This window comes from Mustela nigripes, chromosome 10 (assembly GCF_022355385.1).
Source record: "Mustela nigripes isolate SB6536 chromosome 10, MUSNIG.SB6536, whole genome shotgun sequence".
NCBI lineage: Eukaryota > Metazoa > Chordata > Mammalia > Carnivora > Mustelidae > Mustela > Mustela nigripes.
The window spans coordinates 17,062,828-17,133,975 of NC_081566.1; the positions used below are offsets into that span (position 1 = coordinate 17,062,828).

A 71,148-nucleotide genomic window follows, 5' to 3' on the forward strand; every position below is an offset into this window, starting at 1 on the left:
GAAACTCTCCAAGGGTACCTGGGTGGCTCAGTGGGTTAAGCTCAGGTCATGATCTCAGGGTCCTATGATCAAGCCCCACATCCGGCTCTCTGCTCAGCAGGAAGCCTGCTTCCCTCTCTGTCCGCTTGTAATCTCTCTCTCTCTCTCTGTCAAGTAAATAAATAAAATCTTAAAAAAGAGAAAAAAGGAAAAGAGAAGAAACTCTCCGAGCTAGAGAGAAGGGCCAGAGCAATAAAAGGGAAGCCTAGAGGTAGGAGCCGGAGGAGGAAGAGGACCACCGCCAGCAGGAACAGTTTGCCGAGAGGGAAGTCAAGGAAAACAAGAGCAAAGAAAAGGTCCTCGAGCCAAAGATGGTTACGGTGAATTTTGAGAGCGGTTCTGGTAGACCATGGGAGGCAAAAAATCCAAATACAAAGTTGCAGAGTGAAGGATGTGGAGGCTCTGGCTGCCCCCAACACTTTGACATAAAAGGCAAAAGAGAACCAGGATGACAGCTAGAGAGGTCAGTTGAAAGGGCCTTGTCTTAGGACCGAACCAACCAGAAACAACCAAACTGAGGGGAATGGGGCTTGAATACCTAAACTGCTTAAGTATGCGTCTCTTATCAGAAGGAATAAACACTTTCTTCTCCTTCTCCTGTCAAATAAAAGGAGACTGGAGACACTAATAAATCACTCTAGGGACCTTGTTAGTATCCGCAGCCAGCACTCTCTTCCTCATTCTCAGCCCAGGAAGACTCCAGCATACCGGTTGGCAAGGTTAACACACGCGAGAGGATTCTGGAGGATAAAGGATCACTCTCCCAGACCCCAGCGACGCCTGCTACTCATCTAAAGTTCTCTATTTCTGATGCTTCATCCTCTTTACATATCAAAACATCAGAAAGCAGGCATGTTTTAGGAGGAAAGCAGAAGTTGGGGCTCTTGACAGCAGAAACACACACACACACACACACACACACACACACACACACACACACACAACCTGGTAATCTGTTCTCATTTGGAAAGCCAGTAATGAATGAGCGTGGTTTCCTGGGTAAAAATGTTCTCTTCCTTCCCTCCCAAGCAAGTCTGACCTCATCTGTCATTTTCAGTGTCATGGAGGATTAGTCTGAGGCTGAGAACAGGTTGAGACATGCCCCACAAAGGGGCTCCAGATCCTGAGAGAAGCGGGAGGGAAGCTGAGCAGTTTTAGGCCTCTCAAGGCAACGATGAGAATCGGGAGTGGGAGAGGAGAGGGGTGGACGGATGGGGAAGGCAAGAGAGACAGATGTCTGTGGTGATTTCAAAAGAAACACCAGACTAAAATAAACTTCGAGTCAGAAAACAGGACGAATGCGAGAAGACGAAAAGGTAATGGACTGAGAACCGCAGTGTGTTTGTGAAAACACAGCCCCATCCAGATGGAGGAACAGCATTATCCCCCCAGCAAAGTCTTCTGGAAGGGGGCGGAGGAGTTGCAAAATAGCTAATAGCTCTACGTGGTAGCGGGATCATTGGCTGCGAAAGCTATGAAAGTCACAAAGCGACATTGTTGTTGGACCTCCGTCCCAATTTCTGGAAGGGTGACAGGAGGCCCTGGTCCATGCAGTCTTGGCCTGCCTAGACTGTCGACCCAGAGCTCAAAATTCCTTCAGTCTATTTGCTTTCTATCCTCATTAGCTGAAGCTATTTCTAAAAACAAACAGATCATCTCCTCTCGCAGATTCCCTGGTGGCCCTTTCCCCACTGCTGTCTGCCCCCAAGGCCTTCCCCTCACTTCTATGTGCTGCTTAGACTCAAGTTCTGTCTCAGACGCCAGGGCTGCGGACTTCGCTTCACCTCCCTCCTTTGCCAAGACATCCAAACACTTGCTAAAGCTTAGAGCATCACCTCCAAAGCCAGGCTCATTTCCATTCCTCCTTCTCACTGCCACCTTCTTCCTTCTTTACTTCAAGCCCTTTATGACTTCAGTCTCATCTCCCTCTTTCTCCCAACACCTCCCCCACCCCCGCCCCAACCTGGTAACTAAGAGATTACTCATCTGACAATGTCGTTTTGGTGTTGTGATCAGTCTCTGACTCAGAAGCCTCAAATGACTTTCCATATTCTCTATGAACTCCTCTGCCTGCCATTCAGCTTTTTCAGTCAACCATCATTTATTGTCTACTCAGCACCAGGCGCTGAGTACAAAGTTGAGTTAAGAAATTGATATCTAGTGAGGAGATCAGCAGAAAACTCATTACAATTCAGGCTCGATACTACGATATTGCAGAAATATTGATGAGGGGTGTTTAACCCCGACAGAGAGGGTCAGGGAAGGAGTCCTGGGACGAGATGGTTATTTCTATGCTGATTTTCAAAAGGCTAGTTGGAGTTAGCTAAATGGGAAGTGAGTGGAAAAACATTCCAGGCAGACCCAGGTGCATGTGCAAAGGCCCTGAGGCCAGAGAGCTGATAGTATCAGGATATCACAAATGCTTTATTCTGGCTGGAGCATGGCTAGGGAGAGGGACAGGGTCCCAAGGATTAGGCGAAATCAGACTATAAAAGGTTAGGCATTCCATAGGAGGGTTTTGGTTTCATCTGGAAATTTAGGGGCGAGGGGAGGGAGTCTTTTGAGCAGATTTACACTTAGATCCATCATTGCCTATAGTGTGGAGACAGGACTAGGAGTGGCAGAAGAGGAAAGACTGGAGACAGGCTAAGGCAGGGGCCAGTAGGGGCTGTTGAGTGAACGACATGGGGAATCTCTGGGGCCAACAGCAGCAGTGGCAATTCACCTGAGGTACCTATTATACACTATTATGTACATGTTTGTTAATTTTCCAAAATTCCTTACCTCTCCCTTCCTCACTGGATTATAAATATTTGAAGGATAAATGCTGGAACTTACTGGATCCTAATCTTTTTTTTTTTTTTAATTTAAAGATTATTTATTTATTTATTAGAGAGAGAGAGATAGAGCACAAGCAGGTGCTTGTGGGAGGGAGAGGGAGAAGCAGGCTCCCCATTAGCAGGGAGCCCGATGCAGGACTCCATCCCAGGACCCTGGGATCATGACCAGAGCCAAAAACAGACGCTTACCCGCTTACCTGACTGAGCCACCCGGGCGCCCCACCAGGTCTTAATCTTATCCATGTGAGAGCCTTTCTGTGTCTGGATCCGCAATGATAGCAGCTGAGCCAGAGAAAGTTAAGAAGTGGGGTGAGGGGGAGCTAGCCTAGAGGCAGTAGGCAGGAGAGAGCTCGCAGCCAAAAGAGAGAAAGGAATGTGAGGTTTCTTTTGGTCCGACCCCACATTTCCTGCAGCCCAGCTGGGATCCCCCTCCAGTTTCTGAGAAGCAAATTCTGAATCACCTCTTTCTTCCTAAATTCTCTTTCCCCCAAAGGATTCAGAGACTCTAAGGGGTATTGAAATGGGGAGGGTAGAAGAACCATCTGATGCTTTCCCCTTCTCACAAGGTAGACAAAGAGCAGTGATGTTGACAATGGCCAAGCTGGGCAAAATGTAGCCAGAACCGAGCCCTCTGCCTCCCAGCCCTGGAGCCTCGCTTCCAGTGAGGGTGGAATTTCACTTGGAAGGTGGGCAGAGGGTGGTGAAGTTAGTCTTGAGAAGCTGGGTGGGAGGCAGCCTTGAAGGAAGGCAGCGTCCTCTTAGGCAGTGAATAGAATCTAATCATTTAAGGCACTCCTCTGGTTACAGGCTGTCCTGTAGGTAATTGCTTGTTTATTCCCTCCTACTTCTTAGAGGCTGTCGGACTCCTGCTGCTCTGGGAGTTGTGGGCTTACCGAACACCCCCCTTTACTCTCACCTTCTCCACTGCACCGAACCCATTGGGAAGGAACAAAGACCAGAGTTCAAGTTCTAATGAGGTCTCCAGTGAGGTAGAGGTGATCGTCTTCGTTTGGTCCCAGGCAGAGAGAGGTATTGAAATCCCAGAACCAGCCCTTAAATTGGCTGTTGGCCTGGTGCTCAGAATGAGTACCCCAGGGATGTGGGCATGCCTGGTTACAGGCTTTCTGGGACAGGGGCTTGAAGTGCAAGCAGTCCTCCTGGGCTCATTTCTTCCCCACCAACGACAGTTCCTTCCCCGGGGAGCGCATTTGAGTGCTGTGATTTAGGAAATCCTTGGAAGTCAGAGTGGATTAAAGACATGATAAACACAAAAATGCAACCAGTACTCCTAAAGAAACCAGAGGAAGATAAGTGACCCGTTGTACCTGGCTATATACGTGGTAAGAATTTGGGCTTGTTTCCAAAAAGTGACAGAGAGATGATAGTCCCCTCAATAACTAGGGTCTTTATCTGCATTTCCATTGCGAGGAAGGATCATGAACTGGTTTAAGTAGGACTCTGAGCCTCTGGAGATCTGTTATTCTGTGTAATCCATTGCCACCTTGCTAGGAAAAGCTGTATCTTCTTCTAATTAAAGCACATTATCACTTGTTTACAAACGGTGAGGGCTACAATAGACTAACCCTTAGGAGATCACAGGTCAAACAAACACACAAACAAAGATAACTTACTATGGGATGTCAATAAGAACCTAACTGAAGAGTTAATCATTGCTTCTCTTTAGGGTTATTAGGTCCTTAAGGACTCTCTTCTGTTCCAGTTCGGTTCTCCCCTTTGGCCAGGGCCCCAGGGAGGCAATCAGAGTCCTTAGGTAGAAGGAAGAGCAGCATCTCCAGTGGCATCTGAAGCATCTCTGCCCCTTCCTTCCCTCCACTCTACCCTGCTGTCAGCAATCCTTGGGGCTCCCCCAGTTGCCAGTGTTTTGCCAAGATTCCCCTGTCTGGACCATTTTCCCCATATACCTGCCGGGGCAAAGAATTTTCGCAGACGCTTCTCCTTGCTATAATTATTGGTTCACATGTTTCTTTTCCCGACCGGACTGTGCCCTCCCCACCTCAAAATCGTGTTCATCTTTTAGCCCCCAAACCTAGCTCAGAACCTAGCACGCGGTTAGCACTTTCCGGGAGCCCACGGGATGCTCTCCTGGGAGACTCAAGTCTGGGTTCAGCCCTTCCCGTTCTGTATGACTTTCCGCAAGTCATTTCATCGTTCTGAGTTTTAGCTTCTTCGTTTTAAAATAAATCCTGCCAATTCCAACTCACACGGTTACGAATTAAAAATGAGACAAGTGTGGAAGCGCTGAACAAAACGCCAGGTGGTGGAGGTGGTAGGAGGGGCGCTGGGCTCCAAGAGCACACATACTTGTCTCAGTTGGCTCCGGCGGCCATAACAAAATACCACAGATGGGGGGGAGGGGGGACTTAAACAAAAGAAATTTATTTTCTCACAGTTTTGGAGGATGGAAGTCTGAGATCAGGGTGCCAGCACAGTTGGGTTCTAGTGAGGGCTCCCTTCCTGGCTTGCAGATGGCTGCTTTGTCATTGTGTCCTCACGTGGTAGTGGTGGGCTTGATCTCTCTTTGCTTCTTCTTCTAGGACCACGGCCCTGTTGAACTCACTTAACCTTGACTTACCTCTCCTAAAGACCCTGTCTCCAGATAGAGTCACGCTGGGAGTTAGGGCTTCAACGTCCGCATGGAGGGAAATGCCAACAGGGACACAATGCAGTCCGCAATAATGTGAAAGGCGACTCAACAGCACACAGAGCCCTTCAGTCCTGCCTCCACGGTCCCCCAGCTTGCAGATCTGGTCTCCTCCTGAGTCCAGGCACCCTGTTGTCTTGCTTTCTGGACCATAGATGGTCTCTCTAGTCCACTATCAACATTTATTCTTTTAGAATTCCATGTCTCTTATTGGGGCTGCTCTTTGGGCTTGAGTTTTGGTTCCTACCCTTGGAGCGTTTAGTAGTTGAAGCTGTCTTTTAGGCAAAGAGGTAAAAAGGAAGTCCTCTTGCCAAATTAAGTCAACGACCCAGGAGTGGTCCTACAAAAAATACCCGAGTTTCTGACTTAATTTCTCGCCCTGTTCAGAGGAGACTGGAAGGAGGTAGTCTGTATCCTACTAGGCTATTTGGAGAAATAACCAGCAAAATCTTGGGATAGCACTTTGCAGCTACAGTATGTGAACCAGTTTATAGATGTCCCAATATGTGTCCAATATGTGTTGGGCATATCCTAGGGCTTCTGAAGAATACCTCCTACTTATCTCATCCCATCTTCATAACCACCATCTCCCAGATGAGGACACTTAGGCCTAACAGGTGCCTAGGTCCTCCAACTCTTCACCCCCAAACTCACTCCACCATACAAAGGAACCCCCATCCCACTTCAAAGAAAACACAGGGCCCTAAGGAGCGCAGTCTACCTCTTCAGCATCTCTGCTAAGACCAGAAAGAGTCCAGCCTCTTACTTGTTAAATACGAATCTTTCTTTCTTGCTCTGGAATTCTATGGAGTTTGAAGTACAATAAATGGAAAGCGGTGACACTCTTAGAAGAGACCTGACACATGCAAAATTATTACTTTATTATGTTCGTTTGACTGGAGACTAAATTTCAGGGGATCCTGACTACTTTCTTAGTGTATTTCCTTGAGATGCCTGGCCCACTTGGAACAACGGAATGAAGGAGGCATTATCTGGTTTTAACCCTATCCATTCATTAAACATTAATTTAGTTCAGAATCTACGTGCCTGGGGCTCTACCCCGCAGGAGCTCACATTCCAAGTTAAGGCAGGGGTAGACTCTACCCCTTAAGAGGGGCGGTATAAATGGAAATCTCTGTGGTTTGCGCCCCTCCCCCGCCCCCCGCAGCGATCTGGTGGCTCGGAATGTCTCCGTTCCGCCGCACTCACTCTGGAAGCTGCAGACACTCTTTGGGGTGGGGGGGCTCTACAACACTCCCTTCTCAGCACACCAACAAACTGCGCGAGGGTACTGCACGGTCGAAATCCTCAGGCGGTGGGGGTGGGATCGGTCATCCCAGCATGGACCAATGTGCAGTTTTTGTTTGTTTGTTTTTTCCCCGCGAGATGCGGTGCGGTTGGGGAGGGGGCTGCCCGGAAGGCACGACCCCGGCTCCCGACAGCGATTCCCGCTCGGGTCTTTCCCTCCAGCCCGGGGCCCCCGCGACCAGCACTTCCCGCTTTCTCCGACCCCGGCCCTCTGGCCAGAGACCGCTTTATTTTCCGCCCCGCTCTTCCGTCTGGCCGAGCGGGCCGAGCGGGCCGAGGAACCTCCGCCAAGGTCTCTTCCTTCCACCCCAGGAGGACGGGCGGGGAGGTCTGGGAAGGTTTTCGAGGGGCCGGGAGGTCACGCGTGGCCGGAGGAGGCTCCGGGGAGACCGTGCGACCGGCCAGGGCGCTGTCGCAGCCTCCGCAGCCTTGGGGCTTCCTCCCCCGCTTCCGCCTTTCCGGGCCGGGCCGGCCGAGAGGAGGGGAGGCTTCCCGCGTCGGCTCCCGCGGCGCCCGCGGCCCGGCCCCTCCCCAGCGGGTGCAGGCCGGGGCCGGGGCTGAGCGCCGGGCGCCGCGGGCGGGGAGGGCGGAGGCGGGGCCGGGCCGCGCTCCGAAGCCCCTTCGGCGCGCCGCGGCCGCCGTTGCCAGGGTTACCGGGGGGCGCTCAGGTGGAGGGGAGGCCGCCGCGGCGGGGGCCGGCGGAGCGGCGCAGCGGGCGGGGCGGGGAGGGCCGGGGGCGGAGTCGCTGCCTCGTCGCCATGGGAACGGCGCAGCTATTTCCAACCCCGGGCGGTGCCAGTGGCGCGGTGCCAGGGTGCGAGGGTATTGCAGGACAGCGGCAATCTGCTGCGGCCGGGGACCTAACAATGCGCTCCTTCTGTAGCGCGGGGCCCGCCGGCAAGAGGCCCGGCTAATCGGAGGGGCCCGGGCCGCCCCCGCGCGTCGCGCCTGGCGCTCCTCTGCCGGGAGCCCGGCTGCCTGGGGCGCTCCCGGCCGCACGTGCTGCCCCCGCCGCCGCCCTCTCCAGACAAAGCGGGCTTCCCCTCCCCACTCGATGGACCCTTTGATTTCTCCCCACTGTCGCCTTCATCTCTCACTCGTCCCACCCCGCTCAGCGGCCTCCTGGGGAGCCGTCTCTTTTGTGCTCGCCACCTTCAATTCGGCCCTCGCTCCAAAGCTTTGCCCTAAAAAACGACTCCGTTTGACCTTGCCCCTCTCCCACTCTGTCATCAACTTTTGTAGCTTAATACCTTTGTTAAAAGGGCGACGGCCTCCCCCCCCTCTCATATTTTTCAGCTTCGCGTTACCTTTTCTATTGTCCGCGCCCCTTCTTATCAGAACCGACTTTCTGGCCTCAACCTTTTCAAGACTTCAGAAGCCCTTTTGCCTCTTTCCCAGTTTCTTTTCCACTTTTTTCCCCCTCTCAGCAGAAGAGAGATTGCAAATGGCTACCTCGGTTGGATTCTCTTTGTATTTCGCTGACACCGCCCTTTTCCCTGGGATCCCGTTATTTGGGTGCCGGGGTGGGGCTGTAGTTGGGTGTGTGGGAGTTCTATAGCTCCTGGCAAAGCGGTCGCTTTGCTTGTAAGCTCAAGTGAGGGAAACTTCTGGAAACTGGCCAGAGACCCCTGAAATGCAACTTGAGGACTAAACATCTCTCTCAATCCATTCCTGCTTGGTCACTCTTTAGTTCGTGCACCATCTGCCTCTTCCCACCTCTAGACCCTTTACCCCACCCTTTACCCCTGTCCCCGCGCCCCTCAACATCACATTGTTCATCCCTTTGGCACCAGCCCTAGAAGAGGAAAGGGCAGGTCCTCCTCCCCAGGAAGGAAGGTGGGGCAGAGCAGCTCCAGCAGGAAGGGAAGGAAAAAGGAGGGAAGGAAGGAAGTGGCCAACAGAAGAAGTGGAATCCGGTGGGAGGGCTTTGCATTGTTTTAACTTCTTTCCTTTTTAGCAAGGCAAAGCCAAGCCCAAGGCCATCCTGGAGCCAAGGTTATGCTGCCATCTCTGAGAGCCCCCGCAGGGACTGCCTGCCTTAGCCTGCAGAGGACAAGTCTGAGGGTTTTGGTGGACCTATTTAAGAGGGGTGGGCAGAGTTCAGTGTATGCTGCGGATTGTAAGCATTTACACTTTTAATGTATTTATTTCCTTTTGTTTCTTTCTGTCCAACAAAGTCAGCTTTTATTTTATTTCCTATTTCCATAAAAAGCCCCAGGGTAGAACGATGCCTCAGGTAAGGAAAATGTAACTAACACTTCCCCGGGATCCTCTAACTGTGAATCTGCTCTCATAGTCTAGAACACTTCCTATTTACGTTGGGCTTTATAGTTTATAAAGATCTGCCACTTAACACTACCGCACCTCAACCATTATTATTACCCCTACTTGGTCCTTTTCACCCCCTTACTTTAAAACTCAGCTCCTCGGGGAATAAATACTCATCAGTACTGCCGTCTATTTTCTTCACCCTGTTCCTGGGCTTGGCCCAAATTATAGGTCCCAGGAACTCAGTGGGGGAAGTGTTTTGGTCTCTGTGAGGCCTGTGGGTCTTATAAGCTGCTTGATGATAGACTAAAAGAGGTTTGTCTTTGTGATTGTTATTTGCATTAATATATCTTTGTATCACCATTCACTTAATATCCAAATGCCTAGAAAACCGCCAGCCAGGTTCCTGACTGTAGAGGTGGCGTCTTGTTCTTTGAAAGCCTCAGAATGAGAAAAAAATAAAAAATAAAAATAATAACTGGGTTGTGCTTTGGAAGAGCTTGTCTGAAACATAGTCCGAAGCTCAACCTGCTGTTTGTCTTCCCATCTTCTGGATGGGCTAACCGTGTCCTGAACACTGAGCAGGGGACTAGAGGGTGTGGGTGTTGGTTTTTCTCAGCCAACGGAAGCTCGTTCTTGCTCTCTCTCTGTGAGCCCTCCTTCGGGAAAGGGTTCTCAACAGTGCTCTGACGGCCCCGGATGGGGGTGAACGTCTGGAAGGGGCCCAAGAACTAGGATCCTTTTGTGTTCCTTTGGGTTTTAAGTTGCTGTCTCATTGGTGGAGGAAGGCTTGAAGGCATGGAGAACCTACCGGCTCCACCAACTTGGGACAAGTGTGGGCAGAGCTGTGGGGGTTGGCTTCCTTTTCTTCTGTCTTACTCATCATACTCACTGGGTTCTCTAGAGGGAATTTACTATCTCCATCTATTAGCAAACCAATCTGCAAGCCAGTTAGCCCTGGGCGCTTTCTTGGGGCACTGAGTTAGTGCCTCAGGGAGCTGACCCTCTCTCAGAGAACAAGCCCTACAGTTTTGTGGTCATTGTGTGGAGGGGCATGGGGTGCAGCGCTGGGGAGGGGAGATTTCTGGCAAACAATGGAAAGGATCTTCTAACCAGAGGAGACCTCAACACTGACAGTGGCTGGGCTTCCTGAGGCCTTCATGGTCATGGAGATGGTCAGGGAGCCCAGGCTAGATGTCCATCTGTCAGAAATCCTGTAGCTGGTTGTGGGGTTGAACTGATGACCCCCACAGTCCCTTCTAACCCCGAGAGCTTGCAATTGTGGAATATACTCTTGATCCGAGGCAGTGTTCAATGAACGACTCAAACTTTACAGGGATTCTATTTATCAGTTATTTATCAAGTGTATACTTTGATTAATACACTTCTGTCCCCCATGACTTCTCAGGTCCGCGTCCTCTTACACCATTGCCCTGTGGTTTGTTTCTTCTTGAGATGCTGGATTGAAAGGTTTTGGGGCTTTGATCTGTGGAAAGGAGCAGAAAAGAGAAACCTTATTAATCCAGACAGAAGGGCGGAGGGAGTGGGGCAGCGTCTGTGAGGGTGAAAGCAGAGTGAGGGCTGAGCCCACCTGTCAGGATGCGCTAGGCTGGGGACAGACAGGAAGGAGCATCGGGAGGAAGATGAGGTGGAAATGAATGGGCCCCTGTAGGAGGAGGTAATGAGGTAAATCAGAAAAATCTGTCACTGAGATCCAAGAAGAGCCTGGCAGCTTTAATCTCTCTTGGTCTTTTTAAAAGATGAGGCATGTCAGTTAGAGGTCCCAGCCTTAGAGAGACAGATCTGTTTTGTTGGCTCCGGCCAGGAGCCTGAGGTTGGAGCAGGTGGGGGCTTGCCAGGGCTGCTGTGAAAGGTGCTGCTAGCCCAGCCCTGGGGCAGCCGGGAATCAGCTGTGGTGGGGCAGGGGCATCCTTCTCTCCCGTCCTGCTAAGTCCCAAGAACTCCTTCCCTGGCTTGGGCTCAGTAGCATCCCTGACCCCATGCAGGCCCAAGGCAGAGTCTCTATCTGTAGGACTCTCAGGAGCTCTAAGCCGGGAGGAGTGGCGGGGTGGGGTGGAGGTCACACTGCAGGACGGTGAATGGAGGAAGGGAGGGGTCCCAAGAAGTCTCATTTGCTTCTCTGTTCAGGGAAGCAACCCAGGAACCGTTGAATCAGAGTTCTTGGCGTCCTCGGGGATGCAAACTTCTGCTTTGTTGGTTTACGTCTGTGTGTGTATCCGGGAATAGCCTCTTCCTTCCACAACTGTGGACAATCAGAGGCTCTTGTGCCCAGAATGTCGCTCAGGGGGGCTGCGTCTTACAGTTCCAGAAGGACCTGACTGCGTGACTTGAAGGACCTTGTAGGGAGGAGAGGGGCACTCACTCGCCCCAAAGCATGACTCCTCCACACCTGCAGCTTCTGCTGAGACAAATGCTGTCTGTTTGGGGATGCAGCGGCCATGGGTCACCATCTGCTCTCAGGAGTAGACAGGCAGACATGGGAAAGGGCCACCCAGGATAGACCAGGGGCCCGAAGGAAGGGGATCAAGGGCAAGGGAATTTTGCTGGGCATAGGAACAAGTCAGCGGAGAAAAATCCAAACACCAGGCTACGATTAGGAGCTGTTTTTTTGCCATCTTCATGTGATTCCCTGGGAGCCGAAGGACCCTGAGGCAGAGCCAGGGGCCTGACCGGCCTGCGACACCTCAGTGCCTCCCTGGGATAGGAGGGTGCTAGCATGGAATTTCATTTTTTTCTGTTCCGAGATTGAGCACAGGAAGGCTGCTGCTGGGAGTTTTGCTCATGTCTGAGTTCAGATCATCACAGGGTTCTCTGCTTTGAAGAATGAACGGAAGCCCAGGGCTCGGTTTGACAAGGGCTCTGCAGGGGCATGGTGGGATGCCATTGTAGGCCGCAGGAAGTTCTTCTCCTGCCCAGATGATGGATGCAACAGGCCTCTGCGAGGGATGTGGCCAGATGCTGGTTGCTTTTCTGGTTTTAGCTCTCAGGGGTGAGGTTCAGCTGGAAAACCCTGGTAAGTATTTCATGCAAACCAGAGTAGGACCAGAGGCACCTCACCTAAACTCAGGGTCCTCAATGTCACTGAACCCTGGAGTTCTGCCTGCAAGAGGCGAGGCTGGGTGGGTGTGGGGGGTGGTGGGTAGCGGCTGAGGTGGAAGCCCAAAGAGATGGGGTAGAGGATAGACTCTGCAACTTCAGAGGAACTGACTTTGAGGCTGGCCCCTGGGCAGAATGATCGGGAGTGAGGCGGCTGTGCCTCTACCAGTGTAGACAACTGAGCTCATGCCGCGTAAGCCAGGCATCTCCTATCCAGCTGTTCTCAGAGACTCCAATTCCCCTATTCCACCTGTCCCATGGCTGATCCTTTGGCTTTATCTCCAGTATTGACAGAGACTTTCAAGAGCTCATCAGGCTTAGGGGACAAACAGAGGCTTGCCTTCCCTTTCAGAATTAAATCCTAATGCTTCAGGGTTACGGACTCAAGTCTTCATGGTCCATTTCCTGCCTACCTTTCCTGCCTCACCTGTCGGACACCACCCTGCGTAGACAACACCCGCTAGTCACACTGAATTCTTCGTGGTTTTCCTCCCGTGGGGTACTCATTCTTTCTGTCTTCACCCGTGCTGTTCCTTCTCCCTGGGACACACCTTTCCCTTCCCCCACTCCAGAGATGCCTTCAAAAGAGCTTGTGTCTCATCTTTTCCAGAGCCCCTTCCCCGATGCCCTTCATCCACTTCCCAGTCCAGAGTAAAATGCCATTTCCCTGTGTTCTGCACGAGAGTACACGTGCCTGAATCACAGCAATTCCCCTATTCCATTGTTGAAATTTTCTCCTGCGTCTCCCGGACAAGAAAACTTTACCTTCCCAGCTTTCCCTGTGCTCGGGTCAGTACCTGATATACAGTCAGCGCTGGTTTATTTGTTTAGTGGCTAACTGTGTGTTCCCTTCCACCACCCCCACACCTCGCATCAGAATTGAAGCCCCATAAGAGCAAGGATCTTGCCTTTTTGGTTGCTCTGCTAACCCCCAGTGTCTAGCACATAAAAAAATATTTGTTGAATGAATGATTAGAAGTCACGCGCTGTGATTCACATGTTGGCCCTCCCCCCAGTGCCCCAGTGACCGTGTATAAGTTACTCATCATATCTGGAATGGTCGTGTGGGGCCGTGGAGGGACGTGTGTCCAGAGCACCGCCCTTGGGCACCACGTCAATTCATCGCTGCCTGGAATCTGCCTCCAGCCTCCATTCCTCTGGCGAGTTCCGTGCAGGATCCCCAGGCTTGTGTGTGTGCAAGTCAGGAATATGGAGGAGCGGATGTTGTGGGGAACTGCGGCCAGCGGACAAATGCTTTTCCCCTTTCTTCCTCATGACTGATCTTGCAACATTTCAAAGTATCCTCAGATGGCCCCGGAGGACTGGTCAACCAGCCAACCTTTTTGGACAGCTTCCTTGTTCCCCACTGTGTAGGCTCCCCCTCTTCTCTGTGCCTGCCTTCCTGGGTCACATACCAAGTGCACTACTCACATGTAAGCCTTTGTCTCAGGCTCTGCCTTTTTCTTAAAAAATTTTTCTTTTAAGTAGACTCTATCCCCAATGTGGGGCTTGAACTCATGACCCTGAGATCAGGAGTCACACACTTTAGCAACTGAGCCAGCCAGCTGCTCCACAGATCCTGCATTTTAGGGAATTCAGGTAAAGACGACCAGGTTCCACTCCTGGCTCCTGCTGTGAACTAGCTCTGTCTTTGGGTCAAATCCTTTGGCCTCTCAGCCTCTATTGCCTCGGCTGGAAAATGGGTATCATGAAGCCACACAAGGTTTGCGGCATCTGATAATGTGGTATATTTGAGAGTGTCCATTCCAGTTCCTTGTATATCAGGGACTTCCTAATGGCTTCTTTCTCTTCCTACTGCCTGTCTTTCTGTAAAAAGGCAGGTCTAAGAAGCCCACCCGGCTCCCTAGTTGGCAAGGCCTCATGAAGAAATGTTGCTGAGTGTGACTTCCCTTCTGGTGGGAAGGCCAGACCAGAGGAGCAAAGGGTGACTGGGCCAGATGACTCAGGCATTTGGCAACGGGTCATTCTTCTTTGGAGCATTATGTAAACATTGGTCAAGGGAGTCTTGCAACAGGCCTGACAGGTGGGAGGCGGGAAGAGGCGAGGGTGTGGAAGCAGGAGGAGGCCGAACACATTGCTCACAGGGCGCTGGGGGGGGCATGTCAGAGATGCTCTTCTGGAACAAGTATGAGGCCATGTGTACAGGGCCTACTCGTGGGGGGCAGGGTGGGGTAGGGACTCCTCAAGTTCTCTTTCTGCCCCACATGTGTTTTCCTGTCCGCCCCACATCTTTTCTCACATGGCAGCCTTTTGCTTCAAAGAAGAGCCCCAGAGTTTTTGTTTCTGGGCCCCTCCCTCTCCATGCCTCCCCTCCGAAAGAGCTTAAGTCCTAAAGCAAAGAAGATGGATTTCTGCCTCACTGTGGCGATGGGAGAGAGATCTGGGAGGAGGTCTTCTGCCTGGTTCCCACTTAAATTTGTAGTCTACATCTCCTCAGCCTACAGATAAGGCAGGTTCTGGGTGCAATAGGCCCACTGGCCACTGGGAAGCTCTTTGCGAAACGACGCAGCAGGGCTAGGTCAGCTTTCTTGGCGTTTAGTCGTTACTTTTTCGAGCTTTAAGGCTCCTGGTTTCACCGTCCCTGACAGTCTGATGCTCTGAGCAGCCATCCTCGCTCACCGTTTGCTGAGAGATTCTTTTTCTCTCTTCTCCCAGCCTTCTGGCCCCAGGAGACCAGGGGAGACAGGAAGCTGGGGCCAGGAAGAAAGTCTGAAGCCCACCACAGAGGTGACTCTTTCTCCCAGAGCCCCCCCTGTTCCCCTCCACCTCCCAAGGGGGTAGATTCCTGCCCTCTTAGGAGGCCAGGAAGGGAGGGGGGAGTCACCAGGGGACCTCAGCCCTGGCTAGTCTCTTCTGCCCCTGCCTTCTCCCTGTCCCTAGCAGGCACCTCCCTGTTCAGCGGTCTGTTTCTCTGGGTCCTGTTGCCAGCTGGCCAGCAAACTCACCAGTCACTGGTCTCTGAGCCCCTTACTGTGCCCCGCCCCGAGGTCTCTGTGCTATGAAAACAGGTGCACCTAGACACCAGTGGCTTTGCTGCCCTCTGCCCTCCCCCATACTGTCTGTGAGGCAGCAGCGATTGGTTGTTGGAGGCTCAGGGAACTTTCTCTGGAGGGAAGTGGCTGAGAATGGAGGGGAGAGGGGCAACGAAAGCAGGGAGAGAATCATCTCGGAGCCTCTAGTCTCGGGCTCCCATCCCCCACTGCGGAGTTCATCTGGGGATGTGCATCTAAATAGCCACACATGCGGGCGCCACCTGCTTGTGCTAACCTCCTGTGCAGGTGGCTGGTCTTCAGTCAGACTCTCTCCCAGCCCCAACCCTCCTTTTCACGCTCTTGGACAAACCCCCCTTCACCCCCGCACACACTCCAGACCCAGCTAGGAGACCACAGATCGCCTGGGTCATGTCCTTTATCACAGTGATTCTCAGAGCATGACTTCTGGACCAGCAGCACCACTTGGGAACTTGAAATGCAGATTCCAGGCTCAGCCTGCTGAATCAGAACCGCTCAGGAGGGGGCTCCGCCTTTCAGGCTTACCTGCCCCATCCTGAGATGCGTTCTGAAGTGTGAGCTCCGCTGCCTTATCACCATGTCTGCAAGAGTCTGAGCAGAGGAGCTCTGCTCCTGAGCAGGGAGGCCAAGGCAGGGGCAGGTAACCGGCCAACAAGCCGGGCTTCTGGGGGAGCATCCTGCAGGCTGTCCAAAGGTGCTGCAGGCCACCACCTACGACAGCAGCTGAGGCCTCCAGGAGTGTCCAGCGGGCACTTCTCACTACCATTTCTCCGGGCCTGGGAATCAGAGTGGATGTGCTCTTCTCCCAAGGGCTTGAAGAAGAGAGCGGGGAGAGGGGAGGACAGGGAGAGGGGAACATGGCTTCTCCTCCAGGGCTAAGTTCAGGGAACAGGGATTTGCAGGATGGCGCATGTTAGCTCAGAATTACAGTGCTGTGGTGGTTCCAACTGTGTGGCCAGTCTTCCCTGAAGGGGCCCCTGTGACAGTGTCATCTGGTTACTTTGATGAGTCGGGTGACGGTGCCTTATTTATGGACACATGGAGTGCTGTGGAATGAGCACTGGACAAAGAGTCAGGAGACAGGAATTCTTCTGTCCACTTTGAAACAGCTCTATTGGGACGCAAGGCAACTCCTTCTGGCCTCAGTTTTGGAAAACTATATACAAACCATGCTATATACAAACCATACAAACCAAACCAAACCATGAAAACTATATATAAACCATGTATATGGAAAACTATATACAAACTATCAATACAACGAGAGTAACATTATCAACTTCATTTAGCTGAAAATAATGCCTTGAGGACAGGATAAGACCCTTGTGACATTTTTTGGTAAGTTCAAAATGTTGGTTATCTAACCCTACAAAGCTGGCTTTTGATTTGTTTATGTTTCTGGGAGCCAGGGTGGCTTAGTGGATGAAGTGTCTGACCTTCGGCTCAGGTCATGATCCCGGGGTCCTGGGGTCGAGTCCCTGCATCGGTCTCTCTGCTCAGTGAGGAGCCTGTGTCTCCCTCTCCCTCTGCCCCTCCCTCCTGCTCCTGCACGTACTCGCTCTCAAATAAATAAATACAATCTTTAAAATCTAGCTTTCTGAGATCTGAACCCCAAGTGCAAACAGAACTGAGGGACAGCTTGGTGTGTGGGAAAGAACAATGGAGTGGAAGCCTGGAAGTTTGGACTCTGGCTTCAGTATGGCCTCACCAGCAGTGTGTGTCACAGGTGAACCACATTCCCTCCTGGATCTCAGTTTCCTCATCTGTAAAATGGGAACATTAGATTCGCTGATATCTAATGGCGTGCCAACATTGAACGGTCTAAGATTCCAGGACTTCTTTTTGTTTTTTTTAAAGATTTTATTTATTTATTTGACAGATCACAAGTAGGCAGAGAGAGAGAGAGAGAGAGAGAGAGAGAGGAAGAAGCAGGCTCCCTGCTGAGCAAAGAACCCGATGCAGGGCTGGATCCCAGGACCCTGGGACCATGACCTGAGCCGAAGGCCGAGGCTTTAACCCACTGAGCCACCCAGGCGCCCCAGATTCCAGGACTTTGATCTGTTTGTTTGTTCTCATGGTCTTCATTCCCAGGCAGGCTTCACGATGCTCTGGCCTTAGCCTCACAGAGGGAAAGAAGCCAAAGGAAAGAGGTGGGGCGCATCAGGCTATGACCTCTAGACCCGGGATTGAGGACCAAGGGAATGGAGGATGCAGACAGAGGCAGAGTTGCCAGGCTTTCTAGAAGGGTGGCAGGTCATTCTCAGAGAGAAAATTTGCTACAAGTCCGGGTGTTTTTTTCAACCACGAAGCTCAGGTTGGCGGCTCATAAACAAGGGAGTGCCCAAGAGAGAGAAGCAAGTGGGCGGGCTTTATAGGATTCTGTCCTCCTTCCTCATTGGCATCATGACACTGCTTGGAATGCGCTCTTACTCTTTCCCACCACAGCTGACAAAGCTGGAGGAGATAGAGAGATAAGATGGGGCAGGCGATGGGGAGTGAACGGTGGGCTTAACCTTCTGCACTCCACATCTCTTCCTCATCCTTAGCTGGCCTTGAGTGGGCCACTCAGAAAGTAAGGCAGAGAACAGACCACTGGCTTCAGGAAGGAAAAAGAACCCAGCATTTCCTTGACAAGACCAGCCCCCTGTATCCCAGACAGCATCAGTGGTTCCCTTGGCTCTGGACGCTTGCTGGCCCCACGCAGGTCAAGGGCGTGTGCCCAGAGCCTCAGTCACATCCTTCCTCCAGCTTCTTTGGGGGCCACTCACAGCTTTGGGGAGCAGCTTAAGTGGCAGAACCAGTGTCAGAGCGCCCTGGGGCGCTCCAAGGCTGTGGCTTCTACTCCTGGGAACAGCCCAAGGCTAGTTCTATTCCCTTAGTCAGCACAGGGCGGGAAGGGTGAGGGCCTGGGAAAGGCCAGTGGCGTGAGCTTCTGTAGCAACTGCTTCTTGGTAAACATAGTGATAATAGCAGGTCTGGGATTACGGTTGTTACCCCTGGTAATTATCGGCTGTAGCGCATTCTCTCCCCTAGGTGGGCCACACCGAGCTCATCACAGCGCAGGGGGCTGCAGAATAAGCTCCAGGTTTCCCAGATCGCCTCCTCCAGTTGCTAGGCAACTAGGAGTCTGTGCTGGAAGTGGGGTGCGCGGGGCAGGGGGTGGGGCGGAATCTCATTTAGGAAAATCTCCCCAGGTATCCCAACCAACCCTCCGCAATCTGCATGGATTATTCTCCAAGCGAAGACCTCGGATCACTGACTGCTCACCTCAGGGGGGCGTCAGAGGATGGTCCAAATGAAGGCTAAGCTGGGCTGAGTGAGATTGGAGTTGGGGGGGGGCAGCGTAACAGGGAGGGGAGGCTGGTCTGGGAGCAACCCCTTTCCTGAAACATCAGAGCTGCTGTTCTGGGGCTGAGTTAGCACGTGTTACGGCCATGGCCATGGCTAGTCGGAGTAAGAGGCAGCCCGTGGTTGTCTGCCTTGTACTGGCCAGAGACGGTGCAGGGGTGACCCTGGACAGAGAAGATGTAGGGGAGGAAGGTGGGTTTGTGTTCCTCGGCCTGTTTTCTGTGGCCAGCCCCGAGGGAAGCCTCAGGGAGCAGGCCCTGGTGTCTTGTGCTCTACTCCAGAGCTCCACAGACCAGTGTTTGAGGCCACGGGGGAGGAGAAAGTTCTTAGAGCTGCTTCCATTTCCTGCTCCAGGTGATGTCATTTGGGGGCAGGTGAACGGGCGGACGGACCTGATGTACTGTCTACTGTCTCCGGCGGGACCTGGGAGTCACTCTGGAGCCCCTGGGCACCACAAGCTGAGCAGGGACAGAGTCGGGAAGAGGGAGGAGGAAACAGCAGGAACTGTTGGTTCTGGACCCTGTTAACCTTGACCTGGCACGAATGACAGTTCTCTGTTGAGTTTTGAGGAGTGTGTCTAACTGCTTAGCTCAGGGGGAAGACCTTGGCTTTAAGGCAGAAACCAAACACAAAGCAATTAAAATTCAAGAAACCTTCCTTGATCAGGCACCCAGATGGGCGTGGCGCTCAGGTGCCAGGAGGAAATGGGGGGGACCCGAGGGACTCAGCTCCTCCCCGCAAGGAGCTCACAGTCTAGCCGGGGAGGCTTCACGGGCTCCTGAAGCCGGAGGTCGTTTTTCTTCCTAGGAAGGAGCCTCCCAAAGCAGCCAGAGGTTGAGGCTTTGTCCTACGGTGGAGGGAATAAAATCCTGTTTATCTTCCCAGAGCGAGACTTGCCTCAGGGCCTGCATGTCAGAAAGCAGCGCTCAGCCTGAGTCAGGCAGGTGAGCGCTTCCACCTCCTGAGCTCTGGAATCCTGCTGGGGCAGGGAGGCTGGGGAGGAGTGGGAAGAGGCGAGGCACAGCCCTGGCGTGGGAGCAGAGGGGGTGGTGCGAAGAGCTCCCTCCTCCTGGCAACCTTGACGGGTCCTCTCCCTCTAGCTGAAAGTGCCTCGAAGAGGCCATGATGACAAGAACAAGCTGTCCGCACGCTGGTGGTGATTGTATCTCAACGAAGAAGCATCGATGGGCACCATCACCTTCAGGTTCAATAAATACGGAATTTGCACCGCCTGCCAGCTATGGGGCTGGGGGCTTGGACGGACACTCGTGTGGTTTATCTTCTCTCCATCATTCTATGACGTAGGTGTAGAGGAGGAAGCAGAAACTTGAAAGCCAGGGAGTCTGTGGGGACCACTTACTGGACTCAGCACTGAGCTCTGAGCTGCTTGCAAATACAACTCGGTGTCCTTCAGCTGTTTCAAAGTCAGTTTACCCAAAACCAAGTTCACTCGGATTGACTCCTTCATCTAGCTGCCCGAAAGGCGGGAAAGTTCTCTTTGACTGCCCGAAAGGCGGGAAAGTTCTCTTTGATGCCTCCTATTCGCTCGCCCCTCCTTCCTCTATCTGTTCTTCTTACCAGTCACACATTGCTTGGATCCATTTCTTCTTTTCTGATCCTGGACCATGGTCTGAACGCAGGCTCTAGTAATGAACTGCCTGGTCATCACAGTGGCCTTGCCCAGAACCTTCTCCACCCTCTCCCACCCAGCCTTCTGCTGGAGGGCACATCTCTCTGACCTCTGGGATCACGTCTGCCCATTGTTTTGAATAAAAGGCCCTTTTGGATTGGACCTTGATTACCGGTGGTACTCTCCGCCTTGACCTGCAAGCTTGCTGCTGGCCCCCAGTGCAGGACCTGCGGGCGGGTCCTGGGGGTGGGGGTTCCCGTGCTGCCCGCCTGCCTCTCTTGCTCAAGCTGGTCTTCCTTTCTGGACCGCCCTTTGCCTCAGCCACTCCCTTCACTTCCCTGCCTCCCATTTCTGTCTTCCAACCAAACCCAGGCTTCCCCCTCTTTTTCTTAGCATTTCCAGACCCCAGGTAGAGGGCGTTCCCTTGTGTCACCTGTCCCCAGAAAGGAGCCTGGGTCTCTGCTGAGCAGAAATGGAAAGATCTCGTGCTTGACAACCCCAGGGCACATTGACAAACGGACAGCCTTAGACAATAGTTTTTTAAGTGGGGAAGACACAGCAACATGCCAGTTACAAAAAGAACTTTTATAAAGATGTGTGGAGCTATCCTTAGAGTTCACTATCGGAGGGAGAGAGTCAGTCTTTGTTGAAGCCGATGGTGGACCGTGCTGAGCCTTTGCGACTGTCAGGCCCCTGTCATGAGCCATGCTTGGGACTGGGGCCCAGAGATCCTAGATGGCACGACCATCGTCACCCAGCAGTCACCTGCCACTCTTGAGGTTCACTGGCTACTCCTGCTTGGTGGTTGCCGGGCTGCCTTGTTTGTGGTGCTGTTCCTCCTCCTGCTTCTTCCCATTCCTCCGCCCCTTCTCCATCCTCCTCCTCTGCCCCTTCTTCCTCCTCTTCCTCGCCCTTCTCATTCATCTGCCTCCTCCCCACCCTCCTCCCCACCCTCCTCCCCTCTTCTCCCCTCCCCCCCTCCTCCTCTCCCCCCTCTTCCCCTCTTCTTCCTCATCCTTCTCCTCATCCTACTCCCCCAATCCTCTCCTCCCTCTTCCCCTTCCTCCTCCCCCCCCCTCCTCATTCTTCTCTTCCTCCTCCCCCTCCTTCTCTTCCTCCCTCCCCCTTCTTTTGTTTTCTTCTGGAGGAGGCCTCTTTGAAGGTCATGTGAGACCACACATCTGAGATCGAGCTCGGAAGCCTCTTCCATTGTAACCCACAACATGTAGCTCGCTCTGATCTCGAAGTTCCTCTATTTTCTAGAAGTTTCGTGTTTGCTCATGTTGAGCCACAGCAGAAACCCCCTTGAGTGGCCTTAAGAAATCATAGCAAACAGCACAAACCCAGCATTTCTATTCTTTCCTTACCTCCTAGTTTCCAAATAATCCTCCTTCCTTGGCCAGACACTCGGTTGCCTTTATGTCATGTCTTTATGTTGTTTGAGTTTCAGACTTGACATGGTTTCCCCTGTGGCTTCCGGGAGCCCCATGGGGCCGTTTCTCTGTTGCAGGGGCAACCGCCCAGCTGCCCTGCCTGTCAGCCCAACAGCTCTGAGGTCTCCTTTCATTTATTTATTACATTCATTGATTCACGTAACAGATGATCACTGAGACGCTCCTGTTGGTCAGGCACCGTTGAGGGCGTGAGGAAAGCAGGTGGGGTCATGAGCGAATGATCTTATAAAGCTTACCTCGTGGGACGGGACTGCAGAGGGGACAGACAGACACCTGCCCTCCCCCTAGAACAACTACAATAACAAGTCCCCAAAACAAAACAAAACTCTAAGACCCCAAGAAGTAGATAAATAACACACTTTCAGGTACTTACAAGAACTTCAAGGCAAATAAAATAGGATGGGAAAAAATGAAGAGAAGTGAAAAAAATGGAGAGAAGGAACACGTGCACAGGCCTGGGGCCAGGAGAACCTTGAGGAGGGAAGAGGAGGCCAGTAGGGGGCACCGCAGGGGCTGAGGGGAGGGGAGGTGCGAAGGGGGGAGGGAGAGGGAGGCAAGGGCCGGATCACCGGCATCTTACGTGCCCTGGTAAGGAAGTGGGTTTTATTCTACACAACATGATCGAAGGACCACTCTGGCTGTTGTGGAAAACAGATTTTAGGCACCAAGAATGGGGAACAAGGAAATCCACTGGAAGGCTAATAGACTGACCCAGGCGAGCAGGGATGGGGGGCAGTAGAGGGAGAGAGAGAGAGATACAGTGAAGATGGACTGTGGAGAGGCAGCCAGTGGGGGAGGGGGAGATGCTCTCATCTGAGTCTCAGAAGTCCCCGGGATCGCCCACCCCCACCAGCTGCGGGAGCTTGTGTGAAAGGCCTCACTTCTCTCTTCTCGGTTGGCTCATCTATAGAACCAGGCAGATGGCTCTGCCTGCCCCTTTGTTGGGTCGGGAGGGGAAGAAGGGGTATGTGCCCAGCAGCGCGCCTCTGTAACACAGCCTCCAGCCATGTCTTTGCGGTGCTGAATGTTGGGTGAGGACACTCGAGAGGTCACAGTATTCCAGGGATGTCCTGGAACACACCTCTTCTCTATGAAAATGGTGAAAAGGCGAGGCTTGCATGGAGGCTTCGTGTAAGTCAAAGCTCACTCATGGCTGATGGTGAAGGGCACCTTTGGGGGTCATTGCTTTTCAAAGTGGCGAACTTGGCTTTGGGTGAGGAGGTACCCAGGGCTGGTGGGAGAGCGCAGTAGCCCAGAGGGGACTGATGGTGGCTGAACAAGGCAAAAGGGCTTGGACCTGGGGGTAAGCCTGTCACTGTCCGGAGGGGTCCCTGGGAAAGGTGGCTCTGGACACATGGCCTTTGCTGGATGAAAGCAGGCAGGCTAAGGAAGAGTCTGATGGACTGACAGGTTTCTGGGAAAGTCCTAGCGAGGGGTTTTGACCTTTCATGGGTGGAGTAGGTCAGTTTCGAGCCCTTTCCATGGAAGTTCTGAAAGCAGAGGTCCCACCCTTGGAAATCACCTATCCCAAGCTGGCTTGCTGTCAGGTCTGGCCTGCTGCTCTGTGGGAGCCAGCCGACCTTGGGGCAGGGTGCATGGACTTTTATTAAGGCGGGAATCAAAGGTCAGCATAATGTGAGCCATATTCATGGGCCGTGCCCCTTTCTCTTTAGCCTTCTGAGGTCTGGACTCTGGAACCTCAGGTTTCTAAAGGGAAGTGGATGGGAGCTGAAACTGTTCACATCAGACATGGCTGGCATCTCGCCAAGCACCGTACACGACTCATAACGCTATGAAGTCAACATTATCATCTCCATTTTTTTTTTTATATTAGGGAACTGAGGCTCCGAGAGGGAAAAGCATCTTTTTCCAAAGTCTCTTGACGGGTAATGGGCGCCCGAGCCCACCTACTCCAAACCCCAGCTTCTGCACAGCGTCTCCTGGACAGACTAGGTATATATCAGAACCTTCCAGAAGAGGGGTTTTGGGATCTTGATTTTTTAAAAAGTCCCTTAGTCTCCTGTGACGGCTAGCCAGGACTGGAAGCTTCTGCCTTGTACCGCATGGCTTTCCTAAATGCCTTCATGAGACATTTGAACCGAAAAGATGGAGTAGGCACCCACCTTTGGAACATGACTTTAGCAGGATTTACCGAATCTAATCTATCGGTGTTAAGTGGCTTTCTGGCTGAGATGCAAGTCATTGAACTTCTCTGAGCCTCAGTTTCCCCACCTGTGAAATGGGGATCCAAAACCCTTCCAGGACCATTACAGGGTTAGGGACACTACAGCAAACCCCTAGTGCACGGTCCAGTTCAGCTGCCACTGAATGATTGGTCCAGCTCAGCTGCCACTGAATGATTGGTCGTCATTCACGGGATTCACTGCATTGTCAAACCTTTTGGAAGGGGGAGGTGGGGGACAGTCAGCTTCTCTGTGGCCCATTTAGCCATTCTGAGGTCCTTCCTTGGCACAGTCTGCCCCATAGAAAGAGCAGCCTGCCAGGCGCTCTTCCTCTAGGGAGAGCTAGTGTCCCCACAGGCCACTGGGCCCTGGCCCCCAGTGCTTAAAGCTCTGGCACCCGGGGCCGCTCTCTGCTTTTCAGCTGGCGAGCGTGCCCCCTCCCTGGACTGGCCCAGGGGCACACTGGGCAGGGGGAGCTGGCAGGGAGAGCTGAGAAGGCTGGCCCTGTGCCCTACTCCTCTGCCAGCTGGGTGGCTGGGCCGGGCAGCAGCTTGGACTAGCTCGAAGGCCCAGCAGGGGTCTCTGTGGGGCGACAGCCTCCCTGAGCCCCTCAGCTAGCACCAGGCCATCTGGAGCCTCTGTCCCCTTTTGTGTGACGGGGGAAGGCGGGGTAAGGGGAGAGGGGACAGATTTCTCTGGCCCGCTCTTTTCCAAACTGAGAAGAAGAAGCTGGACGTAGAGGGCACGGGGCTTGGGAATGAGGTAGAGGGCACTCTGGGCTCAGGGCTCGGCAGAAGGGATGGGAGGGGGTGGTCCGAGGCGTGAAAGGGGGCAGGTTCATGAGGGAAGGAGGAAAGCTCAGGAGGGACAGGTGCAGCGTGCAAACTACAAGGGGACGAGGCAAGAGAGAGAGAGAGAGCGAGAGAGCGAGCGAGCTGTGTGAAGAGGAAACCGTGGGTGCTGCGGAAGAGGGAATAAAAGTCCAGAGAAGGATGAAGTCCAGGAGGAGGAGAAGGTGTACAAAATCTCTCCGTGTTGGATGCGTGACGTTGCTGCTGTATTTCTGTTCTAGGAAAGAGGAAGTGAGAGCGCGTGGGCTGGGGGCCCCTTCCCGGGCAGGGGCCCTAGGTGAGGGCGAGCGGCAGACAGAGCAGTCCGGGGGGAGGGGGCAGCCCAGCCCTGCCCAGCAGCTGCCAAGTTTGGGTCCCAGTCAGAACGGCCACCAGGCAGAGACTTTGGGAAAGGAATGGGATGGCTGGTCTCTAAGGGTGGGGAGCGAACGGGTGTTGACACAAATCCGTCCTTCAATGGGGTTCACTTGGGGACTAAAAATGTGCATTTCTGAGGCCATTAGGGAATGGACTTTGAAGAATTTCACATATGGGAATTTATAGTGGCTTTGAGGGCACGGGCCGCTGTCGAGCTATGGAATATCCCTTCTCTTCCGCGCAGGCCGCCGGGCGTGAGTAACGCAGGCGCAGGAAGAACAGTGCGGAGTGTGCCGCTTTGTGCGTTCCTGCTTCTGCATTGGGGGAGTGTCCGGGAGGACACAGGAGGTGGTTTGTTTTCTCCTCTGGGGGCAGCACAAACTGGCCTCGGGTTGGAAGCCTCCTTCCCCCTGGCACTTGCCTGTCAGACTCCAACCCTGGACCCCTGGCAGAATGAAGCTCGCTTCCCCTCCTGGGTTTCTTCTAGGGTCACCCCTTCCTGCTGGCCCTGAGATGTGTGTTCACCCTCTTGCTGTCCTCGAAACCCACCTCGTCATCTGCAGAAGGCCTTCCCGGCCTCGGTCTTCTGGTGCCGTCTGGAGAGAAGGTCCAAGTCGGTGTTAACCTTCTTGAAGCAGGAAATCCACACAGAGCTCGTTCATGACTGGTAGAACCCCTCCCGCTAATCTAAGTGATTTTATTTATTTTATTTTATTTCATTTTTTAATCCTCAAAGTGAGTGATTTTAGTGCAGATTTGGTCCATTTAGCATCAACCAACACGGGATCCCCGCCCCCGACATTAGAGTCATCCGAAGATCCTAGGTTGGCTGGGGGCTCTGGGAAGCACTTCGCGCAGCTCTGGCGGTGGGGGTAACCCATAGCGGATGTGTATACCTTGGTCCTCTCCTGCCGAGCTGTCAAGGGCTCAGGGGGGGCCTTGTGTGTGCGCCATTCTGTGGAGACTTAAAGCCACTGTGGGGGGGCGGGTCTGATGAAAGTTTGGATGAGGGGAGTCACGTGGTCAGGGCTGGCCTCGCAGGGGGAACAGAGGCCAAGGTGGTCAGGAGGAATGAAAACTATAGGGCAGAGCTGGCCAGGAGGATGGTGTGGTTGTTTAGAGAAATGGGGAAGTCACAGAGAGGAGATGCTTTTGGGTTAGGGGGAGGAGACATGAGGAGATTAGAATTTGAACCTGGTCAGGTCAGTTGTTAGCTGGACTTCCAGGTGGCCATAGGGAATTAGGAGGGGCTCCCTGGTCACCAACCCTAAAACCTCATCTTGAATGTCCAGCTGCTTCATTCTCTCTCAAGACACTGAGCTCACCGTCTGGGACTCAGGGACTTACATTTTGTATCTCTCAGTGGCATCAGAACCTTGGATGTCCTGGGAGCTGAGGGGCCCAGTTCCCAGACCGGGCTAAGGGACAAAGACAACAACTATATAGTCCCTGCCCTCAGATGTGGGTTTCTCAGATCTTCAGGGAAGCTACAGATGAAGAATTTCCCTAGAAGTCTCTTTCTACAAGACCTAAGCCTCTGGTTTTCTCAGGGAAGACCTCGTTCACCCTTCCACAGGGGTACGGAGGCCAGCAGCGGGGACAGGGTCGCTTTTTGGCTCAAGGGTCATGACAATGGCCCTGCCTGACCAGGAGGAAAGAGACAGCTTCCTTCTCTTGGCTTGACTTTTGCATGAGAGGGGAAAGAGACAGTGGCCCAGGTTGTTGACTCCTCCCGGGGCCTGATCTTACAGTTCGTGACCTCTTCTCGAACAGCTGAAAAACCTGAACCTGGATCTTGGATTAGGGTGAATCCCCCTTCTCGGTGAGGAGGCAGAGCTCTAAGAAGAGGTGACTTACGGATAGGATCCACTCATCCCCTTTCCTCATTCACTAAGGATGCATCTAGTGTCTACTCTGGGTCAGACAAAGGATAGTTGAGCTGAAGTCTCGCCCCTAAGGGACTGAGAGTTGGGGGGCACAGATGCATACTGAGGGGTAGGGGGGTTGGATGTCCTCACAGAGGAAGCAGGCTTCAGCTCAGTTCGGGGTTAAGTAGGAAACTGTCCAGGGAAGAAGGAGCAGAAACTGTTCTCAGAAATGAAAACAGCAGGAGCACCCCCAGAAATTCTGATTTTGTGGGTCTGGAGAGTGGCTCAGGAGCTGGCATTTTAATTCTAGAGGATTCTGACTGGCAGTCAGGGGTGCAAGGGCTCACCCCTGCCTTGTGTGTGGCGTTCTGCTCCTCATGGGCGGGTCTTATTCAAGGAAGCGCAGGAGTCCAGGTTGCCGGGCCTGGTGGGAAGAGGGCCAAGAGCCGGTCTGTGTCGATTCGGCCTGCTCTCCCTGTAAGATCTGAGCCGGTGGCTTCTGTGATCTCCCCCTCATCCCTTCCTGGGGCCACCCCCTTGCTCTGGCTCCTGCTCTTGGCAGACTTCTGCAGTGGCCTCCCAACCAGTCCCCTGCCGCCAGGAGCCAGCCCCAGTGGGGGCATCCATGTGACCTAGGACACATGGGGGCTCCTGTCATTCCTGACCTGGACGGGGCGCTCCCGCCTCGCAGGGACCTGGACAACGTCTCCTCCGGGCAAGAGAAATCCTGCCTTTGTAGCTCACATCCCACCTCCCATTCCTCTCCTGGGCTGGCCTTCATCTTCTGTGTCTGCACGCCCAGCTTGTCCTTCAAGGAGGAGGTCAAGTGTCTCTCCCAGGAGCCCCCTCCCCGCCCCCGACCCCCGGAGTTAAGGGTCCCATCTATACTCCTGCACCATATGTGCACACCCTCTTCTCCCCCTCAGATGGACACGTCTGCAGCCACCACCAGCTTTCCTTTTTAAGGGAGGAAAATCACTCTTTTTTTCCCTCTGTGCACCTTAGGTGCCTTGATTGGGGCCCCACAAACTAGGATGACAAAGGACAGATTAGCGAAAGAAAATGCACAAGGTTACTCCATGTTGCATGGACGCACGGGAGCTCTCAGTGATGAGTAACTCAAAGGGGTGCAGGGAGCTTGGACTTCTAGAACATCTTAACGGAAGAACAATAGACTTGTAGAAAAGGGACAAGACCAAAGAAAACAGTTGTCAGCTTCCACGGGTGGCAAGCTGTGAGAAAGCAAGTATCTGGGGGAAATTTATGGAAGATAAGGCCTTCTCCAGCCTGATAAGGGTCAGGAGTAACTTCTGATCTTCCTGGTAGAGAGGGGAGTGGGGACCTCGTTACAAATGTATGCACTGATTTTGGGCCAAGAGTAGGAGGGCAGAGGGCTCTTCTGGGGTTTTCTCTGCTGCCTTGGGCTCCAAGTCTTTACACCAAAGCAGCTGTTTTGGGGTGGGGTGGTGTATTCGGCTCCCCTTCACTCACCAGACCTGGCAGCCGCCAGCCCACAGCAAGTGCACAGCAAAGGCAAGGACAACTCTGCCGCTGCGAGCAGAGTCAAGGTGAAGTGGATGGCAGTGGCCTCATTGCAGATGGACATTCCGTCTGGGCTGCTCTCCTGGTTTTAAATGAGGAAACTGTGCTTCCCCAGAAGAGGAAAGGCTTGTCATAGATCATTCTACAAATGTCAGAGTTGGCATTTAAGGCAGTGCTGCCTCAAGTGTTTTTGTGACTTTGTGTTGACAGCACTGGACCTTCGTAGGGGGAAGAATCAAGGGACGATTCTGCGCTACCCTTGCCTTCTTCTGCCTCCTACACCGGCTGCCCCTTATGCCCCCTGCTCTTTTCTCCCAGTTGCCTGATTTTATTGTAGGCGATTTATTTTTGGCTTCCACCGTCAACCCCTCTGCAGGTCTACTCGCCATTTCAGAGACTGTCAGGGAGGCCCGTGCCTCATTTATCACGCCTGCCTGGGAGCCAGGGAGTGCGCATGCCTTGCAGGAAGGGGCAGCGAGGGACAGGGGATGGCAGAACACTAGCAGTGTGTCCCCAGATCCCTGCATCTGTGCGTCAGCAGTCCAGCCTGAGGCCGAGAGGGAGGGAGACAAGCCTGGGCATGTCCGGTGGGGCAGGCTGGCCCGGAGCCCATGTGTGTGAAGCCCACAGAGATCACTGGGAACTGCTGCTACTGGATTCGTAAACGTGCTAAACCGGACCAGGGCCTGGAAAAACCGCCTTGGTCCGGGGAAGGGAGGAGAGCCGTGCTCTGGGGGAGAAGGATGGGTTTGGAGGACGGTGATGTGATGATGTGGGTGGTAGCGGTGGGGGGTTCCTGGGGCGAAGGGCTCCTATTTGCTGGGCACAGTGCTCTGGTCCTTTGTAGGTCTGAGGACCCCACCTTGAGGTGAGACTTATCCCTACTTTCCTATTTACTTGTGGCAGTTACAGATGAGGAAACTGAGGCTCAAACCTCTGGTCATTAATGGAGGGCCACACGGCCAAGCCCCTGACCATTCTTTTTTCTGGAGACTTCGAGAGTCCTGAGGACACCCAGAGATACTGGATGGGGTGTCTCGGGGGGTCTGGAGCAGGTGTGGCTCAGAACCAGCCAACTCTGGGTTCCTCTTGTTCTTGTGTCTCTGACTAGCAGGTCTGGGAAAGCATGGGCCACGTTCACAGGTCTTTAAAAACAGAAAAGTGTTCATGCTTGACTCTAAAATAATACACTTTCTTTAGCCTTTGCCTAGAAGGAGGTACAACTCTCTTTAAATGGCTCTGAAAGGTGCTTCCTGCTATGACTCCTCTGGGCCCTTCTACCTGGCACAAACCCTAACAGCTTAACCCTTCTGGGCAACACTACAGAAAAAAATAAATCCCGAGTGTCATAATTGGCTACAAGCTGAACATGAGTAAGCAGCAGAGAAACTGATTTGTAAGAAAAAGCGGATTCGGGGCAAGTGTGAAGTGTGAAAGGGAATTAGCCCCCCTCCCTCAGTGGGACAAGGCAGAGGAACTTCCCTACACGTGGTGCTCCGAGGGGTCACTTCTAGGTCACATGTTAGGAACTCGGAACCCCTTCCTTCACAGAATCATTGTTGCAAATGCAGACCAAGTTCTGAAGCTCGCTTAGAACGGTGGGCAAATTGCTCGGATCCTCAGAGCTGCTGAGAAACAATAGGAGAGAGCAATGTAGCAGCCATGTGCTCCCCTTCCTTCGTTACATATGACTGGGGAAATGCGCCTCGGATACGTGAGGAGGGGAGTGAGGATGTCATGCGAGAGACAAGGCTTCCTTCAGTTTTCAGGCTGATAGAATTTGGCACACCTCTGCCTCTTCCCACCCCTTGCGCCTACTTTCTTTCTAGAAGGCTTTCAGCAATTCCCCAAGTCATTGGCATGTGTGTGCACATATGCGTATGAGCGTGCATGTGTACACACACACACACACACACACACACACACACACGATGGGACAGGACACCTCTTCCAGTGCCCCCTCCTCACCTGCTGGTCTGACTCCCAGTGTGAGATGCTTCTTCATGCACTTTGCTAAAGTCTGACAATGACAGTGTGACAAAAGGCAGTCCTCGCTCCAAAATACATTTCCCTCTAAATTGTGCCTCCATCCTTCTGGTGCCTTCCATCATCATTATCAACACCTTGATCGTCATTTCTCGTGGAGACAAGCACACTAGGTAGAATGGCTCCTTCCTTCTCACTCCCTGCCCCCGCTCCAGTCCTCAGTTCGATTTTCCACACAGTGTCCAGAGCAACTCTGGACCATTTTTATCAGGTCATGTCACCCCCTTCCCCTCGTGGGTAGAGTGAAATCCAGCTCTTACCCTGACCTTGACAGGTCTGGGTAGTCTCCCCGCCTCCAGGCTCGCCCCTGGCGTCGGGCTTTTGCTCTTGCCTACACCTCCGTCTGGACCACCTTTCCTCCCTGCTGCCTCTTCTCATCTGGCAGATGTCAATTTAAATATTAGTTTCCTCCTCCAAGAAGTCTTCCTGGATCTCCCTTTCTAAAAGGCCTCCTAGGGTGCCTGGGTGGCTCAGTTGGTTGAGCAACTGCCTTCGGCTCAGGTCACGGTCCTGGAGTCCCGGGATCAAGTCCCGCATTGGGCTCCCAGCTCCATGGGGAGTCTGCTTCTCCCTCTGACCTTCTTGCCTCTCATGTTCTCTCTGTCTCTCTCTCAAATAAATAAATAAAATCTTTAAAAAAAAAATAAAAAAAATAAAAGGCCTCCTACGGTGCTCTCTTTCAAGATCCTATTTATTTGCTTCAAAACATGTAATCACAATCTGCAGTGCTCTTGTCTGTTTACCATGCCCTTGTGTATTGTGTATCTTCTCCACCAGAATGGGATTTTATTTATTTATTTATTTATTTATTTAAATATGCCCCACATGCAGCATGGAGCCCAACATGGGGCATGAACTCATGACCCTGAGGTCAAGACCTGAGCTGAGCTCAAGAGTCAGATGTTTAGGGCGCCTGGGTGGCTCAGTGGTTAAGCCGCTGCCTTTGGCTCAGGTCATGATCTCAGGGTCCTGGGATCGAGTCCCGCATCAGGCTCTCTGCTCAGCAGGGAGCCTGCTTCCTCCTCTCTCTCTCTCTGCCTGCCTCTCTGCCTACTTGTGATTTCTCTCTGTCAAATAAATAAATAAAATCTTTAAAAAAAAAAAAAAAAAGAGTCAGATGTTTAACCGACTGAGACACCCTGGTGTCCCCAGAATGGAATTTTGAAAGCCTGGACTGTTGATCACTGTAGCTGCAGTGCCCAGAACAGTGCCTGGCAGTGAAGGTGTTGGTCAATGTTTGCAGAATGAACAGGTGAATCTAAAATGCATCAGCGAGAGCAGATGAAAAAAAACGCTTCTGTGCTAGGGAAATTTTATAGACTAAGAAGAGATTTGGGGACATGGACACTGCACAAGCCCCCAGAATCCTGTGATTGAGGACAGGCTTGGAGTCAAGGTCAAGGCATGAGGCCGTATACATTGTATGAGGCCTTAGTGGTTGGAGGGCATCTGGCAGCTGGGTTGGGTGAGAAAGAGGCTTGGAGGTGCGCCTGGGTGGCTCAGCGTGTTAAGGCCTCTGCCTTTGGCTCGGGTCATGGTCCCGGGGTGCTGGGATCGAGCCCCGCATCGGGCTCTCAGAGAGCCTGCTTCCTCCTCTCTCTCCTCTCCGCCTGCCTCTCTGCCTACTTGTGATCTCTGTCCATCAAATAAATAAATAAATAAAATCTTTAAAAAAAAAAAAAAGAGGCTTGGAAGCACAGATCCTGAAGTTAGTACCTGATGTGAGAGGTGTAGGGACTGATGTTTTCGGGGGTGGGGGCGGTGGGGGCGGAATTACCGTTGGTTTAGACCTTATTGCATCTCTGCTTATAATACATCAGACTCTATCATTTAAATGTGAACCCCAAGCCCCACTTTCCCATTCATATTCAGTGGCTAGAGAGTAGTATGGCTGGGATGAAAACAATCATAGCTTAATTGGTTTTAAATATGCTAATGTCTGTGTTGAAAGCACAGTGATGTGAACAGATGGGAGCACACCTTTGGAGGATGTGACCTTTCTGCCACAAGGTGGGATGACTAATGAGAGAAACAGACCCTTAAAAGATAGCTAAGGGAGGTAGTTCTGAAGAGTCAAGTAGAGATCTAGGAGAAACTGAATTCACGACACAGGAAGGATTTGCTGGTAAGGACAGAACGCAAGGAGAATGGGACACGAAAGAGGTGGAGTTCTTTTAGATGTTTGTCTTGGGCCACAAGAGAGAAATACGATATTATCATTGATATTATAATAATGGATTTTCACTCTTGGGAATCAAAATTTTCCTACTCACTGAACCAATGGATTTGTGGTTTCAGGGGAGCTCCATGTGTCCCCGAACGAAAAAGTCTTGCTTAGCTTCACATTTTAAGCCAGATTTTAGAAAAACCCATAGCAAGCTAGTAATCAGTGATTTTGAGAGCCTGGTTCTTGAGAGGGAGGCGGTTTTCTACTTTTCAAGAAGATGCCTTTTCTGTATGTAGAGCAAAGCTTGGGGATCGGAGCACAGAGCGATGTGTTACGCCGTCATGCTGAGAAGGAATAAAGCGTTGGACACAAAGGAAGTACTTGCCCCGGAGAAAACCTCATCTGGTGCTGGGAGAAGCTTGGAGCAAGACTCAGGAGAGAAGAGGAGTGTGGTGAGGTGCCCCTGCTCACCAGTCAGATGGGAGTGAGGGACAAGGGGGCAGAAACAGACCAGATGGGGTGACAGGAAGTAGAACATTGATTTGGATCCCTGGGAAGAAAATCCCTTATATGGGATGCCCACGGCGTAGAGGAAATGCTGGCAAATTGTGTTTCAGCACAGGGAGGGCCTGACATCGTGGCTCCTGCTTTGTCTCTAGAACTTTCTGGTGATGCCTGGGAGTGGCCAGCATGCCCCCATTGAGGCGTGACTGGGTCAGGGGAACTTCTAGGCTGAGTCTTGGAGTAGACAACAAGAGCTGGCACCAGGGGGAAGGTGTGGCTGAGCCCTGGTGGGTCAGTGGGGCTGGGGCACACGGAGGATGTGTGGCGCGATGGCCAGACCGCCCAGGAGTACATAGTAGGCACTGCATACACAGAGACAACAGGTTGTAAACATCTCAGGCCCGGCTAGACAAGGGGCGGGAGAGGCGATGGCTTAGGGTCAGCGCATTGGAAAGGTACTTAAGAGGTTCTCATTCTGGACAAGATCAAAATGAATGTCCAGCGTATTTAGATCTGTGAAATAAAATGAAGGGGCCATAGTGTGGTCCCATTCTTCTCTGGGCCAGTCCACTATCTTCTGGAGTCATCTAGTCATGATGGGGTCTCACCCTGAGACCAAACTGACAAACCGACTCCATTCAGAGTGTGGTGAGAAACTGCCACGTGAGAGTAAGGAGGAAGGCATCTAGAATGTGCCGACTGGAGAAGGACGATTCAGGGTGACACACTGCTCAGGTTCTCTAGGTCCCTGAGGGCAGACTCCATTTGGGGACATTATGGGCAGAGCATGAGATTTCAGCTCCAAACACAAAAGAACCATTCAAGAATTCTGAGCTGGCACCGGCCAGGCACTTCCTGGAATTGGTGTCTCCAAGCCAGGATATTACGTAGGAAATTCAGACAACTTTTAAGATGTCTTCCAACCTTAAGATTATGTGAATTGCTGAATGAAACTCTCATTCTAGAATTCATGACTCAGAAGTGGCTCTTACTTTGAGTTGGGGTATCTGAGCAGAGTGAGGCCCCAGCTCCTCAGGAATCAGATGGCCCTGACCTTGGAGATTGGCTTTGTCACTCACTAGGTGCAGGACCTTGCAGAATTTCCTCCACCTCTCTGAGCCTCTGTCTTCTCGTCTATGAAATGGCAGTACTTACTGGCATTAAGTGAAAGAATGTGATAAAAGATCACAACAGCTGTGTGTGTGTGTGTGTGTGTGTGTGTGTGTGTGTGAGACAGTGAGAGAGAGGGAGAGAGAGAGAGAGAGAGAGAAGGGGGCCAGGAGGGAAAAGCAGGTGAGTACGGGCCTTGGAAGCACTATAAAGATCTCATTACTGCCTATAGTTAATTTTTGTCTTCATAGGAACCCACTTACAGAGCATCAGTTTTAATGAAATGGTGATGTAGACTCTGATAGGGTGTGGACTGATACTGGCTTGAATCCTTATCTGAGCTGGGGAGGAAGGGAAGCCCCTGGGGAAGGGGCAAGAGAAAGTCATCCCCTGAGGGCCACAAAGAGAGGGCCCTGGCCCTGGTCCTGGGTTTCTGGCCATGGGATGAGCCTGGCTGTGTGGGTGCCCTCCCTCTCGTGAGAAAGGAGCGGGTCTGGACAAGCTCTCCCTCCCCCAGGACCCTGTGAGGTACAGCACCAGCACCGTGTGGGGAGCAACCCTCAGAGGTGCAGTGAGTGAGGTTTTCTTTCAGCTCCCCCACCTCTGCTCCAAGGTCATCCCCCTCCCCCACCTCTGCTCCAAGGTCATCCCCCTCCCCCACAACTCCCCCTCACTTTCTTCCTCCTAATTCCTCCCTCACAGCTCAGTTCCTCAGAAACAGCTCAGTTGTTCACAAAGAGGTATAAGTGACTGACGAAGCTGAAAGAGCTCCCTCTCCCAGGGGCACTGGCGCTCCAGGCCAGGCCAGACTCTCCACAGGGGCGGTTCTCCTCAGCGGGGGGTGTGGGTGGGGTGAGCCCCGCTGACAGACTCTGGGCCCAGTCCTGACCCGCTTGAGCCCTGGTGGATGGCGGTAAGAAACCAGGCCCCAAGCCCTGCCTGGGGGTGGGGGAGTGGCCCCCACGCTGGAGGAAGTGAGTGGGTCCAGCCTGGGGCCTCAAGCTGACTCAGTGATTCCTGGAAGGTGTGACATCACGGTGACATCGCAATTCCCCACCCCAGCCAAAGTCAACAGGAGAGTGAGTGACGAGTGTCTCTCATGGGCACTGAGCCCTGAGGCCTCCAGTTACCAAGTCCCCCAGATCTCACAGGCCACTTAACGCTGCCTGCATTAATCCAACCCTTCTCCAGATTCCCACAGCTCAGATCATCTTTCTCTACATGCATCCCATGTTCTGGGCAGTCTTGATTGATTTTAATAATTTTGTCCCTTTGTTTTTCTATGTAGATAAATTCACAGGGGTGCCTGGGTAGCTCAGTTGGTTGGGCATCCAACTCTTGGTTTCTGCTCAGGTTGTGATCTGGGGATGGGGATGGGGGGGTGCTCATGGGATTGAGCCAAGTGTCCAGCTCAGAGCTCGGTTGGGGAGTCTGCTTGAGAGTCCCTCTCTCTGCCCCTCCCCCCGCTCAGGCTTTCTCTCTCTCTCTCTCTCAAATAAAGAAATAAATCTAACAAATAAATAAATAAATTCACAACTCATAAAAAAAAATCATCCCAGTTCTGACCCGTTGTGTCCTGAGGTTTGGGCAACAGAGCAGGTGATCATGTGTACCCTTGTGTCTTTCTTCAGTTTCACATCTGTGGGTCTTTTGCAGTATTAATAGCTCCGGAAGTGTCGGAAGCTGTGTCCCTTTACTGCTTCTGTCCTCTCCAGGACTCCTGAATGGGGCTGAGGATGAGCGGCAGTGAAATCGCTAGTGTGGGGCGCTAGCTCCTGGTCTTGCCTGTCAGGCGCTCTCGACCATCACAGTATGAAGGAAGGGGCATCTGCAATAAGGGCCCTCTGGCTGGGTAAGAAGAAGTCTTTTGCTCCTGGGTGCTCTCTTGAAGGGTAACAGTCGTCAGTCCCCGTGTGGGTTTGGGGGAAAACCCGGCTGGACTGGTTGGGATCAGGAGTGCTTGAAAAAACCACTCCCTGCTTCCCTGTTCCCGCAAGGACCCGACTCCCTGGGAAGCTGAGTGGCAGACCCACGTGGCCGAAACCGGGTCCTTTGTCACCTGGAGTCTGAATGCAAGCCCCTCCTCCTCGGTCCTTCATAGCCGCGCTCCAGCGGTTTCCAGGGGCGCCCGGGGCTGGCCTCACGCTGCCCGATGCTGCCCCCTGCAGGCCGTTCTGGGGCACAGCGCTCAGCCCCGGGGGGCTTGCCGGCTCCTAGCCCCTGCCTTCCAGAGGGTGGTTTTTCATCACCTAAAGTTGTCAGAGCAGCTAATAGCCCATGAACATGGAGAGAATGAGGCTTCTCCAAGTGAACTGGGTGTTGAAAGACACTGTGATAAATGGTGGAGATAGTGAGGGTGACTGATCAAGATGCTCGTCTAAAATGAGCCGGTGGGGGTGGGGTGAGGTGGCGCAAGAAGGAACCAGTGTTTACTGCGACCTTGTCGTTTACATCAAGGCTCACAACAATCCGAGAGGCATGTGTTCCAAGCCCCTGGCTGATGAACGATGGAGTCGAGTCGTAGGTTAACCAACATGACCCAGGTTATACAACCAGTAAATGGTAGGGCCAGGACCGGAACTCAGTGACACCAGAGTTGTGACAGCAGGTGTCCCATCACTCCATGCCAGCAGAATCCTGCCCAGGAGGAAGATCCCTTTTTCTATGGTATGACTGGGGTTCTTTGGAATGAAGGTGAAATTTTAACAGCGTTGTCTTCACTAAGAGTTTCAGCTATACCCTCCATGATGTGATTTTAGGGATGCTGGGAAGATCTCCCTACCTGAAAAAGATGCCCCCCCCCCCCCCACAACTTGCCCATCATGCAGCTCAACATGTCACTGTAGGAGAATCATTCCTTTGATTAGCGTTGGCTACATGGTTCTCTCTTGTTAACTGAACATGATTCCTGAGGGCGGGGTGGGGGAGTCACATCTTCCCTCAATGAGGATTAGCTCGTCACATTGGTTTGTCCCCGTGATAGAGCATTAAGGGTGTGGGGAAAGTGGAGGACAAGGGTTCCCAACTACATGTTTCATCTTTTCCCCAACCCTGCTTTTTTCTTTGTTGTCACATGGGCCCAGAAATCTCCAAGGTGTCCACCCTCCCTCCATCTAATTGGTCAAGAAGTCACTCCCGGCCCACTTCCTAACGGTGCTTGCCTCTTCCCTGTGCACACTCCAGTCTCTGGTCAGCTTGTCCCTGGCTTGTTCCTGGCTCTGGGCCTTTAATCAAACGCTGGCACAACAGCGGAAGAGAACTTTCTAGAATGCAAATTGGCCAATGCTGCACTTCCTCTTAAGATCCTCTGCATTGCTCAAGGAACGCAAACACCTTAGTATTGTATACGCACCCCTCGGGACCTCCTGGCTACCCCTCCCTCTAGCCCCAATTCTGCTTTGTCTCTGTCCATTCCTCCGTCACCCCCTCCTCCATCCCATTTCTGCCGCCTTATCTGACATTTTCCCTTTGTCACCTTAAACGTTCATTCACATCTTCATGCCTTTGCCAGTGCTTTGATTTTGTCAGGAAAGCCTTATCCCCTTCGGTGGTCAGCTGACCACGCCTTGGTGAAGCCATCCCTGATTCCCACCCCAGGGACCCCGGGAGGAGGGGTTTTCATGTCTCCGTCTCCCCCACTAAGCTGGAAACATACATGAAGGAGTGAATGAGTAGATGAAGTCAGCCGATGAGCGGGCTCTCCATTTCAAAGGATGTGCTGCTTTGTCCACATGAATACAACCGGACGGTGGCTGCCAGCGTGAGCGCCACTGCGAGGCACCAGATGTGCGCATGTGAGCCTCGGTGGGCTACACTGGCTCTGTTATGATAAGTAATTTGATGGGCCTTGAACTTACTCACACAAGCAGAATAGTTTCAGAACATTGCCATGGAGACGGATGAGGCCTCAAGCAGCAGGGTACCACTTAGGCAGTGACAGATTTTACAGAAAATGGGCTTAGATACACCTTTCTTGTCAAAAAAATAAATAAATAAATAAAATTCCCCAGCTAATGGGAAGAGTGCTTCAAGGCAGAATGAAACCTTCCTTGCACACACACCTCCCCCCGCCCCCCCGCCCAGTGAACAAAACCCCCCCAAAGTTTGGAAAACGGGGACGTGGCAGGGCGGGAAGAAGGTAAATGCTTAGCGATAGGCCGCAAGACAAAGAGAGAACGAGGTTGCCGACGGGCTGACATGATGCCGGAGTTCCAGATGTTGTCAGAGAATAAGCGGAGGAAGAAGATGTTCCCAGTATGTAATTATGCTCGGGAAGACGAGGAGGGAATCCTGTTGTGTGGAGTGATGAGCTATCACACGGAACGCGCGGGCCTGGAGGAAACGTGTCCCGGGGGCTTGGGCAACGTATTCATCATTTATGACAGAACTAGTACTAGCACCTTCCAATTCTCCTTCGTCGGCGGAGAGTGACCTTCCCTGCCTGGTAGAAATGTGTTCTTTCCGGGACCGGCTCAAATGGTCCCACGTTATAGGTGAAGCTTTCCCTGAGTCTCCAGGAGGGGCTGATCCCTTTCTCTGTGTGGCTCCTCTTGTCCCTTCATTGCATCGCTGGTGGCATTTATTCTCACGTCAGTGTTAGCTAGACTGTGGGCCACATGAGGACAGTGCCCTTGTCTAGTCACCTTGAACCCGCTGACCCCCAGGGTGGTGTCTGGCATAGAGCGTGTGAGGAAACGAATTTTCTTCACCGACCCCCAAGCGGAAGTCCTAACCCAGGAACGCAGAGTGCGACCGTAGTTGCAGACAGGCCCTCAGAGAGGTGATTAAGGTAAAATGAGTCATCAGGATGGGCCCCAGTTCAAGCTGCCCGGTCTCCTTATAAGAGAAGGAAATCTGGACACAGGAGGCATCAGGGGCCTGGGTGCACAGGGAAGACCGCGTGAGGTCGCAGCGAGAAGGCGGGCATCTGCGGGCCCAGAAGAGAGGCCTCAAAAGAAACCAGCCCTCCTGACACCTTGCTCTGGAACTTTTAGCTTCCAGAACTGTGAGAACATGCATTTCCGTGGTTTCAACTGCCCAGTCTGTGGTATTTTGCAATGGCAACCCTGGCAGCCTGATACAGAGGACTTCCTCAAAAAAATGTTTGTCCTTTTTTTTTGGTCAAATGAAGATAGAAACAATGATTATGAGTCGAGGCAAAGTAGCAGTTTTTGGTTAATTATGTTAGGAATAGAACCTCCAGGATGGCTCACTGCTACAGAAAAAGCCATGTGTCTGAATTGGGAAGCTTAGTTATGTACTCACATAGATATATATCTATGTGAGTATATGTGTGTGTGTGTGTGTGCATACAATTTATCTTTTAATAATTTATTTTGAAATAATTTCAGACTTTCAGAAAAGTTGGGAGAACAGTAAAATCAATTCCTATATCCCACACCCAAATTTCCCACTCCGTAACATTTCAGGGCATTTGCCTTATTAACCGCCCTCTCTCCTTCTCTCTCTCTCTGTGTGCCTGCATGTGTGTATGTGTATGTACACATATGTGTGTGTATCCATGTATATACATGTATGTATTTTCTGGACCACTTGAGAGCAAGCTGTGGGTATGAAGCCCTGTCACTTCTACGTACTCCGGTTTTATTTCCCCATAGACAGCGGTGTTCTCCCTCAAACGAGGGTCTTCTATCTACTCACCATTCAGCCATACACATCAGGGAATAAACTTCGGTACCAACACTGTCTAATCCAGAGATGCGCCATTCAACATTTCCCAGCTGTCTCCACTATCTCTCGCTCATGATTATGTCTAGAAACGCATGTGGCCTTGCTCTCATGCCTCATTTGTCTTCTCCCATCTGGGACAGATCCGCAGTCTTTCTTTTCCTTTTATGCCCTCAACTCTTTGAAAGAGTACAGGCCTTTCGTTCTGTGTCTTCTCAAGACCGGGCGTGTGTCATGCTTTTTTGATAAGAATGCCACAGAAATGATGGGATGGGGAAACATATGGTGTCAGGCCGTCCCCCCACTGGTGATCGCTCTTTCCCTCTCTTTCTCTCTCTCTCCTTTCTTTCTTTCTTTCTTTCTTTCTTTTCTTTTTCTTTCTTTCTTTCTTTTTTTTTTTTTCCTGGTATCTTTCGACCACTTTCACTTATTTGGAGTTATTCATCCTGATTGCTAGTCATGTTGGTGTCTGTCAGGTTTCTCTTATGTGAAATCACCATTCCCCCTTTTACATTTTGTGGGGAGATACTCCTGCTTTTTATCAAACTTCCAACCCCCGATCTTAGCCTCCATCCATGTCCCTGCTGAGATCAACCATCACTCTGACAGTTGCCAAATGATTATTTTCTATTTTTATCATTCCTCCTCCTTTTATTAATTGGCCGGTTACCCTAGGAAGGAGCATTCCCATTTTCTGTGTTTGTTTGTATATTCATTTCGGCAGGAGCTCTCATTTCTTTCCATAGGTTGTAGTCCATTGCCAACCTGGTTTATCTTGCTATTCAGATGGTCCCCCCACACACAGCCTGTGGGTCTTCCAGGATTCCCTGGCTCCTTCTGGTGTGCCCCATCATGGTCAACACTTTTTTCCCTTTCTTATTTATTTATTTATTTTTGAGATTTTTAGAAATATTTTATTTATTTATTTGACAGACAGAGAGACACAGCAAGAGAGGGAACAGAAGCAGGGAGAGTGGGAGAGGGAGAAGCCAGGCTTCCTGCTGAACAGGGACCCTGATGTGGGGCTCAATCTCAGGACCTCAGGATCATGGCCTGAATCGAAGGCAGATGCTCAAAGACCGTGCCACCCAGGTGTCCCACCCAGGTGTACTTTCTGATACAACATGTCTCAGGTTCATCTTGTGCTTTTCCTGCCCCAGCCTGGAATTTTCCCTAGGGAGACCTGCTTCCTTTCAGTGGAGGACGGTATTTAGAAACCAAGATCTGGGTACTTGGTGTGTTTATTGCTACTGGGATGTCATTCCTTCTAGACCCTTTTGGTGGAGAGAGCTAGGAAATACACGCATATATACACACATGCGTATACACATACTGAAATCTGTAACTATTTCTATATAAGCCTGTATTTGTATATTAAAAAAATGAGCTGATATTTGTACCTCTATTTCCATTCTGTCTTCATGGTTCTTTATAGCTTTCTCCCTTTCTATATTTGCAACCCCCTTCTCAAACTGGCTCTCATCATCCTCAGTATATGTATTTATTTGCTCAATAAGTTTATTTATTTGCTTAATGCTTATTTGCTTAATAAAATCAATCTCCCAGTCATACCAGCTGTATCTTTTACCTCCACTCCCTGCTCTGACCCTTCAGTATCTTGTTTCCTTGGGTAGCAGCAAGTATCCCATCACAGCTGCCCCACAGCATAGCCCTCTCCTCCTGTCAGTATCTGGTGAGGGCTTGATGCTGACTAGTCCATGTCTGGAAGGGAAGAAGAAAGAAAGATAAGGAGGCTGTGCTGATTGCTTTAACTGGAAGCTAGAAAGAAGAAAAATCAGATGCCATTAAACCTAACTAGCAAGTGCTTTATCAAGTACTGATTAATAAGAAAGCATGGGGGGTGCCTGGGTGGCTCAGTTTGTTGAAAAAGTGCCTCTTGTTTTCGGTTCAGGTCATGATATCTGGGTCCTGGGACAGAGGCCCTTGTGGGGTCTCTGCACCCAGGAGGGAGTCTGCCTGAGGATTCCATCTCTCCCTCTGCCTCTCCCCCAACCCGTTCTCTCTCGCTCTCTCAAACAAATAAATAAATCTTTAAAAAAAAAGTATGGATAGATATACATTGCATGTATGAACTGGTAATGAATATTCCTTTAATAAATCATCCAACAGTTATGTTTAAATATATTGTTGTTGTCCCTCTCTTCACAAATGCCATATAACCTTGTCGGGGGTGTGGAAAATATAAAATCACAGTGATAGGTCAGAGAAACATTCAAGGGCAATTCACAGTTGGGTACAGGCCTTAAGGCAAGGATACATCTTAGAAATTTGTAGCAAAGTTAAAAAAGAAATTATCCTCTAAAGTTGAAGTCCATAAAAATCAACCTCAAATGAATAGTATTAACAAACAACCTTGGGGTGGGTCCATCTTGAAAGATGACTTGTAATTGGCTCCTGGGTATAACCAGAGTGCTTTCCAAATCTCCATCAAGAAGACTGAAGACCCTTCCCAACCCTGTCCATGCAGTTATGCATTCATTCATTCATGCAACACCAGTCATGTTGGTATCTGCCAGGTTTCTCCCCTGCAAAGTTATCATTTCTCTTTTCAGAATCACTAAGCCCTGGGGGACATAACAGGGGATAAAATACAGTCCTTGTGCTCAGCAAGTTCATAGTCTCATTAGAGAGACAGACCAGTAACCTGTTCATTTCTAAGTCCCTGGAGAGGAGTAAACCCCTGAATCGGACTTGGGAGAGGGTGTGTGGACAGGTTTCCCAGAAGAGGGGACATCGAAGGTAAGACCCGAAGGACCGGTGGGAGTTAGCTAAGAGAAGAGCTAAGAGAAGGAGTGTGATAGAAAGGCTGAGAGGAGAAAATATTATAGGATGAACAGCCATATGTTTTAAGATCTGGAAAAATGAGAACACTTAGGGAGTGGCAAGTTCAGTGTAGCTGGAATATCAAATTTAAGGGGGGATGGGGGACATGGATGAAGAGTTATGTGGAGACAGAATCATCAGAGGTCTTGGAAGCCATATTTAGGCATCTGGACTTCATCCTAGAGAAGAGGAACATCCCTCACGTGTTTTAGGCAGATACGTGATGTGATCATAGTCCCATTTTAGAAAACTCCTCTGGCTGTGTACAGTGAGTTAGCCAACTTGAGGTTAAGGGCACAGTCCCCATAAGTCTGCCTTTACTTCACACACCAGCTCCAAGTTTTATCTTTGACTAATTCCAATTTGTATTTTTTTATTATAATCAAAGTCTACTCCTAAGTATAAAACTTGCCCAAATATCAAATTATCAACTGTGAGGGTAGTCATGGGAGCCCCTGAATTTGCAGCCAGATGCTATGAAGAGAAGGTGATCCTGGGGGTCAAAGATAAAATCAATTGGAATCAGGAGGGTGGATCCTGAGAGGGTTCCAAGCATGAAGTTTCTGTGTCCTCAGAACGCACTGCTTCCCAGCATCTCTAGATGAATACACAGAAGTATTGCCAAGTTCATCTGAGCTTTAGTTTTATTGAGGCTTCATTACCTAGGCTGATTGAGTAAATAATTGCCTTCATCTTTGAACTCAATCTCCAGGTTCTTTTTCCTCTCTGGAGGCCAGGCTGTCACAGGGCCTGGAGACCCAAACACAAATCACATGGTTAGTCTTTGGGGGTGGGGTTTGACCCACCCTGACTTCCATGTGGGACGTGTCCCAGGATTGCTTAAGCTTGCGTGTGTGTGTGTGTGTGTGTGCACATATGTGTGTAATAAGGGGAGGTTCTAAGCAAGTTGTGATTGTTACTGTTTCGTTGAAAGTCAGACATACATCCTACTGTATTGGAGAGACTTGAAGAGGGGTATGTGTTAGCCTGGAATGAACAGGGATGAGTGTTGAGAGGAACTGTCTTTCCTCTCTCTTCATGTTTCCATATAGAGGGAGTTGGATTAGGGTAACACTGTTGGCTTCCTTCTGCCCCTTCCTCTTTTCTCCTTCATAGTTTAACAGCTTAGTGGGCTTGGGAAAAGGGGCTGAGGATACCTGGCTCAGTCCCTCCCCGACTCTCACTTAGCAGCTGGCTGCCTCTGGAGAGTGTAGGTTGTCTTGGCTTCCGGTAGGTGCTCAGCTCAGTGGAGCAGGGTGCTCAGCAGGAGGCCTGCAGGGATGCAGTTCTGCAGCACCCAGGAGGGCCAGTGTGCCTGGTCCTGGAGGCAGGGTTAGGAAGATCTCTCTAACTGTGTGCCTAAGTGACCTTTCCGGGATCAGCTTCAGTATTGTGCAGTTCAAGGAAGAGAGACAGTCTCTCTTTCTAGCTCTCCCAAACACAGGGCTCCCAGCAGAAGTCTGAGGCCAACTTGCCAAGGCCTATCCCCATACCCTGCCCTGATACCCTGAGACTGGTTTTATGGCTTCCTTTCAGCCCGAGTTCCTGTATTCGCGTGGGCCACCATAACAAAATACTGGGGAGCTTAACTGCAGAGACATTCTTTCTCACAGCTCTGGAGGCTGGAAGCCCAAGATGAGCGTGCCACTGGGGTTGCTTTCTGCTGAGGCCTCCCTTCTGGCTCTTAGACAACATCTTCTCACTGGGTCCTCCTCACATGACCTCTTTTCTGTGCGCATGCAGACAGACCGAAAGGTTGCCAGTAGCTCTTTCTCCTCTCCTGGGACCCCAGTTCTATGGAATCAGGGCCCCACTCTGATTCAGTGACTTCATTGAACCTTAATTACCTCCTGAAAGGCTCAATCTCCAAATACAGTCATATTGGGGATTTTGCTGGTGGTGGTGGCGGGAGGGGAGGGGCGCCACAGTCCATGCCACCACCCATTTAGAGATCTTTCCCGTTGCCTTTCACGATTAGGATATAGTTATACAGTCTGGGTTGTGATAAGGTTAAGAATTTTTGGATTATAATTTCAGATTGGTTTTAAGAACCATGAACCTGGCATTCAGGAATTGCCTGTTCATGCCTTCAGGATTGTGATACTTGGGTTTTGCATATAATCAGTGTCAGTGGACTTTGGGCAAGACACCAAAGGGCATGGATGATGGATCAGTCCTTTGTACCCAGGTGCTGTCCCCAGGTGCATCTGGGGAATTTTCCAGTGATAACCAGCAGGTGCTATTTGTTATGTCATAAAAGTCCTTCAAGTCCGAATGATTTAAAGCTGGGGGCAAAGGTTACATTTGAAGATTATTCGTATCTTATTCTGACGTCATTCCTGAAAAGTTCATGCTGCTCATTATGGCTTGTTATGGTGATAAAGGGGGTGACTTTCTGGGAAAAATACTACTAAGTGGAAGGAAGGGATTAAATACTTAAAACTCTAAAAGGCAGGCAAAATTATTGTTCTGATTCAGGCTTTCAAATTCCTCCCATCTTCTCCCATGATGTTGGCAGGTGTTGCAATGTTGATATATCTCCAAAGAATTTGCTAGCCACTCTGGGCAGCATCTGCTCTACTGGAAGGCCACAGCCTTGGAATGAGAGCCCCATTGCTGGTCACAGACAGCCCATGTCTGTCCTGGGAGCCAGATTTAAGGGAGGGCTTAGCAGGACCAGGTGATGAAAACTAGACTGTGGACCACAGAGCGGGTAGAACTTCGAATTGTGCCTCTGTTGTTGTAACTTTCAGCATAGAACTTCACCTTTCCCAGCTTCTCCAAGCCGCTGTTTTTTGTTCTGTAAAATGGGAACGATACCACCACCAATACTGTTATCGGGATCAAATAAGACGGTGTACGTAGGTGTGAGCATGTGTTGTTGACCGTAACGTACCCCTTCTCTCAACCAACCCAATTCCATCAGGAACTACAAGGCATGGTGCCCGCGTTCTCCATGATGTTCATGCTCTCCACGAGACCGCCGTTGGCCTCCAGAACCCAGTGAAACATCTCTTCTGGACTCTCCACCTTATCACCTGTGAGGATCATATCCTGTTTGCTGGGTGAGCTTTCTCTCTGAATCTGCATTTGACTTCCTCAGCTAGGCTGGTCTCTCTCTGTCTGCAGAGATTTTCATATATTTTTTATGTTTCATTTTTGAATCCTGGAACAAAGGACTTGCTCAAAAAATAGGGATCGGCTGAGATCTCATCTACTTTTGTCTCCCCGGAATTGGCCCAGGGTCCTGAGCTAGCTGAACTCAGCCTATAGGAGGTTGTTACTACAAAGTAACACCATGTTTATTCTTTCATCTGTTTATCTAGCAGCCCTGCCATGACTCACACATCCACATGAGGACTCCTGCCTTAGAAGGAGGCACTTTGAAGGCTATTATTCCAAGGAGCCTGTCACCTCTGAAAGCACTTTTAGAACACCCGCTTTGAGTCAGTGCCCCTGTCAGGATGGTGAATGCTTAACCCCTCTGGGAACAATTATTTCTGGAGGCAATGAAAGTCATGTTGGCCAAGTTTGATAAGGATGGTCTTCCAGAGGGTGGGTGGGTGTGGAGAACGAAGCACAGTGGGTGGATAAGCAGTTAATATTTAATTAGGCATTTCCAGTGGGTCAAGCTCTTTGCGTTCACTGTCTTTTTGTTTTTTTAAGATTTTATTCATTTATTTGTCAGACAAAGATCACAAGTAGGCAGAGAGGCAGGCAGAGAGAGAAGGGAAAGCAGGATCCCTGCTGAGCAGAGAAGCCCAGGACCCTGAGATCATGATCTGAGCGGAAGACAAAGACCCAACCCACTGAGCCACCCAGGTGCCCCTTATTTTATTCTTTTTTTTTTTTTTTAAGATTTTATTTATTTATTTGTCAGAGAGAGAGAGAGAGAGAGAGAACACGAACAAGCAGGCAGAGAGGGAGGCAGAGGCAGAGAGAGAAGCAGGCTCCCTGAGCAAGGAGCCTGATGTGGGACTTGATCCCAGGACCCTGGGATCATGACCTGGGCTGAAGGCAGCGGTTAACCGACTGAGCCACCCAGGCATTCCCCCACCCCACTTTATTTTATTCTTAATAACGTCTCTATATGGCAGGTGCTATGATCACCCCCATTTTCCAGACAAGGAATCGGAGGCACAGAGTGCAAAACACATTCTCTACAGGAGCATGGTTACTTTTTTCTCCCCTATTACTAAGCTAGAGTTAGGGGGCCTGGAAGCAGGCAAGACAGACATCCTCGAGTGACCTTTCAGCACCCCAGCAGAGAGTAGGAACAGGGACATCTATCTAAAGACAACAAAGCCAAGAGCAGTGACTTTTGAACTGGTGGGGGCTGCGAGGTATGAGAAGGCAGGAACCCCGGGGGGAGCCGGAAAACGAAAAGGCCGTGCTGGCCCCTGGAGGGCTCCTCTGGGAGAGATGGGACAAGAGGGGAGAGGACTGGTCCAGGACTGGGGACCCCGGAGCAGGGGGAAGATGGTCACCAGAATTCCTAGTGGAAGGAATTCTTCTCGTGCCTCTCTTTTTCACTTTCTAAAATTGGTGTTCGTGTTTGCTGACTGTAAGAGAAGCTCAAATTCATGGTGGAGAACTTGGAACACGTAGAGGTATATGAAGAAGACAAAAAACGATCTGGAGGTGAGCTCTCCTCCCCAAGATCCCAGGCCTTGCTAAGATGCGTGCTGAGCCCATCCACACGCCCCAGGTTATTTATAAGCTCCCTCCTTCTGCTCCACCCACTCCCCTCTCTGCTGGGGCCAGGGAGGCCTAGGGCCAGGACATTCCCTTGCAGCCTCCACAGGCTGCTATATAAAGCAGCTCCTCGCGGGGCTGGATCAGGACGTTCCTTATCTCTCTGCAGCAGGGTTCTGATCATGCGCCCAGTTGGCAGGCGCTCCGAGCCGCGCCAGTGTGCTCTGGTTGCTGCCACCGGGGCCTCCAACCCCCATGTGCTCGTCTGTTCTGGTTGTCGCCGAGCCTTGGCCAACGACACTCACTGAAACCTTCAACATGGAAAGCCGTTTGCTTGTTTCATTAGAGGGCAGTTGCCAGGCAGCTGAGTTGAACTGGATGGGCTTGGCACGAGGGATGGGGGTGTTGGGCCCATGCGAGCGCCATGGTCAGTGGCCCCCTCCCGCAGCAGCTGTGCCTAACCCCCATTATTTCAGCTCCCGCCCTGATTTCCCTCTCCTCTCTCTTCATTAGTGCTTGGCTCAGAATTTTCTACATCCATATGGCTTCTGCAGGCGAAGGCCTTCCGTGGCTGGTGGCCTGCTGTGTCTCAGTTCCAGAATTCCGGGCTGGACTTCTCCCTAAACGACAGTGGACTCTAGCAGATGTACTCTCTCTGCCTGGAAAATAAGTTTTGCCAAAGGAGGTAGAACCAATTTAATCGCCATGAGTTGGGGCGGGGGGGGGGGAGGGGCAGACAGGAGAAGCATCCTGAAAAAATGCATAAACCTTTCTTAGAAGGCAGGGGAGGGACTGTAGAGCATTTCTCAAACTGAGAAGTTACTTTGAGACTGAAAAACAAGGAGGCCACACCATACAGTTTACAGAGAGTTTTATTCAAGGTAACTTACTGATGGTGGGTGGGGATCAGGCAGGGGGTGATCCAGCAGCAGAGTTATTCTCCACAAAGTCTGGATCTTAATCTACAGGTTTTATAGAATGAGGGTATGTGCGGAAGGGCACTGTGGTGAGACCAAAGGGTTCACATGCATCTAATAGATATGAAATATTTAATTAGATCTTGTGGTCCCACCTGTGTGTCAGGAAGGGGAGACACTATGTGATCTTTAACAAATTTACAGAGGGCCAAAGCAAGCTTCTCTCCATCTCAGCCTCGGCAGGCTTTTCTAAGGTATGTATATTAATCTCTTAGGACTCTGGAACACGGGGGTAGGGGCAGTGAGGGGGTGGGGAGTAGAATTGCGGGGAGTCAGTGGTTAGATGTGAACTAGATAAAGAGCTAAAGACAGTGTCAGTAGTGTTAGCTTTCCTACAACTCTAACTCAGACAGAACTAGCATGAAGTCCTAGCTCCTTTGTTGAAAAAGAGGTGTGATCATGAAACAAGTTATATATTCCCTTTGAGGCTTAGTTTTCTCATCTTTAAGATGTAGAGTATGATATCTTTAAAAACTCATGCAAAATTTAAATAAGATGACATATAAACATTGGAAACACTTTACTTGGTATTATGGTAGCTATTATAGTTTTTGTTAATATTTTTATTTATGAGCATTTGGATAAGAGCGAAGTGGTGACTTCTTTTATTTAAAAGATTTTATTTATTTATTTGACAGAGAGAGACACAGCGACAGAAGGAACAAAAGCAGGGGGAGTGGGAAAAAGAGAAGCAGGCTCACCACTGAGCAGGGAGCCTGATGTGGGACTCGATCCCAGCACCCTGGGATCACGACCCGAGCCAAAGGCAGATGCTTAACCAACAGAGCCACCCAGGTGCGCTCTTTATTCCCTTTTGGATTCCCAAGGGGAACTCTCGACTTTGGTTATTAAGAGACTCATTTAGCAAAACGGCATGTGTTTCCATTGATATTTAAGTGAGTTTTTCAAGTTCTTAGAGTATTTTTCCAAAGCAACATCTGGGTCTCGAGGAGGTCCGGTTCACCTATGTATTGGCCTGTGAGAATCGGATCATCAACCTCATACAAAAGGACAAGTCCGTGTACTCATGGCTTCATCAAAATTTAGTAGCAAAACATCCCCGCTATAAGCTACAAGGGATTTCAAGATGGAATGATTATATAGGAAATAATATATATGAAGTTATACATGAAATAATAATAAAACATGGCTTATCAGAACACAGGAGAAACAATTAAGGCAGTGTCCAGAGAAGAATACATAGTGAGATTTTATGTGACAACTTGCATAGACCACAGGGTGCCCAGATACCTGGTCAAACATTATTCTAAGTGTTTCTGTAGGGCGTTTCTGGGTGAGGTTAACACACGAATTGGCAGACCGACCAAAGCAGATTGTTCTTCCCAGTATGGGGAGGCCGCATCTAATCTGTTAAAGGCTTGAATCGGATAAAAGACTAAGCAAGCATTTGTTCTTTCTGCCTGCCTGTCTTTGAGTGGGGAACCATCCCTTCCTGCCTTTGAACTTGGACTGGGACGGGAACTTATATCAGTGTCCCTCCTGGGGCTCCAGCTTGCTGGCTGATGATCTTGGGACTTCTCAGCCTCCATAATCTCATGTGCCAATTCCTTAGAGTAAATTTCTTTATATATCCTAGAGATTCTGTGTCTCTTGAGAACCCCGACTAATATACATAGTCTTATAATGAATTAATAAAAAATTAAACAGGAATGATAAATGAAATAAGCATCCCACTGAAGCAGTTGGGAGAAAGGCAATAAACCGAAGGAAAGCAGAAGGAAGGAATTAATAAATGTTAAAGCAGAAATCAATAAATTATACAACAAAAAAGTTTTATGATTAATAAATTATAACAAGCAACTCACAAATAAAGCGAATTCCTTTAAAAAACACGATTTATGAATTGCCGACTAATCCTGTTGAGAGAAAAGAAGGAAAAAGGCACAGGAAAGAGGGACTAAAGGGAAAACAATCATGATGGACGGAAACAAATCTTAGAGACTATTTTGCTCCACTCCATGCAAATACATTTTAAAACTTGTCTTGTAAAAAAATGAACATTACTCAAAGAGATTTCTGGACTTTGTCCTTGGCTCCTGGGAGATCATCTCCAGGACCTTGGAAAGTCCTGCCTGATAAGAATGTCTTTCTTTACTTGGGGGCCTCAGGCCATGCCAGACAGTTTAACCATGTGATTTAGGATGGGAGCTTTGGGCTTCATACTATTTGCTCTATCTTGGCTCTGCTCTAAAGGTCAGTCACCTGGGTGGTCGATCATGTCTATGTGGTTGACCTGCAGTGGAGACTCTGGACACTCAGGTGAGTTTCCCCAGCTGTCAGTCCTCTGGTTGCATGTTGTTGCTAGGGAGAGTAGTGCTGGCCATGGGTCCACCAGAAGAGCTGGAAACTCATTCAGTGCTTGGAAATTTCCTGGATTCTGCCTGGTGGAACTCTTCCTTTGGCTGGTGTTAATCCACATCCTTTCACTGTAATGAACTGTAACCATGGGCACAACAGCTTCCAGTGAGTTCTGTGAGTCTTTCTACAAATTGTTAAACCTAAGGGTGGTCTTGGGAACCCCATAAGTTTAAAAAACCTGATATATTGGACACTTCTCTGAAAAAGTATAGTTCTCCTTAAATTGAATCAACAACATGCTGAATCAACAACCAATGTTAGTTTCTCCTTAACAGATAAATGAAAGTATAAATGAAATGAACGTATAAATGAAAAGAAATCCCAATAAAACTAATAGTTCATATGGAAAAAGAAGATGGAAAGTGAATGGGAAGCTAGTCCTATAAGTTCTAATGCATATTGTAAAACTATAATAATTAAAATAGTGTAGGACATCTTGCAGTTGAACAAAATAGAAAAATCCAGAAATAGACTAAAGCCTATTGGGAATTTAGCTTATGATAATGATAGCATTTCAAATCATTGGGAAAAAAAGATGAATTATTCAGTAAATAGTGGTGAGACAACTGAGTAGCCATCTGGAAAAAAATTAAGTTGGATTCATACCTAACTTCTTATATCAGGATACATACCCGGAGAGATCAGTGATTTAAATTTTCTAAAATGCTAGAAGATACTGTGGGAGATTAAGAAGGAAACTAATGACTATTTTGGAATGAGGAAGAACTTTCAAAGTATGCCATAAGATAGAAAAGTCACAAAGAAAACAGATGATAACTTCTATTGCATTAAAAATTCTATATGGGAGGGGGGAAATACCTGGATGGCTCAGTTGGTTAAGCAACCAACTCTTGATTTTGGTTCAGGTCATGATCTTAGGGTTGTGAGACTGGGTTCCACACTGGGCATGGAGCCTGCACTAAGAGTCTCACTCTTGGAGCGCGTGGGTGGCTCAGTTGGTTAAGCATCTGCCTTTCAGCCTGGGTCATGATCCTGGAGTCCCTGCACAGTGGGAAGTCTGCTTCCACTCCTTCTCTCTCACTCCCTCTCTCTCAAACAAATAAATAAAATCTCAAAAAAAAAAAATTCTTCTTCTCCCCTGTCTCCCTCCCAAATTATGTATGGAAAACCATACGTATTCTACAGAGTATCGCCAAATCAGGAAAAATAGGCTGACATTCCTACTACATAAAGACCTTTTACTAATCAATAAGAAAAATGACAGGATAATAAGAAAATAGCAAAAGATATGAACAGAAAGCTCACAGAGAAGGAAACATAAATGATTTATAAATATATAAAAAGGTACTTTACATTGTTCATATTAAGAGATATTGTGAAATAAAACTACAGAGAAATAGCACTTATTGTTAAAACTTACCAAGTTCACAAAGATAAAACATCTGTTTGTGCACTTTGCTGGTACAAACACAGGGAACAGAAAGTCTTCTATGTTGCTTATGACATTGATTCTGTACAAGCTTTATGGATGGCAGAAAGTGACAAACACACATACCTGTTGGCTACTGTTCTACTAGTAGAAATTTATCCTAATCGCTTTTGAACAAAACAAAGTATGCACAAAGTTATTCATTGCAGCATTGTTTGTAAGAGTAAAATATTGGAAACCACCAAAATGTTCATCAAAAAAGGATCGTCCTGGGGCGCATGGGTGGCTCAGTGGGTTAAAGCCTCTGCCTTCAGCTCAGGCCATGATCCCAGGGTCCTGGGATCGAGCCCCACATCGGGCTCTCTGCTCAGCAGGGAGCCTGCTTCCCCACCTCTCTCTGCCTGCCCATCTGCCTGCTTGTGATCTCTCTGTCAAATAAATAAATTAAAAAAAAAAAAAAAAAAAGGATCGTCCAAATACATTATGGTGACCTGAGCCAATGAAATACTATGGCGCTCTAAAATCAACCAAGGAAACTCTTTATGTACTAATGGGGGAAGGAGATACCGACCCACTTGAAAGCGAAAAAAATAAGGGCAGAAGAGTATGTGCAAAACAGTGTGCTATCGTATCTGCAAGACAGGGAAGAAAAGAACGAGAGCTAATACGGGCTGTGATTATACCGTGCTCTGCAGACGGGGGTCATTGGGGCACAGAGAGGCTGCCCAAGGTCATGGACCAGTTGGTACCAGGCAGTGCTGGGTCTGGACCTAAGGGAGTCTGGTTCCCGAGTTTGCCTTCTTCCCACATGCCATGTCCCTCTGCATGGACACGTGTGCATATTTGTTTATATGTCCATAAACTGTCTCTGGTGGCTAAGGGACAGCTGTGGGAGGGTGTTTCTCACTGTAGTCCCTTTTTGTACATGTGGCTAATGAGCCATCGAAGTTTTATCTACTGATACATTTATTTATTTTTTTTTTATTTTTTTTTTTTTAAAGATTTTATTTATTTATTTGACAGAGAGAAATCACAAGTAGATGGAGAGGCAGGCAGAGAGAGAGAGAGAGAAGCAGGCTCTCCGCTGAGCAGAGAGCCCGATGCGGGACTCGATCCCAGGACTCTGAGATCATGACCTGAGCCGAAGGCAGCGGCTTAACCCACTGAGCCACCCAGGCGCCCCTCTACTGATACATTTAAAACAAATAAATTTCTGATTGGGAGCAGAGTTCAGAGGAGAGGATATATTGCGTAGGACTCGGTTCTCTGAGGCAGAAGTCGAGTCCTGGGTGCTGAGAACTGAGTGTCTGTCCCTGCCACGCTGGGGAAACCGCATGGCCTCAGTACGGCTCTGATCTGCTCAAGGGGCCAGCAGAGTGGGAGTGGGTGGAGTGGATACTGAGCCAGCCCACTGTCTCAGTGAGCCCACTGCTGAGCTCAGATCCAAGACCACAGAGCTGGGCATCAGGTGGGCCCTGGGCTGGGCCTTGTGCTGGGGTCTCTGCTGTGATCCGAGATGGGACGTGTCTTCCCACGGGCCTCCTGCATCAGACGTCCGCTTGCTTGTTTCCCCTCTCCCCCTACCAGGGCATTCGGCTTTGTCTGGCGGGGCTTGCTTGACAAGCTCAGGGCAGTGGGATGGGCAAGGTCTGCGTCGGGTGACGCAGATCATGTTTCTGTGCAGGAAAGTATTCTTGGGAATAGAGGTGGTGCTGCGCAGAGGAGAACCTTCAGGCTTCCAAGAGTTTGGACTTGACCCCACTCTGGGTGAGTGGCCTGCATAGCCATGCTGGGTGTCACCAACATCCGAGAGGGAGGGCTGCGGGGCCGAGAAGCTCGCGCTGCCAACAGCCGCTCCCCCCGGAGAAGAGTCCCTCTCTCCGCTTGTCCTTTTCTGTTGGCCTGTGCACAGCCTGATGCCCTGAGATGGGAGAGTGTTGGGTGTCAAGAGGCCACCCCTCCCCGCAGCTGCGCTCCTCAGGCTGCGATGAATGAGCCAGGATACCTGCGACAAGCGGGCAGCAATGGCAACAACCACACAACCACGCAGAACGATCGCACAAGTAACAACAGCAGTAAGTGAAAACTGCAACAACTACACAATCACCCAACAGCAGCAGCAACCATACCATCTGCACAACCACACAGCACCTGCACAGCCACACAACATCCTACAGTCATAAAACACCCACACAGTCACACAACACCCACACAGTCACATGGCACTTGCATAGCTACACAACATCCACACAGCCATACAACATTCCCACAGCCACACGACATCCCCACAGCCACACGACATCCCCACAGCCACACAACACCCACACAGCCACACAGCACCCCCACAGCCACAGTGACCTGCAGCGTCCACGGCCATTGACCCAGTGTGTTATCATGCTCTGACTTAAGAGCAGAAAGGGGGTCTCCGAGACCTCCTGCCACAGATCAGTGGAGGTCTGGAAGGCTGGGTAGCTCTCGGGCTTTTGGGCAGGAAAGGGTTGGCAGGAAGTTGGATCAGGGGAGCTGGGTTTCATCTGCTTCTCTGAGAGATGGAGATGGAGGTGGAGAGATGGCCTCGTCTCCTTCTCTGAGGGGAGGTGTGGTCCCTTGAAGACTCCCAAGTCACTTTGGCCCTCAGCCCTAGAGGAGAGGGCATCTTTCTCACTTCCCTTTCTGAGGAGGGGGGCATCTGTCTCGTGCTCCTTCCCTGGGGACACCCTGCGCAGCTCAGCACTGAGCTCTGAGCGTAAATGGTGCTCTCCGGTGGGAGGGGAGGGGACCAAGCAGTGGGCTTTCCTCTCATTCCAGCGTCCTATTTGCTCTGGCACATCACACGAAGGAGCGAGCCCCTCGCCTTCTGAAACCCGCTCTCCAAAAGGAGCATGGCGACAGCAAGCTGTTGTCCAGACCCCTGGGTACTACCAGCACAGCCCCATAGAAAGCCTCTGTTCCATGCAGCCTGGCCCTGGTGCTGGTTGCCAGGACAGCGGAGGGCATGGTCCACACGCGCAGGGACTGACTGTGTGCGTGAGGAGATAGGACCGTGCCCAGAGAATCTCTCCAGACTCTCAGTGGAGGCGGCCGGAGCCCTGAGGCAGGGGAAGCCGCAGGAGGCCACTGGAGCTCTCAGGAAGGTTTCTTGGAGAAGGTGGAGCCTGATCCAGCTCTAAAGGAAGGATTCCACTCGCCCAAAAGAGAGGAGAGGGTGTTCTGGGAAGGGGAACGACATGAGTGAAAGCCCAGAGGCCTCCTGAAATCTGGTAGCGTCACTGAGCAGTGAGGCTAAGAAGGGCAGGAAGGAGGCCGTAGGACGGCAGAGGGGGTCAGAGGCTGGAGGGGGCATCTTGGAATGCAGAGTCCTGGGCACCAGAGACCACTGAACGTTTCTCTGAAAGGCCGGCAGAAACGCATGTAGCGCAGGGTCCCCGGTTGTGGCCGCCCTATGTGGGACTGGGCAGTAGGACGCCAAGGGTGTTGTTGCGGGTGGGGAACAGATCAGGCCAGGTGAGGGGCTGGGGATTGGACTCAGTATCCCTCGCGGCAGTGGAAGGCAGGGAGGGGGTGGGCAGGAAGGACACAGGAGAAGAGAGAAGAGGAGACAGGGTCCGGCAACAGCTTGGATTCGGGGAGGATTCGGTGGCTCCAAGGGATGCTGTTTGGGCCACTGGCTGGAGGGGTCCTTAGTTTCCGGGGAGAGATGCTGACCTCGTGCAGCCCAGGAAGTAGGGCCGTGACCGTGGGGGGAGGCACAGGAGGCAGCTGGCTCTGTGGCATGGAGCCCAGGGGCATGGGGTGGCGTGGGGTGCACCTAGGTGGTGACAGCTGCAAGAGCAGAAGGAGTGAAAAAGGGCCAGAGGGAAAGAAGCAGAGGGCCAGGGAGAGAACCGGGACGCGGCTGCAGACACAGGCGAGGAGGCCGGAGTCGGAAGGACTCCAGCTGCCGGGATGTCCCCTTTGTCCTTGGTGCCTCCCCTCTGCCTTCCTTCTGCTTCACGGCAAACGTCAGCTCCCTAAGGGTCACAGCTGTTTACCTATCTGTGCGCCCCACTTCTCTGGGAGCCCCAAGAAGGCTGTAGCTCTGTGTCCAGTGAGGGAAAGAACTTACCTGCAGGAGGGGTGGGCCCTGAGATCTCAGTGATGTGTGTGGTCCTGGGGACATCTGAGCGGCAGACCTGTCAGGAAGCAGGCTGTCCCTCTTGTCTAGAATGCTCTTTCTCTCCCGGGCTGCTCAGACAGCAGCCTCCCTTTCGTGAGTACCTGGGTACTGGGCATAGTGGGGCAAGTCCAGTGACAAACTGGGCACAGCTTCCTTAGGGTTCTTCCAGATCTTGCTTCCTTCCTACTAGTGGCCCAAGATGGAATCAAGGAGGAAGAGAGAAAGCAGGCAAGGCAAAGAGTCCATGGGGTAAGAAGCCCTGAGGACCTAGATGGCCGCACAGGGGAAGCAGGAGTGGCTGAGGGACAGGAGGAAGATGGAATTTTCCGAAGAAGAGAGGAGGGAGTGGGTTTGGGTCAGTTTGAAGTTTAAAGTCAATTGAGAGAGAAAGGGAGGGCCTGGCAGACTCATGTGTGTGGGACAGAGAGGCTGAGCCCAGGAACCACCGGGATGGGAAGGCACAAGGTGAGCTCAGGCCAAAGGAAGCCCTGAGGCTTCAGCTCAGGAGGGCGGGGTTGTGTAGACAGAGAGCGGGGAGTCTCGAACCCAGGAGTGAGGACGCCTCAGTCAACACGTGATGCTGTCAGAAGAATCCCCCCTGGGAGATGGGCAGGTGGCCCAAGGAAGGCCTCCAGAAATCTCAGGTGTTCTCCTGGGTACCGGCCAAGGAGAAGCAGTCAGGACCCTACGCGGGCAGGGCAAGGATGAGGGCGTATGGGGGCAGCAGGGAGCTGAGGCATGGCCCGATGCCTGGGGGTGCTGGGGGCAGCAGGGAGCTGAGGCATGGCCCGATGCCTGGGGGTGCTGGGAAGTTGGGGGTGGTGGGAGGTGGAAGATGTGAATGGGAAGGGCCAGCTCAAGATGTAGGGAACCCTGGGACAGAGGTGGGGGTAGGGAGAGAGAGGGGCAGGGGGAAGAAGAAGGGAGGAGGGGGAAGTGCTTTCTAGACCCGAGGGGATGAGGTTTCACAGAACCGGCATCGTCTAGGTCATTTCCTGCTGAGCCCATGCACAGGAGGAACTGGACAGTCTCCTCGTATCACCCCGGTTCTAGGCTGCTGCCTTTCATTCTGTGCAGGTCTAGAGAAGAGACAGCGCCCCTCCTCCACTCTGGGAGAATCGTCAGTTTGCTGACAAGTACTCTATGCTTCCTCTTTTCTTCCTTCAAGGAAAGGGGAACCAGTTCTCGAAGCTGTCAGAACACTGGCCTCTGAGGTTTGCCAAAGGGCTTGTCCTGGCACTTGAGAGGGGCTGACGGGCCCCTGCCACCACATTCAGCAAGAACATTTTCCTTTCTCTTGTCTAGTTCTAGGCCATTGGTTCTCAGCTGTGGTTGGATGACAGTATTCCCCACTGGAGATTGAAAAAAGAATCTTATTGCCCAGGTAGTCCCTGAGATCACTGAAATACTAATCTTAGGGGAAGACATCAGTATGTTTGAAAGCTCCTTAGCAGATTTCTGGGTGTAGCCAGGCTTGGGGAGCTCAGTCCAAGGGTGTAGTTCCTGTAAATGCCTCTTTGTTTATAGCTAGAAAACCTGGTCCAGGCTAAAAGTTGGCCAGCTGTTTCTTTCTTTCTTTCTTTCTTTTTTTTTTTTAGATTTTATTTATCCACCTGACAGACAGAGATCACAAGTAGGCAGAGAGGCAGGCAGAGAGAGAGAGAGAGAGAGGAGGAAGCAGGCTTCCTGCTGAGCAGAGAGCCCGATGTGGGACTCGATCCCAGGACCCTGAGATCATGACCTGAGCCAAAGGCAGCGGCTCAACCCACTGAGCCACCCAGGCACCCCTGGCCAGCTGTTTCTGATATAATAATGTTTAATTTTTTTTTAAATTTGACAGATAGAGAACAAAACTAGGAAGAATGGCAGGCAGAGGGAGAGGCAGAAGCCGACTGCCACTGAGCAGGGAACCCGATGCAGGGCTTGATCTCAGGCTTCTGGAATCATGACCTGAGCCAAAAGCAGATGCTTATTCGACTGAACCACCAAGGTGCCCCTATTATGGTGTTTAAAATGGGGCAAACTCAGCTGGGCCTTGGGGAGAGGTGGGTAGGGCAATGGGTCATCACCTGCATGAAATACTCTGGAATTAGATCGCCTCCCTCTCCTCCCTGTCAAACAGCTGTTTTTACCTCACACAGTCCCTCTAGTCTTGTTCCTAAGGGTTGGTAAAATCCCCCTGCACCTGCCTTCTTGCTTCTTTGGCTTCCTGTCTTTGTATAGATCCAGACAATGATGCATGTGTCTTAGCTTGAGCTACTATAACAATATGCCATGAGTACCTGGGTACTGGGCATAGTGGGGCAAGTCCCTGGTGTCTCTTCCACTTTCCCCATCATGGGGGCTCCAGCCTCATAACTTATCTAAACCTAATTACCCGTCAAAGGCCCCATCTCTAGTACCATCATAGTGGGCATTAGGGCTTCAACATACGAATTTATTGGGGGGGGGGTGGACACAAACATTCAGTTCATAGCAATGTGATTATCTTGTTCTACCAGAAAGATTTCTTATCCTTACAAAGGAGTCATTAATCCCTAGTTCACTTCCTGACTTTGAGGGCTGAGAGATATACTGCTTGGGAAATGCCGGATATAATTCCTGGCTCAAAGCTGGAAACAACATGTTGTAGCCATTATTGTTACTGTTGTTTAGATATGTTGTGCTTTTGTTGTTCAGTCCCAAATTGTTGTCTTTTCCATTATGATATCATTCCTTAGTATTTCTGTTACCTGGGACCCACAGACTATTAATACTTTTAATTATTGAATGCCTGAAAAAAAATTTTTTTTTTCTCACTCTTGAATGGATGATAGTTTAGCTGGGTACAGAATCCTGTGTTGATTGGCAACTTTCAGCACTGTGCCAGAGTTCCTCCTGTGTTTCCTGGCAACTATTGCTGCTGATGTTGCTACCCATCAGATTTGCTTTCCTCTGTAGATTGCCTTATTTAATATGACCTTTTCCTTTATCCTTATGTGTTCTGTGGTGTCACTTTTGATGTTTGGGCACCTAGATACGTCATAATGAAGGTAAGAGTTCCTATATAACCATATCTAGAGTTCTTAGTGAATTCTAACTTTAATACTGGAAAACCTCAGGTGTTCCCTCCATGGACATCAGTTCTCTCTCATTCCTTTTATTCTTTTCTTCTGGAATTGCTATTAGCTGTATGTTGATGCCTGTTAGTCCACATCCCATGTCTCTTAACTGCATTGTGTGTGTGTGTGTACATATATATTTCTCTTTGCTTTTTCATACTTTTAAAAATACGTATTCTCTGGGGTGTCTGGGTGGCTCAGTGGGTTAAGCCTCTGCCTTTGGCTCAGGTCACTATCTCAGGGTCCTGGGATTGAGCCCCACATTGGGCTCTTTGCTCAGCTGGGAGCCTGCTTCTCTCTCTCTCTCTCTCTCTCTCTCTATCTCTCTCTGCCTGCTTCTGTGCCTTCTCGTGATCTCTGTCAAAAAAAATAAATAAAATCTTAAAAAAAATAAAAATACGTATTCTCTCTTTGTGCTGCATTATGGGTGATTTCATCAGTACTGTCTTTTAATTAATTAAGTTCTCTTCCATTATGACTTCAGAATGTTCATTCAATACTATTTAGTTTATTTATCTCAATGTCTATATTTTTCATTTCAATCGGTTCTTTTTTATAAATTGCTTTTTAAAATGTTGCCTATTTTTTGTTTCATAAATTATTATTATTATTATTATTTTAGATTTTGTTTATTTAACTGAGAGAGGGAGAATGAGAGAGAGAGCATAAGAGGGGAGGGGGTCAGAGGGAGAAGCAGACTCCCTGCTGAGCAGGGATCCCAATGCGGGACTCCATCCCAGGACTCCATGGGAGTCAAAGGCAGTAGCTTCACCAAGTGAGCCACCCAGGTGCTCCATAAGTTATGTTTCTATTTATAATTATTAATCATTCCTTTATATCTTTGAGGATTCTCAACATTTCTTCATAACACTTGTTGTTACCTGACATATAATTTTTAGTAATTGTTTGTCACTTCTATTATAATGTAAGTTCCATGAAGGCAGTCACTTTGTTTTCTTTTTTTTTTGTTTTGTTTTGTTCATTTCAATTTTTTAATTTAAATTCTAGTTAGTTAACATATAGTGTAATATTAATTTCAGGGGTAGGATTTAGTGATTCATCACTTGCATATAACACCCAATGGTCATCACAGCTGCCCTCCTTTATGCCCATCACCCATTTAACCCATGTCCCCACCCACCTCCTCTCCAGCAACCCTTAGTTTGTTCTCTGTAGTTAAAGTCTATTTTATGGTTTGCTTGCTTTACCCCCAACGCACATTCTTCTGTTTCAGTTCTTAAATACCACATATGAGTGAAATCATATGGTATTTGTCTTTCTCTGACTGACTTATTTTGCTTAGCATAATATTCTTTAGCTCCATCTACATCAAATGTCAAGATTTCATTCTTTTTTATGGCTGAGTAATATTCGTGTGTGTGTGTGTGTGTGTCACATCATTTTTTTTTTTTAAAGATTTATTGGTAAGAATGAGTGGGCGGGGGGAGAAGAGAGTGGGGCAGAGACAGGAAATCTGAAGCAGACTCCCTGCTGAGCATGGGGCTTGATCCACAACCCTGATATTATGACCTGAGCTGAATTAAGAGTCCAAAACCTAACCAGCTGAGCCACGTCTAAACCACATCTTATTTGTCATTTGACAAATTCACCAGATGATGGACATTTTGGCTCTCCCATAATTTGGTTATTAATGATAAAGCTGTGGGGAGCACATAAACATGGGGAGCATGTGCCCCTCAAATCTATATTTTTGTATTCTTTCAGTAACTACCTAGTAGTACAATTGCTAGGTCATAGGGTAGCTCTATTTTTAACTTTTTGAGGAACCTCCATACTGTTTACCAGAGTGGCTATTCCAGCTTGCCTTCTCACCAACAGTGTAAGTGGGTTCCCCTTTCTCAGCATCCTCACCAACATCTGTTGTTTCCTGTGTTGTTAATTTCAGCCATTCTGACAGGTGTGATATGATATCTCCTTGTAGTTCTGATTTGTATTTCTCTGATGATGAGTGATGTTGAACATTTCTTCATCAGGATGTCTTCTTTGGAAAAGCGTCGATTCATATCTTCTGCCCATTTCTTAATTGGATTGTTTGTTTTTTGGGTGTTGAGTTTGATAAGTTATTTATAGATTTGGGCTATTAACCCTTTATCCGATATGTCACTTACAAATATTTTTTCCCATTCCAAAGTTTGTCTTTTATTTTTTATTTTTATTTTTAAAAAGAGTTAATTAACTAATTTATTTTAGAGTGGGGAGAGCAGAGGGCGAGGGAGAGGAAGAAGGAAAGAATCTCAAGTAGACTCTGCATTGAGCACAGCGGCCAACACAAGGCCTAATCCCATGACCCCGAGATCATGACCTGAGCCGAAACCAAGAGTAGGATGCTTAAGCAACTGAGACACCTAGGCACTCCTCAAAGGTTGCCTTTTAGTTTTGCTGATTGTTTCCTTTGCTGTGTAAAAGGTTTTATTTTAATGAAGTCCCAATCGTTCATTCTTGCTTTTGTTTCCCTTGCTTCTGGAGGCATATCTAATAAGAAGTTGCTATGGACAGTGTCAAAGAGCTTGCAGCCTGTGTTCTCCTCTAGGATTTTGATGATTTCCTGTCTCACATTTAGGTCTTTAATGCATTTTTTTCATGCATTTTTAATTTATTTTTTGTGTCTGGTGTAAGAAAGTCGTTCAGTTTCATTCTTCTGCATGTTACTGCCCAGTTTTCCCAACACCGTTTGTTGAGATTGTCTTTTTTCCATTGGGTATTCTTTCCTGCTTTCTTGAAGACTAATTGACCATAAGTGTGGGTCCATTTCTGGGCTCTCTATTCTGTTCCATTGCTCTATGTGTCTGTTTTTGTGCCAGTACCACACTGTCTTAATGATGACAGCTTTGTAATACAGCTTGAAGTCCGGAATTGTGAGGCCTCCAGCTTTGCTTTCCTTTTTGAAGATTGCTTTGGCTATGTGGAATCTTTGTGGTTCCATATGAATTTTAGGTTTGTTTGTTGTAGCTGTGTGAAACATGCTGGTGGCATTTTGATAGGCGTTACATTCAATGCATAGTTTTGTGTAACACAGACATTTTAGCATTATTTTTTCTTCCAACCCATGAGCATGGAGTGTTTTTCCATTTCTTTGTGTTATCTTTAATTTCTCTCATAAGTGTTCTCTAGTTTTTGGAGTACAGATGTTTTACTTCTTCGGTTATGTTTATTCCTAGGTAGCTTATGGTTTTGGGTGCAGTTGTAAATGGGATCGACTCCTTGATTACTCTTTGCACTGCTTCATTGTTGGTGTAAAGAAATGCAATAGATTTCTGAATGTTGATGTTCACTGACTTTGTGTATCAGTTTTAACAATTTTTTGGTCTTTCATATTTTCTACAAGGAGTATCAGGTCATCTGCTAATAGTGAAGGTCTGGTTTCTTCCTTGCCAATTTGGATGCATTTCATTTCTTTATGTTTTCTGATTGCTGCAGCTAGGACTTCCAGTGCTATGTTAAATAACAATGGTGAGCGTGGACATCCCTGTCTTGCTCCTGACCATAGAGGGAAAGCTCTCAGTTGTTCCCCATTGAGAATGTTATTAGCTGTGGGTCTTTCCTAGATGGCCTTTATGATGTTGAGGTATATTCCCTCTAACCCTATTTTGTTGAGGGATTTTATCAAGAGTGGATACTGTACTTTGTCAAATGTTTTTTTTTGCATCTATTAAGAGATTATATGGTTCTTCTCCTTTCCTATATTCATGTGGTATATCATTTGGTTGTTTTGTGAATATTGAATAACCCCTGTAGCCCAGGAATAAATCCCACTTGATGGTGGTTTATGACTCTTTTAATGTGCTGTTGGATTCAGCTTGCTAATATTTTATTGAGAATTTTAGCATCCATGTTCATCAAGGATATTGACATGTAATTCTTTTCAGTGGAGTCTTTGATTTGGGGATCAAGGTAATGCTGGCCTCATAGAATGAGTTTAAAAGTTATCCTTCTGGAGCACCTGGGTGGCTCAGTCATTAAGTGTCTGCCTTTGGCTCAGGTCATGATCCCGGGGTCCTGAGATAGAGCCCCGAATCGAACTCCCTGCTCGGCGGGAAGCCTGCTTCTCCCTCTCCCACTCCCCCTGCTTGTGTTCCCTCTGTTGCTGTGTCTCCCTCTGTCAAATAAATAAATAAAATCTTAAAAAATAAAAAAAAGAAGGTATCCTTCCTGTTTTGGAACAGTTTGGGAAGAATAGGTATTAACTTATTAACTCTTCTTTAAATCTTTAAATATTTTGTAGAATTCCCCTGGGAAGCTGTCTGGTCCTGGACTTTTGTTGGGACATTTTTGATTACTGATTTAATTTGCTGGTGATCAGTCTGTTCACATTTTCTATTTCTTCATGTTTCAGTTTTGGTAGTTTTTATGTTTCTAGGAATTTATCAATTTCTTCCAGATTATCCAATTTTTTGGTATATAGTTTTTCATAATATTCTTTTATAATTGTTTGTATTTCTGTGGCATTGGTTGTGATCTCTCCTCTCTCTTTTTTTTTTTTCAAAGATTTTATTTATTTATTTGAGGGAGAATGAGTGAGAGAGAGCATGAGAGAGGAGAAGGTCAGAAGGAGAAGCTGACTCCCCAAGGAGCTGGGAGCCCGATGTGGGACTTGATCTTGGAAGTCCGGGATCATGACCTGAGCCGAACGCAGCCGCCCAACCAACTGAGCCACGCAGGTACCCTGATCTCTCCTCTCTTTTTCATGATCTTATTTATTTGGGTTCTTTCTTTCTTTCTTTGATAAGTCTGGCTAAGGGTTATCAATTTATTAATTCTTTCAAAGAACCAGCTCCTAGTCTCTTTGATCTATTCTGAATTTGTTGTTGTTTGTTTCTATATCATTGATTTCTGCTCTGGTCTTGACTATTTCCCATCTTCTGCTGGTTTTAGCCTACATTTACTGTTCTTTTTCTAGCTCCTTTAGGTGTAAGATAAGGTTGTATATTTGAGACCTTTCTTGCTTCTTGAGGTAAGCCTATATTGTTATATACTTCCCTCTTATGACTGCTTTTGCTGCATTCCAAAGGTTTTGGATCATTGTGTTTTCATTTTTATTAGTTTCCATGAATTTTTTTATTTCTTCTTTAATTTCATCATTAACCCATTCATTCTTTAGTAGGATGTTCTTTAATTTCCATGTGTTTGTGTTCTTTCCAAATTTTTTGTTTTGGTTGACTTCAAGTTTCAAGTTTATTGTGGTCAGAAAATAAGTATGGTATGATCTCAATCTTTTTGTGCTTGTTGAGGCCTGATTTGTGACCCAGTATGTGATCTATTCTGGAGTGTTCCATGTGCACTCAAAAAGAATGTGTGTTCTGCTGCTCTAGGATGAAATGCTCTGAATATACCTGTTAAGTCCCTCTGTTCCACTGTGTCATTCAAGGCCCTTGTTTTCTTATTGATTTTCTGCTTAGATGATCTGTTCATTGCTGTAGTGAGGCATTAAATCCCCTACTTTTATTGTATTATTATCAATGAATTTCTTTGTATTTGTTATTAATTGTTTTATATATTTGGGTGCTCCAAAGTTGTGGGGGTAATATTTGCCATTGTTAGATCTTCTTGTTAGACCCCTTTATTATGATGTGGTGCTCTTCTACATCTCTTTTTGCAGTCTTTGGTTTAAAGTCTAGTTTGTCAATACAAGTATGGCTACTCTGGCTTTCTTTTGATAGCATGATAAATGGCTCTCCATCCCTTCCCTATCTGCAGATGTCTTAGATGTAAAGTGAGTCTCTTGGGGTGTCTGGGTGGCTCAAAGAAATTCATTAATAAGGCGTCTTTAGATGTAAAATGAGTCTCTTAAGTGTCTACATTCTGCTCAGGTCATGATCCCATGGTCCTGTGATCAAGCCCCACGATGGATGCTTCACTGACTGAGCCACCCAGGTGCCCCATGGGATTTCTTTTCCCTTGCTCCTTTTAGGACTTTTTTCCTTATCTCTGTATTTTGCAGATTTCCTATGATATGTCTTGATGTTGGCCTGCTTTTGTTGATTTTGATGGGAGTTCTCTATGCCTCCTGGATTTGGATGTCTGTTTCCTTCCATATATTAGGAAAGTTTTCAGCTGTATATTCGTCAAATAAACCTTCTGCCCCTTGCCCCCTCCTCTTCTTATTTTCTTTATTATTTTATTATTATTATATCCTTCTTATTTTCTTTTATATTTTCTATATTTTATATTTTCTATTATATCCTTTTTATTTTCTTTATTATTATATCCTCAGCACTCAAAATAGTATCTGGGAAGCTGTAGTTGCTTAAAATATTTGGTGAATAAGTAATGAAATCTTTAAAGATTTTTTTTATATTTGACAGACAGAGATCACAAGTAGGCAGAGAGAGTGGGGGAAGCAGGCTCCCTGCTGAGCAGAGAGCCCAATGTGGGGCTCAATCTTGGGCCCCGGGATCATGACCTGAGCCGAAGGCAGAGGCTTAACCCACTGAGCCACCCAGGCGCCCCAGTAATGAAATCTTATTTAAAAAAATCAATATTGGATTGCCCTACTGTTTCACTTCATCTGAATTGAATTCACTTTCTGCCATTGCAATTTTTTTTAATACAAATTTTGATTGCCTTTCTTAGTCTTTCTTTTGGGGGAGTGACTATTAATAACTCTGATCTCTCTCTCTCATGTCCATGCCCCCAAACTAGTGGTTTTATAGTTGCTTCCTCTTAACCTCCCCCCCCCCCCGCCCCGTTCTAAACCAGATCTCCTACCATCAGCTCAGGTATCTGTGCTGTCATAATTTGGGAATGCCACTGATCTTGTCATTGGCCAGGGAACCCAATTCCACTTCCTGCAGAGCTAAGAAGTTTGGTATAAGCCTCAGCTCTGGAAGCAGTTACGTATTTTATGCCCCTGGTTCTTGAGTGTGGGAGCCCCACCCAGTCCCTGGCTTGGGGACTCCTCACATGGCATTCTCTATCTCACCACAGCAGGAAAGCTCCTCATTGTCTCTGCCTGCTTCTCATCCTGGAGACTCACAACCCCACAGCATCATCCAGCTTAAAGTGTCGCGTCTCTGTTGTTCTGGTCCTCAGAGATGGTCCTCTTTTTTTTAAGCAAGGCTTTGGTTTTAAATTTTCAAATTTTTATATTTCATCTGTTACTGTTAAGTGTTTGGAGCACAGGGGGCCTCAGAGCATGAATTTATAGTACCATTGTGCCCGCAAGTCTTACAATGACTGCTCTCTTTGACTTCCCATTAAACCCATAATAGTACCAGGCCTGCAGGCTTTTCTCTTCAAAGTAAGGCTCCTGAGGCTGGGCGTGCACTGAAGCTCATCTCACTCCACCTCATTTCACAGAGGAAGCAGTCGAAGCTCAATGACATGCTTTTGGCCACTCACTTTGTTAGTAGCAGAGCCAGGAAGGTAAACCTGATTAGACTCCCTGGGTCTTTGACCGTCCATTCGCCTCTGAATCTGTTTTCTCTCCTACTGAATGGCTTTCCTGCTTTACTGTTTTGTCTGAGACTTGCTTATAATTTAAGGGTTCTACAGTCCTCCATGGTCTCTCCCTTTTCTCAAGGCCTGACACTTAAGAGGGAGGGCAAGAAGATCAGCTCTCATAATTACTGAGGACCTGCCTTGTAATGGTTCCGCCTGTGGGGTCTACTGGAGCTCATGGTTAGAGGAAAACTCACATTTTTATATACGCTGCTGCCCTCTAGTGGCCACAGTGGGCATCAAATATATAATCTGAAACAGCAAACAAAACTGCCCCAGCACCAATCTGTCTTGAACATATTAATGTTCTTGTCGTCATAACTTCCCTGCTCTGCATGGAGACATAAATCTAAGTCCTATTTATTTGATCTTTCAATGTCAAATATGTAAGATATATATACGTAGAATCCAAAGTTGTAATCGACCTCTGTGGCATAAAACATTCTTCAATTGATGCTGACCATCTAGGCAGCACTGTCCAACAGATATATAATGTGAGTCACATAGTAATTTGGAATTTTCTAGTAGCCTCGGGGTGCCTCTGATGGCTCAGCCACTTAAGCGTCTGACTCTTGATTTCTGCTCAGGTCACGATCTTGGGGTCATGAGATCGAGCCCTGTCATGGTTCAGAGGCGAGTTTGCTTCTCTCCCTCTCTCTCTGACCCTCCCCCTGCTTGTGTACTCTCTCTAAAGTAAATAAATAAATCTTTAGAATTTTCTAGTAGCTCCATTCTTAATAAAGTAAAACATGTTAAATTCGTTTTAATGATACATCAATATAGCCCAAATATTATTTCAATAAGCAATCAATATAAAAATTACTAAGACATATTATACATTTTTTGTACTATGTTTTTGAAATCTGGTGTGAATCTTACAATTTCATCACATCTCAGTTCAGACCAGCCACATTGCATGCAGGTGCTCAACAGCCACACGTGCCTAGTGGCCCCTGAACTGGACAGCCAAGGTCTAGAGCGTCGTTTCTAAACTCTGTCTGACCCTGTTGTTGCACTGATGTTTGTAGGTTCCCAAGGAACGTTTTCACCAATCTGCAGCCAAATGAGAAAAACATGAGCCATGTTTTCTAATATATAAAGTGAATGTAAGATTATTACCTGTCTTGTTTGAGAGGTTGTCCTTCTGACTTTGTCAGTGTTCATATGTTCATTCTTCTATGAAATCATGGTCACAGCAGATCATCAATTATTGATCAAGTGGTCTTATTTTGCAAATAAAGCATTTGCAATCCTCTCAGGGCCCTGCGCTTTTTGTGCACACTTCACTGATGCTGTGTGATGCACAAAATTCTGCGAGCTGGCAAGCGAGGTGGCTTTTTCCCCTGGCTGCGACGATCGATGGTCACAAATGGACACACACCTGTGTGGGGAGGCTCCTGGGCGCTGGTTGGCATGGCATCTCTACACCTTTCTGTCTGCCTCAAAAAAGCATAAGGAAATGCAAGTGAGTGAGCCTGATATGAATAGAGGGGTAACCTTGAATTTACTCTGAAAATCACAACACAGAGAGTAAATCAAGAGCAAAAACCAAGTCTGAGCAATAATTAGTAACAAATGACTACTCAACCGAGCCTACACGCTTGGTTGCCACATAGCAGGGAGAGGACCTTGTATTTTCACGTGCCTGGTTTTTTGTTTTTTGTTTTTTTAAAGATTTTATTTATTTATTTGACAGACAGAGATTACAGTAGGCAGAGAGAGAGGAGGAAGCAGGCTCCCCGCTGAGCAGAGAGCCCGATGTGGAGCTTGATCCCAGAACCCTGAGTTCATGACGTAAGCCGAAGGCAGAGGCTTTAACCCACTGAGCCACCCAGGTGCCCCACGTGCCTGGTTTTTAATGCAGAGCCCCAGAAGCTGATGAAGTTCTAAAGAGAAGCCACTGTTCTATGGGCAAGGTGTTTAATGTCTTCCCAAACTCTACAGCAAGCAGCATCTGGAGTGGGCTGGGTAGGTTTGTCTCACTGTATATGGCTAGGGCATGGAGGCAACCGGGGCTCTCCCCTCTGTATTCAGTGGGGGGTCTACTTGGCCGTGGCTCTAGACTGGGGTCTGGTCCCTTTAGCCCCCTTCTCTGATTGACCCCCCCCCCCCCTTTGGCTCACCTGTCTGTGCATGTCCTGATCTGTCGCAGCCCATCCCAGGCTTTGAGGCTGATCTTCAAAGTGTCCTTAAAATATACCTTCTGGGGGCGCCTGAGTGGCTCAGTGGGTTAAAGCCTCTGCTTTCAGCTCAGGTCATGATCCCAGGGTCCTGGGATCGAGCACCGCATCTGCTCGATGGGGAGCCTGCTTCCTTCTCTCTCTCTGCCTGCCTCTTTGCCTACTTGTGATCTCTGTCTGTCAAATAAATAAATAAAATCTTAAAAAAAAAAATACGCCTTCTGCTCACCCTGCTTATAAATTCAAGTCTTTAGCTCTCTAACTGGGCTGCCACTAGGGTGCTCATTAGCAGTTCTGTTTCTTTTTCATATATAACCCTTACTCTTGGGGTGGGAAACGGGGAAAAAAATGCTAGCAAATTGAAATTTTGTATATCGAATAATTTTGATTGCTCTGGGAGCTCACTCTTTAAGAAATCCTACGGCAAAATCTTCTGTAAATTAAGCCATTGGCCTTTTATCGGTTTTAAAAAATTCAAGTTTGAATATAGTATCTTGCCTGCGGTTGGGGGGCAGATGGTGTTTGTATTATTAGAAAGATGCACAGAAAATGTGGAGCCTGGGGTTCTCCCCCTCTGTATTTAAATAGTGGAGTGTAATCCCAATTACCCAGCTCGGAAGCAAGCAATTACACTTAGTATGAATGAAAGGACCCAGGTCAAAAATTGTGCCCAAGGGAGGCATCTGCCTACACATCCGGGTTAATGGTCCAGCCATTGCTTTAGTGGATGGTCAATGAGGTGTGAAGACAACAGGCCAAGAAGGGTGAAACTAAACCTCCGTCAGCAACTTGCCATTAGTCTCCTGACCTCTCTGCTTCTATTTCTTTGCAACCCTGAGTGTTTATTTATTAATTTATATATATATATTTTATTAATTTATATTTAATACACTTCATAGAGCCTTGGTTGACTCAGAGTAAAGATTTGCTTTTGTGGGAAGGGCATTAACAAAGCCCCTTCCCTAAATAAGTTTCAGCGGCAAGCCCCACGGTCACGGACTCTGATGAACCTTGGGGTTCTGCCCTCTGCCCCTCTTAACAGGCTCTCTGGCCCTTTAGATGCTCGGCCCCCACCCTCTTGTCTTCTGGCTGCAGATCCCTCCCCTCTTTGCCACCTGGAAGGTGTGGGTGGACCTAGTGGTCACAAACTCATCCTCAGTGAGATCTCCTGGGTTTGCCTCCCCGCCTCCATGACCTGTGAGTCTTGGCAATTCACTCGGTGGGAGCGCTGGGAGGGAGCCAGCCTGCTCTGCCCTCTCTCCTTCTCGTGTTTCTGATTCTGGGGTGGAATTCTGAGCTAGAGCCTGGGCTAGGCCTACCTTGACTTTAACCTAGCCCTTCTGGGAACTCAGATTTTGCTCCTGACCCCTGTTTCCCTGGCTGAATTCCCTCTCTCAGAAAGACTGCATAAGCTCTTTTTTTTTTTTTTTTTTTTTAAACTTGTTTTGAAAATCTGTTTCTTAAACTGTGGCCTGTGAGCCGTGTCTGGCCTACTGCCTGGTTTTGTAAGTTAGTTATTTATTTTTAAATTTTTTATTTATTTTTATTTCTTTACTTTTAAAACTTTTATTCATTTATTGGGCAGAGAGAGACGCCGTGAGAGAGGGAACACAAGCAGGGGGAGTGGGAGAGGGAGAAGCAGGCTTCCCGCTGAGCAGGGAGCCCCACAATGGGCTTGGACCCAGGACCCCGGGATCACAACCTGAGCTCAACAACTGAGCCATCCAGGCACCCTTTTTGTAAGTAAGTTTTATCGGAACACAACCATGCTCATTTCTTTATATATTGTTTATGGCTGCTTTCTTGCTACAGCAGCCGCTGAGTAGTCATGCGGCTCTAGTCTAAAACGTTCACTGTCAGGCCCTTTGCTGAAAAAGCTTACTGTTCCTTGTTTGTAGGGGTTGAATGAAGTCCTCTAAAAAAGGTATGTTGAAATCCCCAGTACCTCAGAATG

General features: G+C 49.2%; 1 long non-coding RNA gene across 1 annotated transcript in view; it reads left to right on the top strand.

The window, feature by feature from the left end:
• The first annotated feature begins 70,786 nt into the window (after positions 1–70,786).
• The window catches only part of LOC132026080 (uncharacterized), a 129,095-nt gene continuing 128,733 nt past the window's right edge, over positions 70,787–71,148 (top strand). The window contains exon 1 of the long non-coding RNA XR_009406762.1: positions 70,787–70,937. This is a non-coding gene — a long non-coding RNA (uncharacterized LOC132026080). The remainder of the gene's footprint in view (positions 70,938–71,148) is intronic.